This window comes from Sebastes umbrosus, chromosome 23 (assembly GCF_015220745.1).
Source record: "Sebastes umbrosus isolate fSebUmb1 chromosome 23, fSebUmb1.pri, whole genome shotgun sequence".
Lineage (NCBI taxonomy): Eukaryota > Metazoa > Chordata > Actinopteri > Perciformes > Sebastidae > Sebastes > Sebastes umbrosus.
Window position 1 is genome coordinate 14,067,380 of NC_051291.1, and position 72,089 is coordinate 14,139,468.

Consider the following 72,089-nt stretch of genomic DNA (forward strand, 5'->3'; position numbering starts at 1 on the left):
GGGTACCCACGAGTCTCCCCTTTACAGACATGCCCACTTTATGATAATCACATGCAGATTGGGGCAAGTCACAGTCAAGTCAGCACACTGACACACTGACAGCTGTTGGATAATCATACAATTAATCAATTGACAGCCCTACATTAAATGTGTTTTTGCAAGATCTATTTAAACATGATGAGGTTGAATTTAACTAGGTAACACCTGTCGCGCCCCTCCTCCTCCCTTGATGTATTTTTTGAATCCATCATGAGTTAAGCTGCTTAACGTGCCGCGCATAAACCGACAGGTGCCAGCAAAATGAAACGTGATAAAGTCAAGTACGGATATGGAACATCAAAGACTGAAGCTTTATTCCACTTTAATTGTCTAAAGATGTCATAACAAAGCAAAAATAATGTTCTTTGGTGATAAAAAAAAAAAAACAATGGGTGTCTACTCATTCTACATTTTTCTTTAAGTGCTTTGAGTCATTGCACAGAAAATAGCCGCCTAGAAAAATTGAGGAGAGGTTATACATGCTTATGACCTTTATGTTTTTAAGTCACTTAGCCTCCGGGAAAACTATTCCATATTTCCGTCTAGACAACTTCCTTTTCCCCGCTCTTAGTCGACCAGCTTCATCGTCCTCAAAGAGCGTCTCACTTATCTCCGCCGCCCGTGTCGAACATCTTCTTGCGGCCCTCCATGCCTGACATGGCCTCCACGTTCTTACGCCAGTCACCCACTTCATTAGTGAGCACCTGGGGTTGAACAGAAATGGAAAAAGACAAAGTTGTTATTTTGTTATCTCCAAAACAACGGAATTTCTGGCATCAGGCTAAATGTGTGGGACTCTGGAAGACCAGTACCTTGTCCTGTTTGACGTCCTCCTTCTTCACGGACTTGAGGTTGGCCCTGAGGTCCATGGATCCTTTGTGTTTGGAGCCCAGCAGAGCTCTCATCATCTCATCTGCCGACACCCTCACCTTCCTCAGGGCAGGCTTTTTGAACTTGCCTCCAAGGTCCTGTATCTTCAGCTTCAGCTCATGGATCTAAAAAAATACGACAGAAATGTATGAAAGCCTCTTTTTAAAAGGTATAAAGACTGAATCATTGAATAAGGAGAGAGTTCAGAGACTCACATCTTTGTTGTGTTTGCCCACTTTGGATTCACAGTCGTATCTCTCCTCGTCCGTAACATCAATTTTTGAATGAAGCTCCCTGCACATTTTCTGAGGGGGAAAAGGCGGGTTTTAAACATATTTCTCAATCATGCTCATACATTTTCTGCAGTAGAAAAAGATGTTCTTTTTTTGTGGTTTATGAGCCGTACTTGTAGGTCATCCAGTGATAATCCAGACAGCTGCAAAGCAGGCAACTTCTCTCCAAGATAGCGGCCCTTCTCCTCCTCCTTCTGCTGCCTCTCATTCTCCAAATCCTCGCAGGCTCTCGAGAGGAGAAGAATCTGATCGGACAAAACAGATGCAATCAAAACGTGGTGCATATTATATAATAGTGGTTACTGGTCGTTGCCAGGTGGTGTAGGTCAAACAAAATAGGTATATCACCTTGAGGGAGAGCTTGCGAGAAGCCGAGATCTTCGACTTCGGCTGTGGAAAAAGATATTTGTCAATATTATTTCAAAATTGACTATTATATTTAAATGATTCTTCAGTTTTCTAAGGAGACATATTTTATATACCGAGGATGGACAAAATTACAAGTACACCTTGTACAGGCTCTTCTCATACACTGTTCGTAGCTATACCTACAAAAAGTTGTTGTTGTACGAACTCTCAGATGTATGTCGCTTTGGACAAAAGCGTCTGCTAAATGAAATTGTAGAATTGTAGAAAAGTAATGCAATGTAATTTGTATAAATACCACAAAATCAATTCCTATGTAATACACATAATTGTGAACCAGGAAGTATATAGAACGCCACATAGGGAGGAGGTCTGGATGGACAGGTGTTTGTACCCTGTGTGAAATAAATATATAATAAATTTGTGACGTAACTTCCATACTTAAATTACGCCACTTCCGTTAGTTATTTAAACCCAAACCACGATCTTTTCCTCAACCTAACTAAGTTGTTTTGTTGCCTAAATATAACCAAGTTGTTTCTTGTGAAGACGGAAGTTTATTCTGAAAAGACTGTATGCATGTAACAAGCGGAAATTGACACGTGTTGCTGAACATTTGTTGGAAATTTGTAACTTTTTGTAAGATATCATATGAGGATACATTGTATTATCATAAACTGCATGCAAATTTTCGTTTTTGAGGACTTTTATTTTGGAATCCCTCTGAGATGTTACTGCTTAGCTCAGCAGCAGTTCTGACACTTGACTAAACTGTTCCATATACAGTAGAAATATGCATATGGAAAGACCGGTGAGCGTCCAACTCGCTGCAGCAAAAGATAATGTGTTATTATTAGGATGAAGTCAAGGGGAAAGCTCTCAGTGATGCTGATAACAACTCCTGCCAGATAACCACTGCCAGATCTTTGCCACGTTGTGAATCTGGACAATGTGTCCCCTCTCCATGAATGGAAGATTAACACTGTGGGATATTGCTGGCTCACCTTAACCCCTTTGGGATTCATCGCTCCGGGTCAGTCGGGCTCCTGAAACCCAAAGCAAGGGACAAATAAGGGCGATGATGCTACAGGCAACAGTTTGATCTATTTAAATAGTGAACACAGCTATATAATTACACAAATATGAACCATGACAGTAGCATTCAGGGATAGAGGATTAATTTTCTTACCTCACGTTGACTATAATCACAAAAACAAACAGCACATGAGAGAAACAGAAGTGTGTATTAGTGCAGTTTAGGGGTAATGTGTCGCCCAAGGCGCCATGTAGCAAACAGTCCTCAACATCCCTTGACAAGAGGATTTAAGCACAGACAAGGCAAGAACTACTCCCTCCTATATTCACAGCATCTCAGTGGGGTTTTTTTTTTCAGTATCACACCTCAACAGATTTGTTAAAAAGCTCTTGATCTGACAAAACAGACAGAACAGTGACAGCTGTTGTCACAAGTAGACGATTTGGCAAATCAAATATTCTCATTAGGGCTGACACGTTTCACAAAGATCGAGTAATTTAATAAAACACTTGACAAATAAAGGCTTTGCACACTGTAAAACTGTTAAAACATGGTCTATAATAACAGCTCTACTGGAAATACTCCTTCAGATTTTCATTTACGTGAACCAGAACCAAAAAAAAAGACAAATAATTTTACAGAACATTATTATAAACTAAATAATCTGAAGAATTTACTGAAAGCTTTAAACACACAATGAAGAAGTGGTTGTTTTACCTGTGAATGGATGTCTATAAAGACGTAGAGAGTCAAACAGTGGGTGCCGGACACAATGGGCAGCTTTTTATGTGAGCTGTGTGGACAGCAGATATAACGTCTCTTCCCAAGAATGTGCTGGCAGCGTAACAAGCATGAATATCACCTCCCCTGATGCTACGACAATACCAGGGGAGGGTAAGAATAAATCATGAGTATTACCTTAATGGTATTGTCTACGTATTGCCTCCTGTTGATTGAAATAATCTTTTTTCCCCTTTTGAATTGTAAAAGAAAAATAGGCTAAATCAATCCATATAATAGTCACAAATATTGACATATTGTATCTTTCACATTTAGGAGAAAGGGAAAAGTTTGAAATGTTTTTTTTCTTTCTTGCCAAGAGAATATGTAGCTGGAGCCAGAAGCTGGTTAGTACAATAACCAAAGTGTAAAAATGTTAATTCATATTTTTATGGGAAGTTATGTGCCAGACTATTTCTTGGCCAGGACCAGTAGCTAAGCAACTAGCAGTCGTTTTTACATCTAATTCTTCTTCTTCTGATTAAAGAAGCCCTATTATGCTCATTTTCAGGAGCATACTTGTATTTTGGGTGTCTAATAAAACATTTTTACACGATTTAATGTTTAAAAAGTGCACAACCCCCCCAAAAAAACACCCTCCCAAAAAGCCCATTCTGTTGTGATTGGTCAACCGAACCAAACTTTTCAGACTCGGCTCCAGCTCCGCTCTAACTAGCTTTGTTTGAGGGCGTGCCAAACTAGCTGCTAGGTGGGTATGATGCAAATGTTACTTGGTGACATCACCACGTTACGGGAGAAAAGGCGTGACTTCAAGAAAAGGCGTTTTAGGCAGTTCAGGAGCAGTGTTTCTGTGGGGGAGAGTAACTCCCTTTGGTGTGGACTTTGGGCTTTAACTTTGCAGACCTTTTACATACACAAAAAACTATATAACACACAAATATGATAATAGGTCCTCTTTAGAAATTAAGTTGAAACATAAACTAAGCATGTAACATAAGTAATTAGATTCATGAGTTATAAGTAAGAACCAAGGACCAGACAGGACCAAGAGTTCAAACTCTAGCTAAGTAATAATACATTTGATGAGGTCAATACACACCCTAAAGACCTCACACATAGTAATAGAGCACAATCACAATCTAAGAATAGGTCAGCTCCCATCACAGGCTGCTTTTAACTATCAACGCGTATCAGATTTAAAGAAACAATTCACTCATTTATTGTTCCCTTTCTGACTGTTTCTGCGTCATTAGTCAAACATGTCATCAAGTACAAAGGTTAATCGCATGCAGGTCATACATGTGTATCTGTATGGCAGCCATGCAGAGACTGTTAGCGCTTGTCACTCTGATTTATTTATTAGGGGTCAAGTGTAGAGACATTATCGAGGTCAAATAACAGGAATTACTGTGTGACAATTGATCTGAAAATAACAAAAGGTTGTTCCACTTTTTAGCACATTGACTTTGAGTTCATAGGTGGAATAGCAGGCTTTAATAGCTGCTGTAGTGAAGATATATAGCCTAATTTATTGTCTCAACAGTCTCATTAAGAAGATGGAAAACAGAGACGGAAAAAAGATGAGACACAATCCATCCGGATCTGTTTATCACTCTTATTGATGCTCTGCTGCAATGACTGATGTTCTGTCAGTGACTAATAAAAAGACATAAATTGAAATAAATGTCCTTAAGTTCATGTGCCAAAGCTTGTCTCTCTGATTCCAACTACATTGTTATTTGACAATGTACCGTTTCACAGTCAACCACAGTCTGAATAGGCCACACAAGTAGAACACAAGTTTCTTTATTTAGCCTATACAGCAGCATTCCTAGTATTCAATACAGTCTTCCAAGATAAAAAAGAACAGAATTAAAAATAGCCTACGGAGATTCTTCATAATGAAAAGCATTCATTATGTGAGAACATTTCATAAACACATCTGTCAAAGGTTTTGACTCAAAACCACGTAGCATGGAAACACATTTAATTCAGATACAGCCTGTTGGTAATTTGTTCATTTTCAACAGTCGCAACGTTCACTGGCAACTGGCGAACCGCCCCACGACGACTCTTTCATTCCCCCAACAGTGATATAGATTAGAGAATATTACAGATCCAAGACTAAAAAACTCAGAGAAAAAGTTGCAATGACACTGAGCCATGGTCGGGGCCATAGATTCTAACCTGCACAAACCTCAGTCAGATAAAGGATCAATGAGTCAGGCAGACCAGACTAACATATTATTTACTGATGGCGGGTTAACAAGGGGGATGCATTTTGGTCATTTTGCTAACTAGGGGGATGGCATCCCCCTTAATCCCCCCTAAAATCACCTATTTGATACAGCACAAAATGAACCATGTGAAAAGGTTGAGAACATGGATGTAGGCTATAATAAAAACTGGATACCGGACTCCAAGATGGCGCCTATTCAGTTCAATGAGAATGGCTCCTCGCCTGGCGCATACGCCAAAGAAGTTTTCTATAACGTCCAGGTTGACGTCCAGCGTCACAGATTTTGAAATTGCTTTTCTCGGCTCGAGGAAAGTTTTGCGAATATAAAACCTTCAATGATCAAAAATTCATAATAGAAAGACCTTAATCAACCTTGTTTTGCACTTAAAGATGTCCTGTCAACAGTTTTACAGATGCCTCTTTTACAATGGTGTTCTATGGGGCAAGTATTTTTGGGGCCTAAGGGGGATTTTTCGCTGCAATACCACAAGTGGCCACTGGAAAAAAATTGGAAGCAAAGCTGAGTGGCGCATGGTATCCAGGTCTTAATACACATCTATGGTTGAAAAGTTGTACAGTGTAGGCCTATTTGATCATTAAATCCCTGTGTTGTTGTCTTCACTCCAGTTGACTTTGACTCTTTGTCCTGTCACATGTGTGTTTTTGTATTTACATTGGCTGTCAACTATTTCTTGGCCGGACCTAATCAAGATTTCAGAGCATGAGAGCTAATCTCGGCCTGCAGCTCTCTGACACGTCTTGCAAATCACTTCTAACCCCCGAGCATCAAGTTTCTCTTCTTTCCACTGGCTTATACTGGCATAAAGCTGATGCAAGTGCTAAGGTGATTTCGGTAAACAGAGCATTAGCGACAAGGACGTCTTCAGAAGGGTCACATGTTGAACTTTTGCTCTTTGTGAGTCGTGAGGACTTCTCAGAGATTAGAAAATGAAGGAGAATATTTGTCTGCAGGAATAGCATGTTCAAACTTGTTGGCTTCTGTGGGAAAACATTTATAGAAGGGCTTGGTAAAATAGCATTTTGATGCTAAAACATACAGTACATACCAAAATTTGACACCATTGGGAAGCTAATAGAATGATATAAAAACCTAAAAAAAGAAAAAAACATTAAAATAAATAAATAAATAATGATAATGGTCCCGCCCTTTAAGTGATATCTTTTGTCTGATTCTGATATATCTGCATTTGTCACCTTGAATATCTTATTCCTTATGTCATATCGCCCCACACAAAAATCAAATATATGTTTGCATATGTAAATTACATATAATAATATGTATAATTATAATATAATTATATGTCACCAATATCCAAAACAAATATGTGCTTTATATGTGCATAGATTTGGAAAAATATATTAAAGTAGGCCATTTTCATATATTTCTTAGACATATTTAATATAGACTATATAAATACTCATATTGGGTATGAATATATTTTTCTTATATTGATTAAACATATATCCATTGTTTTTTTCTTGTATGTGTCAGGATTCAAAATATATAATATTTTACAAATATAGTAAAATCATCAAATGTAAAAATGCATAAAAACAGTTTAGAAATTTACTTTTTATTTATTTATAAACACCAATTTTACTTGCTGATAATGCCTTAATAAATTTTTACACTACAGGCCTCTTAACATTTTCAGTCCAGATTAATTTCCAGGTAGCAGATATATAATCTATTTGACATGTGCACTCAAAGTTCCTGTTAAATTAGCGCTACAGTGTCAGACACCATCCGGTGTTGCTTCCAGAGGGTTGAACAGGAGCTGCAGAGACAATGCATCAGTGAGCAATGAGAGGCAATAAAATGAGGAAGACGCGGGGGACACAACAAATGTTCATGTCATCATTTTCTTTTTCATGTGATCCTCAGCAGGTGGCAGCGCTATTTCTGCTGCAACCCAACTCCCTTCTGTCTCCACACAGACACACACACAAAAAGAAAACACACAGAGAGAGGCCTAGGTATCAGGGAAGTGATTGTAATGCACTTTATATTGTTGCTGCTTTAGGTGACAGCTCAATGTGTCGCCACATAGCTCTCTTTAGTGGTCGTAAATCTGAACTATTTGACCCTGTTTTGAACCTTTGGGATGGAGAGAAAGAACAGAGGACATTATTCTCCGAGGCAGGCTGTTGATGCGTGAACTTCGAGGGTTTCAGTCCGTCCTCACCTGCTCTTTGAAGTGGTGTTTGTTTTGTCAGTTGTCTGCTATATGATCCATCTGAACCTACTGTCTCAGCCATGAAGTTGACTTTGAGGTCTGAGGTGTCATTTGAAACCACTGTGTATTGCACATAACATGACCCAAACAAGGTTCATGTCTATTATTTAAGAGGTACGGGGTAATGTACACTAAATGTAGAATATTTCAGGGACACTGACACTTTTCATATTTGTATACTGAGTGATGAAAAGTACATTTACTCACATACACATTACCAAAGTGCAGTTTTGAGTAGAGTATTCCCATTTTATGCAATTCAGCGGGAAATATTTTACTACATTTATTTGACAGCTGTAGTTACTCTAAAACCAATTGTCAGTTTATTAAATTAAATTAAATTAAATTTTAAATTAGAGTTAAAATTAGCTCCATCTCGACCAGCTACAAATGCTATACTTGCTAATAATAATTTTAATTAATTGACATTTTTCAATGCATGACTTGTAATGGAGTATTTTAAAACTACGGTATCACTATTTTTACTTAAAGGTACAGTGTGTAAGATTTGGCGACATCTAGTGGTGTGGTAGCAGATTGCAACCAACTGCGTACTCCTCTGCTCACTCCTCCCTTTCCAAGACTGCGGTAACGTGAGCAATGGCATTCACCTCGCTCGGAGGTTACCGTAATAACACTACTTTAGTTAGCAACGGAAGTCAGACGGCGGCTCACGTTACCGCAGTTTCACAAGCATGTCGTAGATATGGTGGCCTTCAGGTGACGTAAAAACGTGAAAGGCTCTATCTAGAGCCAGTGTTTGGTTTGTCCATACTGGGCTACTGTAGAAACATGACAACACAATGGTTGTAGTTGACTAGTTATGAACATTATATTCCTTCTCTGCTAATAGATTCCCTGAAATCCTACACACTGGCTCTTTAAGTAAATGATCTGAATAACCTCAGTGATATTTACTGATATTTATCCAGTTTTTTCCATCCTCCCATATCTCTGTTTCCTCACACTTTCTGGACTTTGTACAGAACGACACAGCGGCCTCGTTGTTTGGACACACAGATCACAGAGAGCAGCTGACATATGACTTCAGCCAAGTGGCCTGCCATGACATCCCTCCGTCCGCTGGTCTAACCTTGACGCTGGCCACAGAGTTTCCCGGCAGTCCTCCTTCTGAGTAGCCAACATTTCTCAGCTACCCGCACTCTCATCAGCTTGTATATCTTGATGAGGCTGTGAGATAACTGCAGGATGGTTGTTGTTATTGTGAGCTAGGTTGTAGGCACCTAAAGGGAGATGTGCATTTGTATGCTTTTTTTGTCTGTTTTTGGAATTATTGTATTTTTTAAATGTGTTTTCTATATGTTTTTCGAGTAGTGTGATTGCAAGTGATTTATTTATTTATTTATTTATTTATTTATTTATTTATTTATTTATTTATTTATTTATTCATTTATTCATTTATTTATTTATTTATTCATTTATTTATTATTAAGTGTCTTTTATGACATGTCTGTTTAGTTTGTAATAGCCTTCCTTTCCATCCCTTCTTATTTACATTTAATGCAATTCTGTTATCTTTGAGGTTGTTTTTAGCCTTGAATTTTTAGTTCATTGTATACACTTTTAACTTTCTACCTCTCCGTTTGTTTACTTTAAATTGATGTATATCTGAGAATATATAGGTAAAGGTCTCTTTAAGTGCTTCTGTGTACATATCGTGCTTTTATACAGTCAACAGTTTTATACAGCCAATACGTGCCTTTTTCTATATCTTACTGTTTATTTATACTATATATTGCATATTCTAACTTTAGATTTTGGGGGGTTTTAATTGAGAGTATTGGTAAAGATTGTAAAGATTCCTGTGGTTCCTGCACAGGATGAACTATTTTTGAAGACATTTGGCCCTCATACATTGAAGATACCAAATTCTCACACACAAAGACACATTCAGGGAGAAAACAGAGCTGGCAGCCAAGATAAAAAAGGTAACTAAAAATGCCTCCACCCACACATATGATTTTTTTATTATTATTATTATGGGAAATAAAGCAACTGCAATACTGACTGTGTCCACACGAGGGAAGCAGAGTTTTATTTCACACAGCACTGCAGCTGCTGGTGTGCAGGAAAATCAGAATAGAAAAGAAAAAAATGTAATATTTCAGAGCAGAATGTGAGTATACTGCCTAATTTTGTAAAAGATAAATTTGTAGAATATGTCTGGATCATAAGGTGACTTCCGTGTGGAGTTAGGGCAGGCGTCTGCAACCTGCGGCTCCAGAGCCACATGCAGCTCTTTAGCCCCTCTCCATTGGCTCCCTGTGGATTTATAAAAAAAATTAGTGGAAATGAATAACTGTTTTTTGTTTACATTTTTAATTTGATCTATCATTGTTGTAGGTCTATGGTACGACGGTACGACGGTACGACGGTACGACGGTACGACGGTACGACGGAGTATTAGGGCCACATTGAGGAAAAAAAATATATCTGAGATTTCGAGAATAAAGTCATAATATTACGTGAATAAAGTCATAGGTTTACAAGAAAAAAAGTCGTAGTAGTATGAGAATAATAATAATAATATAATGGCTTTATTTTCATAATACAACTTTTTTTCTCATAAAGTTATGACTTTATTCTCGTAATATTACGACTTTTTTACTCGTAAAGTTATGACTTTATTCTCGTAATATTACGACTTTTTTACTCGTAAAGTTATGACTTTATTCTCGTAATATTACGACTTTTTTACTCGTAAAGTTATGACTTTATTCTCGTAATATTACGACTTTTTTACTCGTAAAGTTATGACTTTATTCTCGTAATATTACGACTTTTTTTCTCATAAAGTTATAACTTTATTCTGGAAATCTCAGATGTTTTTCCCCTCAATGTGGCCCTAATACTCCGTTGTACATTTGCACTTTGGCCCTCACTGCATTAGACTTATATACTATATACTTAGACTATAAACTCTGTTACATTCATAACAATGCTCAAATGTTTTGTGGCTCCAGACAGATTTGCCTAAAATGGCTCTTCTGGTAGTAAAGGTTGCTGACCCCTGAGTTAAGGTGTGCTGCTGTGACAGACAGCTGCAGCAGCGTCTCCATCAATCATCTTCATGCAGTGCAGATGAAGTCCAGCAGGAGGCAGCAGAGCTTCACATCCCAGATCTCAGCGGGAAGCCGAGCAGAGACACTTTCATTTGATTTGCAGCAGACAGAGTCAAGTCAGCGGAAATTGAAACATGACAGTGAAGCGGGATTTTCAAAATAATACACATGTTAACAAATGGTTAAGTTACAGCAAATTACTGATTTTAATACATATTTGACGATTGGAAACTTAAAACTCAAAAATTCTAAATTGGCAAAAATTATTATTATTATTTCAAATGTATTCCAATTGTTTAACAGACCCCAATTATTGTTGTTGTTTTTTTGGGGGATTTATTCATCTTTTCCTTTCCTTACATTTTATTTGTTGTATTATGTATATCTATTTTTATACTGTGAAATATATTTGCTGAATTTTTTTTGTAATGAAAAATCTGAACATGTTTATGTAATTACTGTATTGAACTTTCAGAATAAAGTAGGGGGTGGGACTACCCCCCCAAAAAGAAAAGAAAATAGAAAAACAATCAAATGACTCAATCAGGATTAAAAAAAAACATGACCTATTAGGCCTGTTTGTTAATCTATAGAAATCAATTTAAATACATTACAAATATTTGTAAAAACAGCAGAATTAGAGCTTCAGAGGCCTCAGTAACTATGCAAGTGTAAATGGTGCAGCTCTAGCAAATGTTTTTTAACAATTTTCCTGCTCTTTATTTGGTTTGTGGATGGAGAAATATAACAAAAATGAAATGACTCAATCTGCATCAGGATTAAAAAAAAACAAAAAAAAAAAACATGACCTATTAGGCCTGTTTATTAATCTATAAAAAAAATCAATTTCAATAGATTTTTGTTAAACCAGTAGAATTAGAGCATCAGAGGTTTGAGTAACTATGCAAGTGTAAATGATGCAGCTCTTGCAAATGTTTTTGATTTTTTTAAACAATTTCCCTGCTCTTTATTTGGTTTGTGGATGGAAAAAAATATAGCCAATTAGCAACATGACAAAGAACCCATGTGCTAGTGTGCTTTTATTTTGAAAGGTAAACTTCCGGTCCAACCCGTGCCATTCCTGCCCAACTTGTCTGCGCCTGCAGGAGCACAAGAAGCACTTTGTCTCGGCGGAGGGGGGGTGTTGACAGGAGAGAAAGAGGAGGAGGAGGAGGTGGAGGTATTGGACTGGCCCGGTTCACTTTGGAGACCTGAAGGCGGGATAAAGACAGAGAAACACTGGAGACCCCCTTTTTTTGCATTGGGATACACCACCACATGATTCCTCACAATCCCGGCTGGTAATGATGATGATGGTGGTGGTGGTGGTGATGCACCACCGAGAAGAAGAGCAGAGCGGCGGATTCCTGCAGCAGAGCCCGACACACTGCACCACAACCCGGCCACCCTGCTGCAGGATTAGACCCTCCTCTGCAGCTCCATCTCCATCTCCATCTCCATACCGGAGCTTGACCCAAACAACCGGGTAACAGCCCACCTTTTGCAGGCTTTGCATTCATACACCACCCCCCACCCTCCAGTCTGTGTGTCTGGAGGATGATGAGAACCTTGCCTTGTTTGGATGTGCATGCATTTTGAGAGCAACAAGACAACAAGAAGAAGATGTTGGTGCGATGCTACCGAGGCAAGCTGTCGGTGTGGGCCGCTCTGTCCGTGCTGGTGCTGCTCTGCTGGTACTACCTTTTCCCCGTCTACAGACTCCCACACGATAAAGACATAGTGGAAGAGGTGCTGAGGCAGGGGGAGGTATGGAAGAAGAACCAGACGGGCATCGATTTGTACAGGTTCGTCTCAGGTCTCACATTTTTTTTTTTCCAAAGTGCCCCCCCCATGCAGCTGTTTCCTTTTGTTTATGTTTTTTCTACCTTGTGCATCCACATTAGACCACACTAATACATTGCATTATACAATAATGCAATGTATAATAAGTTATATTAAGCAGCAAACATTACACACTAGGGGCTCTTCTTGGGAACAATCACTGACTTCTTTTGTCTGTAATTGGAGCCCCTGAACATATGGGCATAATGTCATTAAGATGAGACTGCAATGGATATCCAATGGAAAGGAGTTAATGTTAGTATTGAATGATAAAATACCCCCAAATCTTTCAAAAAAATGACAACTGCAATTCTACCAAAAGGTATTGTTTATGTTTTTCTACCTTGGGACCTCCTTTGTCTGTATTTGGAGCCCCTGAACACATATGGGCATAATGTCATTAAGATGAATCTGCAATGGATATCCAATGGAAAGTAGTTCATGTTAGTACTGCATGATAAAATACCCCCAAATCTTTCAAAAATAATAGTAATTCTACCAGAAACATTGTGTGTAAGATATCCCACAGGAACATTTACCTCATGAGATCCAAACATATCCTAAATACCCTTTATTTAGAACTCCAGACACTGTGTGGTAAGGCTGCACAATTAATCGAAATGTTATCAAAATCACAATATATTGCATCCACATTAGACCACACTAAAAGGGGAATAATGCAATGTATAATAAGTTATAATAAGCAGCAAACATTACACACTAGGGGCTCTTCTTGGGAACAATCACTGACTTCTTTTGTCTGTAATTGAAGCCCCTGAACATATGGGCATAATGTCATTAAGATGAGACTGCAATGGATATCCAATGGAAAGGAGTTAATGTTAGTATTGCATGATGACAACTGCAATTCTACCAAAAACATTGTGTGTAAGATATCCCACAGGAACATTTACCTCATGACATGCAAACATATCTTAAATACCCTTTATTTAGAACCCCAGACACTGTGTGGTAAGGCTGCACAATTAATCGAAATGTTATCGAAATCACAATATAGCCTAGTGCAATTTTCAAATGTTAAAGTCGCAATGTTTGTTAAAAAATGTGTGTCAAAATACCATTTTAAATTAGATATTGTGGTGCTGCAGAGATGTCCTGGTCTACACATTATATTCTACAGACTTTTGGGAACAATTGTTATCACTGACCTCCTTTGTCTGTATTTGGAGCCCCTGAGCATATAGGCATAATGTCATTATGATGAGACTGTCATGGATATCCAATGGAAAGTAGTTCATGTTAGTATTGCATGATAAAATACCCCCAAATCTTTAAAAAAATGACAACTGCAAAGCAATTCTACCAAAAACATTCTTTGTAAGATATCCCACAGGAACATTTACCTCATGAGATTCAAACATATCCTAAATACCCTTTATCTAGAACCACAGACACTGTGTGGTAAGGCTGCACAATTAATCGAAATGTTAACGAAATCACAATATATTGCATCCACATTAGACCACACTAAAGGGGAATAATGCAATGCATAATAAGTTATAATAAGCAGCAAACATTACACACTAGGGGCTCTTCTTGGGAACAATCACTGACTTCTTTTGTCTGTATTTGGAGCCCCTGAACATATGGGCATAATGTCATTATGATGAAACCTCCAATGGATATCCAATGGAAAGTAGTTAATGTTAGTATGCATGATGACAACTGCAATTCTACCAAAAACATTGTGTGTAAGATATCCCACAGGAACATTTACCTCATGACATGCAAACATATCCTAAATACCCTTTATTTAGAACTAGGGATGCACCAATCCGACTTTTTCCATCCCAATAGTGATACCTGGGCTTTGGGTATCAGCCGATACCGATCATATACCATACCAGTGTTTAATTAATAAGCTGTATGCCTGGAAGTGACTGGGATCATCAGTCTTTTATGTGTAAGGCAAAAAGACTTAAACATTGTTTTCCTAACTATGTAAAACAAAATGTAACAAACAAATACATGGATATAAATTTACTGATATATTTATTATTAAAATAATACTTTGTACACCATCAACTTGGTAAAAAAATCTTCAAAATTAACAGGAATCAAACGTTTTTTGGTAACAAATTGGTCAAAACTTAAACAGGAATGAAAATTCCAGTATATAATGTATATAGTATATAAACATAGAAATGAATTGAATAGATCGGCCCCATTGTCACCGATACCTGATCCAGCTATTTGAGTCAGTATTGGCCCGATATCTGATCCGATATCGGTATCTGTGTGTCCCTATTTATTACAACAGACGCTGTGTGGTAGGGCTGCACAATTAATACAAATTTGATAGAAATCACAATATGGCCTACTGCAATTTTCAAATCACAGTGTTTGTTAAAGGATAAATGTGTGTCAAAATACCATTTAAAATGAAATATTGTTGTGCTGCAGAGATGTCATATTCTGCAGACTTGAGAAAACATCTTTGTTTGATACAGATCCCCGCAAAAAACACACATGATAATCATTTTTAATATGTTTTTCAATGCAAATGAGAATCAAAATGATCATTCCCTCTAAAATCGCAATTGCAATATCAGTCAAAATAATCGCAATTAGATATTCGTTTCAAAATCGTGCAGCCCTCCTGTGTGGGTCTTTCATTTGGACAGTTGATGCAGATCAACAGGGCATCTCAGTCAGTCACAGTGTGGCAGAAAATCCTATTCAGCTGAGAATATGTGCAGTTTTCAATTCTCCGAGGCAAAGCCGATTAGGATAATCAAGAGATGGTGACACCTGCAGAGCAGCGGATGGCAGAGGATGTGATGCTCACTAAGTCGGAGCTGTGGTTTTTAAAGACACACCTCTGTTTTGTCAGCTTTTGTCCAGTGAGTTATTAGGTTTTAACAGTTGAGAGAGTGGAAAAACCTGAAGACACTCCCAACTATTGAACATCCATTTCATTCAGTGTTGACATCCTCGAAACTCCAGGCGTATACAACCTAAAACATGTGATCATTTCCTTACACACTGGTTCTTTGTCCTGTCATATTAACACACACTTGCTCTAGGCAAAGAATAAAGCAATTATCATAGTCTGTCTTTTACCAGAACCCCAGATGTCCCATTGAAACCATTTTGTGTCAAACTGACTTATTGTTTCCCGCGTCCTCTCTGCACACAGGAAGCTGCTGACAGAGTGCTGCGATCCGCGGAGGATGTTCGCGGTGACCAAGGAGAACTCGCCGATGGGCAAGGTCCTGTGGTACGACGGCGAGTTCTACCACTCGCGCACCGTCAACAACGAGACCTACCCGCTCTTTGTGCAGGTATGTTAGCAATGATAACCACTAAGAGATGACACATGACTTTGAGACGGGCTGATGGAAAGTGACTTTTCTCCCCGCTCAGCACAGTACGACACTGCTGTGGGCACTGTGGGTTTTAACGTGGATCCTCGTTGATCCCTAATGGAGAGGCGGTGGAGCAAGACAGACACCCTCAGAAGGAGAGAGGATTACTGGTGTAGTGTTCTGCAGTGTGAGGGGAGTCAATATGAAGATGTGGAGGCCGGTTAAAGCAACAAGAAGGGAGTTCAGATCAGTTCAAAGCAAGAATGAAAGATACTCCACCTTTCACTTTCTATATCAACAAGAGATGAGGACGAATTTTAAGTGGGTTTTTTTGCAGGAAATCAGGCTCCTGCTCCGTTTATCGCTCCAAGAGGATATGTTCTGTTGTGGTATTATTCCACTTGAGGGGGTCTAATGTAGAATAGAGATGTTTAAACAATGGGTAAAAACTGGAGGAGGATGTGCTTCAAGTGTCTCTCTCCTAAGTTATTTCTCCTTTTCCTTTTCCATGTAGCATTGTACAACAATGCCCCATAGAGTGTGTATTTATGCCTCTGTGCATGTGCGTCTGTGTCCAGATAAGGGCTATTTTTACATGGCTTCATGCCTGTGTGTGGGTGCGCATGTGGATGAGGGTGTTTGTGCCTGGAAACAGCAAAAAAAAAAGGGAGAGAGAGAGAACCTCTGGTGCTGCTGTTGCCGTGGTTTTTGTATCCAGGGGCAATGCATCACACTAATAATGAAGATCGGATCCCCTATTACTGATGCCACAGATTTGCAGTCTTAATATCCTGGTTGGTAAACGCGATGAATGCGTGACCCTAATTTGCAAGTGCGAGCCGCCGTGCGTGTTCATTCATGAGGGATGGGGGAGGTGAGGGACAATAAATATATAAAAAAAAATTTGAATATGAATGAGAGAGAGTGGCCGAGCTGAACCACAGTGTGGGTGCATGAATGAACAGCGTTAGGTAGGTTTAACAGGTTTTTAGTAGAGCTGCAAGGATTTTTTGATTAGTTGTCAAATATTAAATTAATCGCCAACTATTTTGATAATTGATTAATCGATATGAGTAATTTTTTAAGAGAAACATTTTCTGATTTCAGCTTCTTAAATGTGAATATATTCTGGTTTCTTTACTCTATGACAGTAAACTGAATATGTTTGAGTTGTAGACAAAACAAGACATTTGAGGACGTCATTTTGGGCTTTGGGAAACACTGATTGACATTTTTCACCATTTTCTGACATTTTATAGACCAAACAACAAAAATAATCAACAGATTAATCAACAATGGTTTCTCAAATGTGAAGATTTGCCTCCTTTCTCTCTTTTATGTGATTGTAAACTAAATATTTGGACTGCTGATTGGACAAAACAAGCAATTTGAAGATATCACCTTTGTTTTTTTACGGTTTTAGGACATTTTATCGACAAAAACTTTAATTTATTGAGAGAAAACATAATCGACACATTAATCTCTAATGAAAATCATCCTTAATTGTGGCTCTTATCCATATCACACACAAAAAACAACATTTTTTATTATTTACAAGCGGTTTTGAGATCCTGTATCCACTGCTGAGATACGGGGCTGCTCGATGATGGCAAAAATCACAATTATTTTGGTCAATATTAAGATCACGATTATTTAATACGATTAAACTTTGGAAAAATCATGCATTTAGAAAGAGCATGTTGTGGCCTACAATTTTACTTTGAGAGCAAAATGAAGAGGCTAGATCTATGCAGAACTTTGTGTTCTTGTAAATAATGTTGTGCTCTAGTAAACAATTTAATCATAAACACATTGGCTGTATGGATATGGTGATAACACGGCAAAACAAAGTCGCACCCATAGAGCATGGTGAACGAGACGGGGTTCGTGTTTCAGGACGGGTCAGGTGGGTTGACTGAGGCACAGCGAGGACTAAGCGGCAAGGTCCAGGCGAGGGATGCTGTAAAGCAACACCTTCACCCCGGGCCTTTCCATTATCTTATGTCGATTATCTTGTATTCATAATCGTTGGAGGCCAAAATTGTAATTGAAATTGGATTAATTGCACAGCCCCCAATCTGCCACCACCCCAAGACTCAACAGCAACGTGTCTTCCCAGAAGCAATGTCCTGGTTTATTAATCCACATTATTAGGGTGGTGGTAGAATCAAATCCTCAGTTGAATGAATCAGACCATGGCTAGACCCCACTAGGGAAAAGGATGATGAGGTGTTTTTATTGTGACCCTTTAAAATGACTCATAAAAAGTTATCTCATACCCGTTTTATACAGGACATCACTGCTCCCTTTCTTGAGTGATGTGAGCTAATCTCTCCACAGTGTGAGGTCTTTTTATGTTACATCCATCACTCCTCCATGTCACTGGGATGTGGCTGGTGGTTATTTTCCTCCAGTGCATCACCCTGCCCAAGGTTAGGGTGACACTCTCCGCTGCATTCATTGTTCAACTTTGTGCTTGTTAACGCCTGCATGGCCTATTTATAGCAGCACGGTTGCACTTCCTCTAAACGCCTATTGTGGCCAGTTGTGTGTGTGTATGTGTGTTTCCCAGAAGGAAGGTAACTAGTAGTTAGGTGGGATGGACGAAGCACAAGCTCACACACACACACACATATATTCTCTGCCTTCTCAACTACCAGTGCTGTGATTGCAGGTCTGAACGCAGACAGCCGGCCACATCACACTAAGCTGGCAGCAGCTACAATATCTGGGCATCTGCCAGGGAATGTGCCAATTAGGGCTTTGACAGTTAATTGTTGGTTGGTTCAATGGCTCAAACAGAGCATCCATACATACAGTTCACTGGACTGTACAGTAGATTACTATGATCTCTTCTTTTCTTTTCTTTTTTTTACATAAAAACCTGTAAATTCGGACAAAATATTGTTCATTTCTAAATGTCATGACAACTGAGGATCCGCTTTTCTGTCATATTGTGAAACCAACACTGAGAAATCAAACTGTAAGTGAAACAGTAGCTGGTTCCAGCTTTGTTTCTCTGCTTTACATCATGATAACTTGGATATATTTTGGCTTTGTTCTGACATGTTATGGAAAACATGAATTTAAAGGTGGAATTGATAACTTTGGACAGCCTGATGAAGACACCAGTCTAATTTATCTGTTTTTTTCCACACTAACTGGCAACTTGATCACTGACGACTCAGAGATACCACGTGATACCAACGTCTTTTTACTATTGTGGGAACCAAACATCAGATATCTTCCAAAGATATAAACAAAACGTTCATTTTGGACCCGCTAACATTTCTAAAATGATTAATTCACAGTCCTAAGCTCTATGGATGTATTCCTTTTTTAAAAATGTGTTATCAATGTAACATTTAAAGAATAATCAACATATTGAAATTGAATTAAAAGGATTGTTAGCTGCATCTAAACCAAAATCTGTCAAGATACTGGATTAATAACTCTCCAGAAATAGCTGGACCATGTGCTACTGTGATAAGTGTCCCCCCCTCTCAAATGTTTAGCCCAACTTGCTGGTTCCTCTCCCGTGCTTGATGTGCTGTTAGCGAGGTATTGTCCTCCGACTCAACCCCCTTGTCACGGTCTAAAAGAGATCCTGAGGCAAAGAGAGATGTTTGTGTGTTTTTGTGTGTGCGTGTATTCTCAAGTGTGTGCACTCTACGGGGAATAATGAGCACAATTGTTTCCGTCATCTCGCTTAATCCATGCCTCCGACTTAAATGTCGAAGAGTCGAAGAGAAAGCACATTTTTGGCCCCTGCCTCATGAAGCGTGGTATTTCAGTGTTCTCTGTAACAGCGTTAATACTGTCCTATACAAGGCTTTAACTTAGATGATGACATGGCAGTGGTTCACCCCCCAGTCTGACTCACCAATTATAGTCTGTGCGTATAGACCTTTTCAAGCTTGACCACATAAACACTCTAAATGGGCCCCTTTGTATTTCCTGTTGCAGTGTTTGTTGCTGACAGGAAGTAAACTTGGACCAAAGCTTGTTGCCCTAGCAACTGAATGCCAGCTGTGCAACTTTTTTTTCTTTCCAATGTGCTTGGGAGGTTGCGCTCCTGTCACGTCTGCCATTACTATGCAACCAAAACCTGCGTGCTGCGATGACAATGATAATGAAGTTGCGGTAATTTAGCAGTAAAAGCCTCACTGACTAAACTACAAATGCATTTCCAGCACCGTAAGTCCCTCACAGTAGCTTTACACTTTTGATTTTTCGGTGTAAATGTGGCTGACCTTTCAACCAGATGTTGTGACGTCCTCGGACAAAAGGGGTGAAGCAAGTAGAATAGTCTGTGGGACAGATGGTAAAGCTCTGGGTAGCCATGCACTAAAATGATTAACGTTAATTTCTCCTCTATATATTTACCGTATACTGATAACTTTTGGCTGTGATTGGTTATTCCTCATCACATGACATGCGGTGCACGCTGCAGCGTTCCAACAGTTTTTATCTCGGGGCGCAGCCACAACGGCATCGTTCCTGCGCTTGAGCGCGCCTGCCGCTCATCTACATTGACAACAATGGATTTGAGTGCGCAAAAGACGCCACGTGTCCACCCCCAAAGTCTGCCATTGGTCGCGTATTTCACACGGCATCCTCCTCCTCCTTCCGCTATCTGCGCTATGTATTTTGCAAGGGCACTTTTGCTGCATCCTGGGCTTAGCGCCGCCCTAGATGATAGTGATTGGTTTAAAAAAAAAAAAATACAAACAAGCCAGAGCGTTTCTTCCCCTATACCAGAATGATAATATGTGGAGCCAGACCCTTGCAATTGCCAGGGTGTATGTGGAGAGATTGTGGAGTAGCTCAACTAATTATAGAAAATACTAATTGATTTAAAAATATATATATATATCTACATATTGAGTCAGCTGTAGCACCTGAACACTATGTGTTGTGATTGAGAGAGTGAAACCCAGTTAGCCAGCTAGTAGAGAAGTCTAAACAGTTACCTAGACGGGTTGAATAAACATTTCAGTTAAAATAAATGGATAAATGGTTGAAATAGTAAGCTAAAACTAATGGATAAACAGTTCAAATGCTTAATGTATAAATGGTTGAAATGGGTAAAGCAGAAATAAATGTGTTCTGAGTTTGTCACACCACAGAAAAATGTGTAACTAACTAATGATTGAAAAAGTGTATAAAATTAGGTTTCATAATCATGAAAAAAAATGTATTCCCTGCTCTGAAACGCTGTTGGCGTGTCCACTGAAGGCTCTGAAACCACACCCAATCACGGGTGAAAGTGTTGATAGTAGACATTATATACAACACTTCTGTTACCACGCAACAGAGACTTCCACTGGCCGAGCTGGCTAACTTCCAGTTTAGTCCTATGCAAACTCGAATGGGGATCAAATAATTCAAACGTGTGGCTCGTGTGGTTATCGGACGCTTGAATGAAATTGAATCAACCAAAACATTGACAGTTCAATTGTATTAAAAATATTTTAAAAATATCTGCTTTTATATCATTAAAGCTTCAGTAGTCAGTATATTTTTGGCATCATTGGGCAAAAATCCCATAATAACCTTTCAGCATATTGTCATTCAAGTGTTCTGAGAGATAACTAGACTTCTGCTCCTCCTCATGGCTTGGTTTTCAGGCTTTAAAAAATCTAGCCCGTGACGGGAGACTTTGACCAATCACAGGTCATTTCATTGGCTGTGCTCCGGTCATGTGACCAGAACTTGATGTTCCTTCACCAGATTTCACATTGATGGCGGCGGCGTCACAAATTTTCTCATTTTACAGCTAAATCGTGCACTACAAGATGATTCTGAAAACATTTGAGGCGAGAAATAGGCATTAACGTAACATATTATTGATTCATATTTGATCAGCGCGGCCTAGTTAAAACCGTTTGGTCGGAGTTCGCGAGTGATTGACAGCCGGCTCTCATAGACGGCAGCTGGACAGCAGACCTCAGATCAGCTCTTACTGCTTGTTTTCCCCCGGTCTGTGAAATCTTGCAGATGCCGTGAGGAGCACAGGAGGACACAGAGGCACATGATTTTTTTCAGGTTACCTGTTTCATGTACTACTGTCACGATATAGTGACCGTTTTATAAAAATAACTTTTTTTTTAATCATATTTGCTCCAATCTCGCCTACTTCAGCTTTAATAGTGACATAATGTCCAGTTAAAAATCGATTCAAATGAACATTGACAGGTGGTATAAAGGGGCACAAACACTGTGCAGAGACAGAAGAAAAGACATTTAACACAGATTTGACATTTACCACAGATTTGATTATAACAGAAGGTTAGGAGAATATATAACGTTTATATGTTTGTTTGTTTCCATCTTTGACATTTGTTTCCTACGAGTAATAACGTGGGTACATTTAACTCAAAGTTCACATTTTTTTAGTTTTTCTTCGCCCATTGCAATTTCCAGATACATCCATCCATCATCCATCATCCATCATCTGCAACCGCTTATCCCGTTAGGGGTCGCGGAGGGGCTGGAGCCGATCCCAGCTGACATTGGGCGAAGGCCTATCACAGGGCTGACACATAGAGACAGACAACCTTTCACACTCACATTCACACCTACGGGCAATTTAGAGTCAACATTTAACCTAACCTGCATGTCTTTGGACTGTGGGAGGAAGCCAGAGTACCCGGAGAAAACCCACGCTAACACGGGGAGAACATGCAAACTCCACACACAAGGGCCCCAAGCTGGATTCGAACCTGTGACCCTCTTGCTGTGAGGCGCCAGCTCTTTCTCAAATACAGTTATTTTTTTATGTTTACAGGCATGAGAAAAAGGTTTTTTACTTGGCAGTACACCCTTTTTCTTTATGTCTGCTCTGCTCTTTATTAAATACCTTCACCATGTGTAATATAGACTTTGCTCTTGCAGCATATGCCAGAAACAGAATCTGATTCGTAAGCTGTATGACCTCGACTTGATTTTGTCCACTTCCTCATTTCATATCTCCACGCTGCTTCGTCCATCAGCACGTGAGGCTGTGTGGGGAAATTAGCAGCAGGTCAAGGTCCTGCACTTTGCCGAACAACAGGGTGACCTGCCTCAATTTTGGGATCTAGGTTGAGAGAAAATGGATATTTGTTTTTCTGTGCGTGTGTGTAGGTGACTTTGTGTGCACGCTAACAGAGCTGCATGTTTCTCCTCTGCCCAGGACAACCCGCTGCAGCTGCCCCTGAAGAAGTGTGCGGTGGTGGGCAACGGTGGCATTCTCCGGCACAGCAAATGCGGACGGGACATCGACCAGTACGACTTCATCCTGCGGTGAGAAACGAGGGGACTCTGTGGGGGCTGTGGGTGCGAGCGTGTGGGCGCATTGTATACGACCGCTTCACTGCTCCTCCAAATGTGAATCGTGTGCCGTGCCCAAGAGAGTCGCCAAAACACCATCAGCCATCAGCGATAATGAGAGCTGGTGTCGGCCGTAGCCAAGAGAGAAAGACGAGAGACAGAAAAATGGGCCACGGCGAGGGCAAAAGAGAAAAAGAGGTTAGGCGTGAGTAAGCGGAAATGGGGAACTAAGATGAGGGAGGAAGAGGAGATGAGCAGAAAGGCATGAAGCAGAATAAAACCATCTGGTGGGGGCAAAATAAAACGAGATGCTGGGTAAAAAAAAAAAATTGTGAGGTGACGGAGACTTCAGAATCATTTACATATTTTCAATATGAGATATAAAAGTGTAATCCTGTTGAAGCAGAACGAGATGAAGAGAGGGCTAACGTAGACCTTGAGCGTGAGGAAAAAGAAATGAACGACTTTTCAATTTCAACTCAAACAGAGAGCTCTTTGAAAGCACCATGAAAGAGATGCGATTGATAAGCAAAAAGCCACATGTGTTTACATGGAAAAAAAGATTCAATTGACATGGACAGATCAAATTTGCATTGGAGCAAGCTGAACCTGTTTGTACAGAACATCTCAAACACTAATCCTCAGAACAAACAGGGAGCATCTGATAGTGGCTCTTACTATATATCTGTCAATGACTGTATGGGGGTTTTAAAACAAGTAGACAACATCTAAATGCACAGCAAAAATATTCAGATTATGGTAAAAATGCCAGCAATGCAGCATCTGTCTTTGACAGCTTGCATGCTGCTCATGCTGCATACCCTTTCATATCAGATGACTTCTTAAACTGGGCAGACGCTGTGTTTTTATTATTTTGAATCAGCCTTTATGCACTCCCATAGAGCTGGGATTGTTAATCGATTAGTTGTTACAGTTTTATTAAGATTCCAGCTTCTTAAATGTGAATACTTTCTGGTTTCTTTACTCCTCTACGACAGTAAACTGAATATCTTTGAGTTGTGGACAAAACGAGACATTTGAGGACGTCATCTTGGGCTTCACTCCCAGAACCGTAAGCATGGAAACCCCCAGTCGGTTTTGTCCAGTGAAATAGAAATGATGGCTGTGTCGTCAACAGTGTTGACTTAAAAGAATTCTACTATCAGAGTAAAGTAGGAAGAATAAAAGAATAATGTGGAGCAGGAAAATGCGGACAATATGGTGTCTGTTCTGCCATGAAGTTCAGTTTTATATCTCAGCCACCACATGCAAAATATACATTGCATGTGGATATTTCAAACAAGTATCAGCTTGTTTGAATAATATTCAAACATCTGTTGTAAACATTGAGCTTGTTTGAATTATATTCAAACAAGCTCAATGTTTACAACAGATCTTTTGACAGCAGCCATGAGGGAAATCGAACTTTGAAACTGCTCAAACTGCGAGACAGCTGAGCGAAAAAATTTCGAACACGCCAGAAATCCATCCAAACGTCTGAGAGGCAGATCGTTGATTGTTCAGGCAAATTAATGAGGCGCTATGACGCGCCCCCTCAAACTGCCTGTCAGATGACAACCTTATCCGACAGACGGTTACCTAGTTTGCATAACCATCAACAGACCGTTTCAAAAATGACAAACTCCTGTGCTCTGTGAGACCTCTTTATCTTTAACTGCTCAAACTGACAATGCGTGTTAAACTCCACTGTGATGTGATGCAAGACAAATGTTATTCAAAAAACAAGTGCACAATTGCGTGTGAATCAAAATAGTTATGGGGTGACTCAGTGGGATCAGTTTATTCGCGGTTAAAAGGGAGGATGAGGTCGAACGCAGTGCCGCAGGAGGAAGCTTGAAACGTGTTGCAGTCTGGAGTAGCTGCAGATCCAAAGCCTGTTATCGAGTGCCTGTGTTTGTGCACATATTGAGCCTATTAAATGATCTCACTGTTTTTGCATTTGATGACTCCCCCTCCCTTTTTTGGGAGGATTATCACTGAGCCTTTTTCCCACTGTTATTATTTTTTGTGAATTGTCAGTTTATGCAACAATGTAAAGGCTTAAACAGACTCCTGTTTTGTTCCCAGTTTGTCAGTTGTGATATTGTTGCGAAACACTGCAACTAAATGACTTAAAATATGAAAAAAAAAGAACCCCATCTGCCTTCAGCAACATATTGCAATCTCCATCTCCAGACCCTCCGTCTGCACCATTACCAAAGTGATCAGAGGAGCTGATGTGATTGCTACCATGATTGCTACAACAAACCCACAGATAATGTAATAACAGATTCTACTTAACTATTCCAAACATCTGAGGACCTCTTTGGTGCAAAGTCTGAGAAACTGTGTTCTCACATAATGCACTTCAATACATGTTCTGTTCCTTTTTGGTTATTACTATGGTAGAAACTACTCGTCCTGTAGTCTGTGCAAAAACACTACATCACAATCTAAAAACAAATATGTAATTCAAATCCAAAGCAAAAATAGGGAACTAAAAACAAAAGAAAAACAAACTACAAATAAAATTTAAAAAAAATAAATCAACTACAACAATAATACTACTTATGACAATAATAATAACAACAAATGACAACAAGTCAAAAAGGGAACAAAAAAGAAGCAAAATACAAGAAACAATTTATCAACCTCAATAAAGCTACTAATACAATAATAATAGTAAATGACAAGTAAAAAATGTAACAAAAAAAGAAAAACGAACTACAAAAAAAACACCAAAATCAACAAAAATAACATTATTAATTACAATAACTACAAAACAACAGGTTCTGCAACTTCTTCTGCAAAATGAGCATCTTAAAATTGCTTGGATGTACAGATGGCACTCTGGATAAGGGAAAATACATATTTTCAATAAATGCAATGTACTGTGTGTCCGACGTGTCCCAACACATCTGGTAACTTGTTTATATTTTGGGGTCAAATATGTGTTAAGTTAGGTCTGCGATGGACTGTTGCAGTCAGTCCACATCACTGTATGTTTTGCCTGGCGATAAGAAAATGTCTTATCTTCATTTATATCGATTTCTGCCAAACTGTCACAGCAACATTAGGCTCATTAATCAACAGCAGTGGTTCCAGCAACCAGATTTAACTGACCTGAGACGGCCAGACAAACTTGAAAGAAACAGTAACCCATCAGCTTGAGGGAGTGACCGAACAGATAACAGAACGGTTACTGAGATAGTCGAACCTAAACCAAATTCGGGAGCTTATCAAAAATTTGGAAGCAAAGCAGTGCAGATAAACCCCGAGGGAGGAAACACTACTATCAAGGACACAACGGCAACAGCATTCACAAAAACGAGGAATCCTCCACTTCCAGCTGTCCTTCATTTCCTCCCATCTGCTGATCATAAACAGCTCTGATGTGATAAAGCACATATGAGGCTTGCAGGAGGTAATTATTCCATAATTATTGTAATTTACTGCACTAAACGCATTATCCTGCAAACACAAAATGGAACTTGTCATTGTCAATTTAAATTAGCATTATTACTGAAGCTGAGACACTGTTGAGAAAGTTGTCTTATATAAAACATGTTAATATATTTGACTATTTATCACTGAAATACAGGGTGTAATTACAGAGGCACATTGTTAATCCAGTTCTTAAGCTATTATTTTAATGTAGTATAATGATCAGATTTTTGACATGCTGTTTCCATTGCGCACACACACACACAAAACCCCGTGGGCCGGACACATTGCTTCTCTGCTCGCTATCGTAATCAGATCTAACCGGGAGGTAATGACTTAAATACGTTAGATTGTTTATACTGTAAGTGTGCTCTAGTAACTAACCAGTTTCAGCACATTGTGTATGGGCGAAATGTTAAATAAACCATGTGTGTTTTGTTCATTCAGGTGCAACCTTCCACCGCTTTCTAAGGACTATGTGGAGGACGTTGGAACCAGAACACACCTGGTTACAGCCAACCCCAGCATCATAGAGAAAAGGTGACCAGTCACAATCTATTCTGTTCTCAACATTCATGAGTAGGTCTGAGCATCCTATAGGTTATGTTGTGGAATTAGTGAGGTATTGGTGGGTCTAAAAACACCAGACTTTCTCTCAGTAGATCGCTGACCAGAAGTCAACGTTGATTAATTTGTCACGTAACTTCTGTACTTAAGTAACGCCACATCCGGAATTATTTTAACCCAAACCATGATCTTTTTCCTAAACCTAACCAAGTAGTTTTGTTGCCTAAACCTAACCACGTTTTTTCCTGTGAAGAAGTTTATTTTGAAAAGATTGTATGCATGCAACGAGCAGAAATTGACATGCGTTGCTGGACATTCGTGGGAAAACGCAACGAAAAATGAGGAATAACTTTTCGTAAGATATCATACGAACCGTTGTATGAGGATACGTCGACACGTGACATGAAAATGCGTTAACCCTCTGAGATCCGCGATCCCAACTGACTTTACTGTCTTTCAGAGGCTCTAGCAGGTTCAGTTTTATATGCGCAAAAAAATGCTGACTCATCGTTCTGAGTTCATTTGGAGGGCTGAAATGAAAGGAACCAAGTGTGAAAACCCCCTAAGAGGACTGAGTTCGGTTCATTTAAAAAGGATGTGGAAGCACCCTTATTGAACTTACAGGAAGGAGTAGTTGTAGCTGCCTCCACCGCGGCCTCTCTGATCAGCTGTTCACAGACTGACTGCGCTGTGTGTTGATGTGAGTGGAGAGCTCCGACACAGCGCAGCAGAGGAGAGGCTGCAGTGTTAACCATCCCTAAATATAATGATTTTTCTTATTCACCGCGTTCCAGACAGCCTACATAGAGCTTGCGTACTACCAAAGTTTGAGAACCACTGTTCTAGAGGGATTATTGATCATTTTTATCAATTGGTAAAAATTGGTATCAACCCAAAAGTTGCTCCAACAACTCTTGAGACATAATAGAGCATGGGGATGGCCATCATACTTCATACTTCAATCATAATGTTCTAAACCCTTATACACTTTTACAATTTATTTTAAATAATTCATTAATTAATTTGTGTTTATTTCTGATTTATGTCTAGAACGATTTGACGCACAGTGCTGACCTGCATCTCAAATAAATGTTCAAGTTCCCAGCTTTCAGATGATGTACACCACTTCTATGTGACATCTACTGCTGACCTACTATCTCCCCCTCAAGACACCCTGTCCCCCCTCTAAAAAATGACAAAAATGGGTCTATTGTGGGTTTCAGAGGGTTAAGACAAGATATAAAACAAACACAAGGCGATACAAAAACACACGCATGAACAGGATTTAAAGAGTAAAATAAAACAACTTCGATGAAGCAAATGAAACAGGAATTCCCTCTCTGCCTGTCTCTAAACTGTAAAACATCTGTTTCAGTAAATGATTTACGGTAATGCTGGATTTAGTCCCGGGTGAGTGAGTAAGTGCCAGAATGACCCATTGTGTTCCTGTAGTGTTACAACACAGGAAACACATTTCCTTTTTTTAGACAGGCAGAAAGGAAGCAGACAGATGAGTCAACCAGTCATCAGATCACGACTCAACATTTAGAATGACTCTTTCTCTTTATCACAGATTTCAGAACCTTCTGTGGTCCAGAAAAGCCTTTGTGGACAGTATGAAGGTCTACGGCTCCAGCTACATCTACATGCCGGCGTTCTCTATGAAGCCTGGCACCGACCCGTCGCTGCGGGCACACTATGCCCTGGCCGACACCTCCTCCAACCTCACAATGCTCTTCGCCAACCCGGAGTTCCTTGGCACCGTGGGGAAATTCTGGAAAGCCCGCGGCGTGCACGCCAGACGCCTCTCCACAGGGCTCTTCCTAGTCAGCCTGGCCTTGGGGCTGTGCGAGGAAGTGACGGCCTACGGCTTCTGGCCGTTCTCCGTCGGCCTGGACGAGCAGCCGGTCAGCCACCACTACTACGACAACATCCTGCCCTACAAGTGGTTCCACGCCATGCCCGAGGAGTTCGTCCAGCTCTGGCACCTGCACAAAAGCGGCACGCTGCGCATGAGAGTGGGACGCTGCCTCCCTCAGGAAGGACGGAGCTAGAGCTTCCTGAGGAGCGGAGTTCGGTGCAGGAAGCAGGATGAAGACGTTTTTTGGGGTTTGTGAAGCGGCAGGAAGTGGTCGTCATGACAAAAACGGGTGCGCACATATCCTCTTTGAGGAACCTCGGAACTGCATCTGTGTCCATACACACTCCTGCCCCAGCTAATCCCTAATTATCATGAGAATGTCCTCCCACCCAGACCAGCAGGGACAGAAGACACACTGAGACACACATTCCCAAAAACCTGCCATATCTCCTCCCCTCGTTTCTGTGTGTGTGCATGGTTGTTTGTGGGAAGCCAAGGACTGAAAGTGTCTGGAATTGGATGGGTGGGGGGATGTTTTTTGTGTTTTTTTTGTACGCTGACTACTGTATCTGACTGACATATGGGGCAGCTGGACCAAACCCCCCCTGTGGCTCTTTGTCAAACAGACAGAAGGGAGTGGAGGACCAGGGGGAGTAATAAAAGGCACTGAAAGAAACAAGAGAGAGATAATGGTATCCTGGTACCTCGTAGCTTGAATAGGAAATTTAACAGAGGAAAAAAAAGACTGGCGTTGGCGAGAGGAGTGAAAGCTGGCTGGTATGTGTATGAAAGGATTTTTTTTCTCGTTCTGCTTTTCTTCAACCCGAGCGCTTGATTGGCATTCTCTGGTGCCAAATAGAGCTTTAGTTCAAAGCAGGAGCCATTAGAAATGGAGTCTTAAGTACCATATAGCCCCGAATGTTTAGCCAAGTTGCATTTGATCCCTTCCAGTGAAAAGGGAAAACGACTACACCACGTGTGTCCACGTATTGTTTTTTTTATGTTCACGAAGAGAAGGGGGGCTAAAAGCATTATCGAAATCAGAAATGAACATTTGTTGCAAACAAACCTCACACAGGTACCTCACGTTGACTTCATCGCCGACCGGTACGATTCACTCCAAGCAGACTCCTTAGTTTAAAAAAAAACAAAAAAACAAAACACCCTTCTTTTTAGAGGGGCAGTTACCGAGTCATCTCTCCGTATCTGTGCTTTACTTGCCAAGTGCCAAGCCAAGGGGAACAGTGGTCTCTTTGATACCCGGTCCCGCACTGTCCTTGTGCTCTCTCAAATGGCGAGACACTGATATAAAGAGAGGTAGCCACGGAAAAAAAAAGACTCGAGGACTTGATGTCACAAAGTGGCATTTTTAATGGGTTTTTTTCTTTAGATGCGGGGCAACTTTATATGGTAAATTGTGATTTATTCATGCGGTTGTTATCGTTTTTGCATCTGAGTACAGGAAGAATTGAGCCTCTGTCCTGTGTTTCTTTTATAATTTTTTTGACGTTCTTTTTTTTTGTGCACAAAGGAAACTCGATCATGTAGAAGCCAACACAACAGACACGACGGTTGTTTTTTTTTGTTTTTATTATTATTACTTTCAGGCCTTGCGGATGGAAAACTTGATTTCTTTCTTTTCGAGAAAAATGTTATTTAAGATAAATGTGACCGTGCCATATTGTCCATAACGCAACAAAAGGATGACTCTGCATGGAAAGTGCATGGAGTGAACCACAATCCTTGACTCAAGGTACAGATCATGTCGATAGTTTAGTGCTTTTTTTTTTTTATTTTACTCCTTGTCTGTTCAACTGAATAAGGTCCAGTGCCTTTTTGAGACGTATTAAGGCAAAACGGATCACTCAAACGAGGGGTATTTCTAACGCTGACCGCGCTCTTGGCTCTGCGGGTCAATCGATATGTGATAGTGACCCGACATTGTGTGAACTTAAGTTAAAGAGAGCTACATACTGCTGGACCGTTGATCATTTCACGTCCAAATGCACACGTGGCTCTCCGAGACTCGAACCCGGTGAACACTTTGACCAGTTACTTATTGTGATTTTTCTTATTTGCACCTTTTTTTTTTTCTTTTTTTGTTCTCTCCTGCCCAGTATTGTGAATGACTGACATGTGACATAGTGTGAGTTTGAAGTAAGCATGATGATTTTTAAATGTGTATGTGCTTTTGGTACACAGATTTGTTTTTTTATCTATTTCCATTACATTCTGGTTCATGCCCTCATTCCATCCTATTTGTTGAGATTTCTTATCGAAAGGGAGATGAATCTTTTGTGTAAATATTGGTCTGTTAGTGTAATGGCCAATTAGTTTTAGACTTTTTCAAAAAAGCTACTTCTGGTCCAAATAAACCGCAGTTGTTGCCAGAAGAAAACATCTGAATCTTTGACGCTCTGCTCTTCCCTGCTACAACCTGCGCAGCTTACGTCTGTGTGCAACTTGTAAGTCGATATTTAAAACACTGAAGTGACCATCATACATTTTGCGTGGAAGAAAATGTCAGAGCAATGTCATCACCAGCATATCATCAGTGATTTTTTTTCACATTACAATCACAGGTTTCGTAATGAGTGGTTGGAAGGTGGTGTTCTCTACAGTTTCATAATCGTGCTTGTGTTTTATCGCATATTGTCAGTATCAAATTTTAGAAAAAATGTATTGTTCAACATTTCGGGAAATGCACTTATTTGCTTTCTTGCTGAGAGTTCAATGAGAAGATAGCACTCTGCATCTGTATGTTAATTGTGTAGCTACAGCCAGTTAGCTTATCTTAGCAGAAAGACTGGAAACAGGGGGAGACGTCTAGCCAAGCAGCACATCTAAAGCTCACTAATTATCCAGCAATTTGACTGGTAGCAGATCATTAGATGAGCATTATCAGTGGTTATAAGCCTCATAGTTGTGGGTCAGTAGGGGCCTGCTACACCCTTAAGTAGGCTTTGTCATCTATCCACATGGGCGATCACCGAAAGAGGAAATAAAAGAAAACGACAGAGACCTTTGTAATTATGGCAGAAGCGGAAGCAAAATGCTGTATTGCAGACAGCGTGACACTCTATATGGGGTGGAAGTTGGGGTTTCATCAAGGAAACCAGGTTTTGCATCTTGTGTGAAACCAACATGTACTCGTCTTTGTGTTCACAAGCGTTAAGTTTCACTTTTGAAACGTAGTTATTTTAAGCCAAAACAGGATTTCCCCTAAACTTTACTTAATGGTTTTGTTGCCTAAACCTAAAGAAGCTATTTTTTTGTGTTCAAAACGTAACGTTTCATGCAGTTTTACAAGGTGTAAGAATGTGTTGTTTTTAAGTTTAGCTTTCAATTTTACAACGCAGTAGGCCCCTACTGACCCACATCTGAGGATTATAACACATTTAAAGGCCTGATAAGAGTTGAATCGGGTCCATTTACACGTTATTATCTCCTGTATCAAATCTGTGAGTTTTACTTGGAATTTACATTAAAAGTGAGATGAAAGCAAAAATTTACTTAATGAAAATATTTTTATGTAGGCTCCACGTCTAGTCTTATTGATTCGCTGATTTTATTTTGGGCGGGTTAGGGTTACATTTAGGGAATCTGCCTACAGTGAAACCCCCGAGCTCATAGCCGTGATGGGAGCCTTGATCAATCCTTACCGATACCGTTAAGTCTAAGGTCCAAGTATATATTTAGACAACCGATATCACGCCAAAGCATGTAATAAACCTGCGTGGATGGCTTGCCAGTGTCACGTTTTGCCTCGCCAAGAAGTGAATAATACACACGTGTGTTAAGGTGCAGGACCAGCAGGGGGCAACAAAACCACTCGCTTAGGTTTAGGCAATAAAAACACCTAGTTTGTTTTAGGAAAAACGTCATGGTTGGCCTTAAAATAAGTACGTTAACAAAGTACACTAGGTACGGAAACAACGTAAACTAAGTACACTAGGTACGGAAACAACGTAAACTAAGTATAGTATGTACGGAAACTAGGTAACATAAGTACGGAAAACACGTCACAAAAAAAACACTAACATAGCTTACTAAACAAATTTCACGCTTTGTCCTTGTGCATCATCGCGTCATTCACACGCCTTTTAAAGCGACAGGGCTGGTTCGGAACATATAAAGACAGAGCTGTTTCCCCCTGTTTCTTTGCTGCTCCTTCATATCTAGCATACAGACATGAAAATCATAATGTCAGACCATTTCTTTGAAGCTGCCAACGTGAACATGATGTCAGTGAGGGAAAAAAAGTGGAACAGGACAGAACGAAATGGAGGCACGGCACAAACACAACGGCAGCACTGTCCATTTTCTTGGACACATTTAAGTGTAGCTGCAGGGTGACCAATTCGGTTAGAGGTCTGGTAATGGAAAGGTCACGTGTAGCAGCCATGTTATGGGCCACAGTGTCCTCAAGCAAGACACTGATCTCTATCGTGATTTAGTGATATGAAACCTGCCATTGTGTTGGTGTCAAAAAGATTAGTTCTGTAGCCTTCTTTCACGTCATGATGAGAATATCTTTTACTGTTTGGTGGGAAAACAGCGTTTGAGTGCGAGGACAACCTCAATATAAAGTGGGTCAAATGGTAAATTCAAAAACATTTTGGTTTTAATCTGATGAAACTAATGAATGTTCAGACAGGAAAAAAAAGCAGACAATTTCCGTTGGGGTGATTCTGTAAAACAAGACTGTTTTGACTCATTTTTTTGATCAGTATCGGTCCAGAGGGCTCAACTTTCTTACATGTTTAAATATTTGATGTTATGCCATGCTTGGTTCTTTTAAACAACAGATGTAAATGTGCTTTATTTGCCTTGACTGACTGAATTTGTTACATAAAAAAAGAAAAAACTTCTTGAAGGCATTGCTGTTTGCGCCACCCCGACTGTCACCTCCGCTGCTCATACGTGCCATCTGATGTGAGCAAACCCCGCCTGAGCATGTTAAAAAATAAATGCGAACTGCAGTTCAAAATGGACTTAACCAACTGCATGTGCCACCTGGGTTAAACTGTGAAAGATAAATAAGAAAAAACAAGTGAAAACAACCATATCCATATACAAAGCAAACACTGGTATCCAATAAAAGAAGGAAAAATTAAAAAAATGCTTTCAGCTGTGTGGTTTCCTTTCACGTGATGTTTGAGGCACCAGATGTTACTCATAGTTCTGCTAATTTTTAGGTCAAAAGTCTTGTTTTATAACCAAATATTAATGTGAAACTAGACAAAGAAAGAAAAAAAATACTTTTCTCAGGATTGAAGTTCTCATGTGCACAACTTGTTTTATAGGAAATCATTTTTTCTTCTAGGGTTTCCGTCCCACTCCTCTGTGTTTTCCCTTTATGTGGATGCACGGGAATTTTGCTGCCCACGTGGTTTGTTTAGTGGTTATGAATATTTCTGCTCCCAGGCAATGGCATCAGTGAAACCCTCTGTGTTGCCACAGACCTGTGTGCGTGGCCTGTTTTCCGGGCTATGAATTTTTAAAGATATGTCAGCAGAAGCTGCACAGCTGTCTCCCAGGCCCGTGTTTCCCGCCGGATCGCTCAGCTTTACACAGCTGTTTTTATGATCAAGGCCCTGATTTGTGTATCTGGTGTGGCGAGATAGCAAAGAGGATGGAGCATATTAAGGATGATAGAGATTTAATTAATGAGTGTGTGTTTGTGGGCTGCTGCATGCAATGTATCACATATAAAAGAGACAGTTGCACCTTGAGGGAATGGTAATATATTTCTCTTTTAACCCAAGATTAGACAAGTAGTGCAAGTCTTGGAGGGAAAGTATCAGCTCAACTAAACTACATGCTATAAATACGATTTTTTAGGGATGCTAGTTGCATTACAGATAGCAGTGTTGGACTGGCAGTCGTGCCACAACTTGGTCCAAACTGAAATATATCAGCAAATATTGCTGGATTGAAATTTTGTAGACATTCATGTTCCCCAGAAGATGAATCCTAATGACTTTGTTGATTCTCTAGGACCATCAGCAGGTTGACTTTTTTGCACTTGAGTGAAATGTTTCCACGACTGTTGAATGAAATTTGATACAGACGTTCATGTTCCCCAGAGGATGAATTGTAATAACTATGGAGATCTGTAAATATTTCCTCTTACACCATCATCAGGTCAAAGTTGAATTTGTCCAATATTTTGGTTTATGGCCAAATACCTGCAAAACTAATGACATTCTCATCAGCCTCAGCTGTGATTTGTGTGTATGCTAATTAGTGAATGTTAGCATGCAAACCAGTGGGGCAACCTCCGGTTCTGAAAAGTGAAGCCAATGCGGGCGACTCCTCTGGTTGCAAAAAGAAGTCTGATTGTATAGAAGTCTATGAGAAAATGAGCCTACTTCTCACTTGATTTATTACCTCAGTAAATATTGTAAACATGAGTTTATGGTCTCAATCGCTAGTTTCAAGTCTTCTTCAATACAGCATGATGTTCATTTAGTAAATTATGGTCCCATTTAGTGTCAGATAGACCATAAAGCAGGGGATGCTTTAGGGCGTGACTACCTTGTGATTGACAGGTTGCAACCACGGTGTTGTGCGGTCTGGGAGTTGTCCGTGCTTTTGTCTCGAACTTTAACCCTTTCACAATGTGTTTTCAGTTCATGAAAGTTAATTATAACCTTTTTGGTCGCCTAAAAATGTCTTATTCACCATTCAGTTGTACTCATCTCCACCCTCTCATGTGACTTCTGGTTGCAAAAAAACAAGCTGGCAACGGCCAAAATGCCAAACTTGAAGCTTTAAGACGTCAGTCCACAAACCAATGGGTGACGTCACGGTGACTACGTCCACTACAGTCTATGTTTATGACCAAATACCAGCAAAACTAGTGACATTCCCACCAGCCTCAGCTGTTGTGTGTATGCTAATTAATGGTAATCATTAGCTCTTAAATATCAGCATGTTAGCATTTAACACAAAGCCTCACAGAGCTGCTGGCATGGCTGTAATCTTCTTTCTTTTTACAAATTCACATCTTGTCTGTGTAGTCTGACAGTGTGTCAAGAATTTAAAGACCATTTCTGACATTTACTATTGCGTTCATGGTCAGGAGGTAAAGAAACATGTAGACCTGTAGCTAAAAAAACATATATTTACACATACTTATTAATAATATAACCTTGAGAATTGTCAAAATAGGAGCTTCATGCTTTTTTTTTACCAACAGCAACAGCAATGTATATTTTTTTTCTGTGTGGTTATCTCTCACTTATTTTTAAATGCTAGACCAGAAGTGTGGCAGTCTGAGAGTAAGACATGCCTCGCTTTTTCTCCACTTGCCAAGTCTATGCCTTATGTCTATTTCTGGCCCTGAAGCAACCTACCCATAGAAAGTAGCAAATGAGAACTTGAGTGGGATTAAGAAACCCTCAGTCTCTCTCCGCATGCACGGCGTCTCTGCACTATTAGAGCTTATAATAGCAGCTCTGGACACGGATGAGTGTTTTTGCCTTTTGACAGCAAACAGTTTCAGCCCAAGAATCTACTAATTCACATCACATGAACCTGAATATGAGTTTTTTTTGTGTAGTGTGATGCTTACATTTAATAAGGAGTCAATTACACTGCAATCTAAAATAACCATTTATGTCTCAACATGGTGAATCTCATGATTTCAGTTTAATTTTCTTGGTTAATTCTTGTCACAGATGTGGTACATAACATAGCAAATAGCTCCAGGAGACTCGTGCTCTGCTGTGAGTGGTGACTGAACGGTGAATCAACTGTAAACACTATTTTAGACAACCAGATCACCTCATTTAAGTCTATAATGAAAGACTGTCTGGCTATGTCTTGTCTTTATTTGCTTACTTAAGCATCACTGGTGCTCTCAGTGGGTGATTCTGCTTGTCTTTAGATCCATCTGGCATCTTAATAAAATGCAGGATTCATTTAGGCTTTTGTAAGCAAGTTAGTGCAAGTGCAAACGTACTTTCAGAATCTGCGCCTCAACCCACTTTATTTCTCTATTGAATCAGCCTTCTACTTGATACAACTTCATGGTCAGCTTCAACCTTTGTTGCAGGAAAATGCAGCCTCAGTCTGGCCTATAACAAAAACTGTATGTTATGTTTCCCCGTACAAAAAAGAAGTTTATTCAAGTTAACTATTAGTGTACTTCTTTTAAACTTAAAATAAGAGAGTATGCTTTCAGTTTACTTTTTATGTACTTATCAGAGATATACATAACAAAATTATACTTACAGTAAGTATACTTGGCTTATACTTGGCAAGTATACAGAAAAGTCAAAGTACTCTAGGCTTATACTGAAAAGTATACAGAAAAGTATTGTATATTTAGTACTATAAGTTCACTTAAAGAAAACTTACAAGTATACTTGCCGTAAAAACCATTAAACTTGTAGTTTACTGAGCATATAATTGAAAGTGTACTTTCATAAAGTAAAAAGTGGGCTACAAGTATATAACTAGTAAACTAACAGTATACCTATAAGTTCACTTGCAGTATAGTTCATATTGTAGTACAAAATACAACTTGGATGTAAACTATACTTACAAGTATACTACTAGTACATTGATATTAGTATACTTATTACATAAAGTATACTTGGGATTATATTTGAAATATACTTAAGTTTACTTCATGAAATAAATTTGAAGTATACTTCTTTATTGTAAGAGTCTGTACCCTGTATAGTCTTGTATCTAGTGTATTGTATGTGAGATATTTTGTCACCTTTACACTGATGGATTTCTGCATTTATAACACCAATGTCACAACTTAATTCTTGATTAATTTTCTGATTTGTCTGTCAAATATAATAGAGTAAAAGTCTAAACGTCTACAGCCATGCCGGTGGCTCTGTGAGGCTGTACTTTGAGCTAAATGCTAACACCAGCATGGCAGTGACAATGCAAACAGGCTGCTTTTTAGCACGTATAATGTTGTGCTAAATGTGTGATGTTTACCATGTTGATCATCTTACTTTAGCATGTTAGCATGCAAGCATTTGTTAATTATCACTAAACACACCGTACAGCTGAGGCTGAATTACATTAGTTTTGCAGGTATTTGGCACCAAAGTATTGGACACATTTTGACCGGATGATGGCGCAAGAGGAAAAGTTAAGGATTTACCAAAGTGATTACATTTCATCCTGAGGGGGACATGAATGTCTGTACCAAATGTCATGCCAATCCGTCCAATAGTTGGTGAGATATTTGACTCTGGACCGGCCGACATTGCCATCCCGCTATTGCCAAAAATCACAACTATTCATTGAAAGTTAAGCTACATGAAATGTACTTAAAAAATTCCACCAATCAAGTAAATGCTATTTGATACTCTCCATCATTACCAAATCAGTACACTATGTAGCCTAATGTGGACCGGGCCTTTTAGTGCCCGGGTCAGATGTGCTGCAATGACGCTATTAAGTATCAGCCGCTCAGCACAGACTGAGGCAGTCTGAAGGACGTCTCTGGAATTGATCAATAGTGTAATGCCGCTTCACGGTGCCCACTAACATGGATCGGGACGGTGTCGTGTTTCAGGCACACACAGACACACATACTGTATTTCTGCATCCAAGAGATTTGACTATTAAAACAATGGGGTTTGGATGTGAGCCCCATGGATTTCCCCTAAATTCCAGCTGCTGTATGTTTGATGGTATCGATCAGGTCTAGTTAGTCATCCAAGTTCATAAATATAGATTTACTACTATGTCTATATTTATACTGTATTCATGCTGTAAAACTGACAATGGTTTGCCTCCCTCGTCGTCCTTCCCGCCTCTTGAAGCGATATTTACAAAAGATAAGAGGGTTGGCACAGGGAAAACAAGTGAAAGCTGTGTTTTCTGCTGTGCCACCCCAATGTTCTCAGTTTATGTAAATTCATCCCCAATCTCACAAGCAAACCAGCTTTGTCAAAATCTGCAATTGGGCGCCAAAAAGCTTTTTGTGCCTTCGAAAATAAAGACTTCTCAATCATTTCTAAGACGATAACAACTGAGCTCTTCTTTTTGAACCTTGATGTAAATTGCTAAGGGAGATCATTGAGCCTGCCAGCAAACAAGCACCTAGACTACATGTTTTATTCAGGCTGTTCTCATACACTGTTCGTAGCTATACCTATGAAAAGTAATGCACCGTAATTCGTATGATATCCTACAAAATCAATTTGTATGTAATCCACTTAATTCTGAAGCAGGAAGTATAAAGAGAGACAAACACTGCGTAGGATGGATGGGTAGGTCAAAAAACACCAGACTTTCGCCCAGGAGACTGGTGTTTGTACTTTGTGTGAAATCAGAAGTCAACGTTGATTTATTTGTCATATAACTTCCGTATTCAAACTACGCCACTTCTGGAGATATTTTAAGCCAGACCTCGATCTTTTCCTAAACCTAACTAAGTAGTTTTGTTGCCTAAACCTAACTAAGTAGGTTTCTTGCCTAAACCTAACCAAGTTGATCTTTCCTAAACCCAACTAAGTAGTTTTGTTGCCTAAACTTAACCAAGTCGATCTTTTCCTAAACTTAACTAAGTAGTTTTGTTGCCTAAACTTAACCAAGTCGATCTTTTCCTAAACTTAACTAAGTAGTTTTGTTGCCTAAACTTAACTAAATAGTTTTGTTGCCTAAACTTAACCAAGTTGATCTTTTCCTAAACCTAACTAAGTAGTTGTGTTGCCTAATCTTAACCAAGTTGTTTCCATGCGAAGACGGACGTTTATTTTGAAAAGACTGTATACATCTAATGAGCGGACATTGACACATGTTGCTGGACATTTGTATCAAAAAGCACGAAAAATTAGGAATAACTTTTCGTAAGATATCATACGAACCGTTGTGTGAGGACACGTTGTTTTATTAGACCCCCCCACTGAAGTGCGCATATCTTATATACATGTACATCTGGCAGTAGCATAGCGGTGTCCATGATATGACACAAAAGATGATGTCACTGTGCATTTATAGGAACAAATGCAAATAATAAATGTTGCTTTTTAATGTCTTTCCATTTGTAATGTTCCTTCATTCATATTTAATTGTCTCTGTTGATATGGGGCCGTACTCTGGCCCTCTTCATATGTTATGTACCCTCACACAGTGTCCTTGCCCGAGCTCTCTGGCGCACTGTAAATGCACAGGGGAGGCAGAGGGGGAGACACCAACCCAAGGAGAGGCAGTTTGGACACGCAAACGCAAACATGTTTCCCCACCGGTGCCCAGTGTCAGCTCTCATTACGTCCAGCAGCAGAACCCACTGGGCCAATTAGGGTACGGGGCTGCACTCCTATAAAGCTATGGGATTGGCCCGCCACTTGTAGTAACCCACTCGCTAATGTTGACATTATGGAGGAATAATAAGGGAGACTTGTGGGAGGTTAGCGGTCACAGGAATGTTTCAATTAGTGAGTGGAGAGAGTTAAAGGCACTGAAACATGCTTCTTAAATTCATCCATGTGCACTATTCACACCATATTAATTTCATATTTTGAGTTTATCTGCCTACAGTGACGGTGTGTTTTAAAAAAAAATTCTATGTTTTGTTTACTGACAAATACATCGATTGGTTCCTGCTGGGATCACACAGTTCAAAGAGAGACTCACTTCAGTACATTGTCTTTCCCAGTGTTTGTTTAATCACTGGTGGGTCACAGGCTAATGTCTTCTGTGTTTCCACATGATAAATGAGGGCTCTTTGGTGAAATAAAATCTTGTTTCTGCTAAAAAAAAAAAAAAAAAACAGCACTACGGAGAAAGAAAAGAGATATCATCTGTCGTTCTCATCTAGATCTCTCCCTACTGGCATGCCATTTTTTCCTTGTACCCAATCCATAATGCATCACATAGCCAACAGGGGGGGGAAGCAGAAAGCCTCTGGGATGATTTCCAAAGAATGGAGGGTAATTTGGAGATGGCCTATTTGGTCCATTTGAATTGACTGGAAGGAGATGAGATTGAGAGGCTGCAGTATGACTATGGCCACTTTGGAAAGGAGCTGATTTAGCAGTTTGTGATTCTGGGGTAATAATTCAAACCAGGAAGGGGGCTAATAAGGGAACCTCACATACAGTAGCAAATACACAAATGAATCAGTTAAAGCTGATATAATCAATATTTTTGTGTTAACAATGGATCAAATGTCTTTGAGTAATGTGTGTAATCACTCTAATCTGCAGTTCCATGCAGCGTTACAGAGCGTTTTAGCATCTATAACTAATTTTGGTTTTACAAGCTGCAACTTTAATGATTTGGTTCACTCTCACCGCTCTCATTTGCGTCATTTTCAGATGCAGCAGGCAACAGTTTTCAATGAAAATGCTCTAAAAATCCACTGTACACGAACTGCCAAGCACCAAACTGGCAAATTTTACACTTAGCGGGGGATCATAAGTTGGTGGAGAGCAAAACAGAGCAAAAAGGGGATTGAATATTGGACTTAGATTCATCAAGTGGACAATAACCCACCTCCAAATGAATGCTAATGCTGCTCTGTATCTGCTAGATGTGTAAAAAGCAACTGTTTGCTAACTGGCTGCAACTTAGAAGGTGATAGTGTCAATGATGTATTCAGAGCTTTTTTCAGCGTGTTTACTAAAAAATCAGATTTGGGACACTTTTGCCTGAAGTGCGACTATAGCCAAAAAGTCTCCAGACAGTCAACTTAAACATTTCTATTGTTCTTCTTTCTTTCTGTTCCTTTTTGACACTTTTTGTCACGCTGTTGGGCTCAGTCCAACACTTATCTTGAGTTACTACAGAGGTCAAAATGTCTAGACGGTTTGGGCTTTTATCATTACCTCAGCAAGTAAGAGACAGCTGGCAAAAGAGAGGAGATGAGTCAAACAGGGACAGAAGCAGAGTGAGTCGTTGGAAAAGACAAAGTGAGATTGTCTCTGGACCAATCAAGTTGTCCTCCTCATCTTTCTGGACCAATGAGACTTCTCTGAACCAGGACTCCCTGTATCTGAGTCAACTGCCTGGCTCGGCGCCAGCTGTGGGCAGATGCTAGACATCGGGAATGAGAAGTGCTAATTCGATTGAGCTACTGCATGACCTTCCTTGGGACAAACAGAAAAAAATCAATTTGGTTAAAAGCATTGGTAATTGGAAGAAAAACGACAAAATGCAGCATACACATCCAGCCGTCCATCTGAGATCTTTACTGCTAAATCAATGAGCAGCACTCTAAGTCAGAGAGAGAGGAAGAAGGAGAGTGGCCACAGGTTATCTTTCACCCAAGCTTAAAAGCTAAGTTACCCCCTAGTGTTTCTTAATTATCAGTAATCAGAGTGATAAATGTAACTGTAAAAAGAATCCTTGCAGCAAATTATGTACACTAAGCCCCGCCCACCTCGGTTACTGTTGCTACGCCTGTCAAGTGTTCCATTCTCGATTGGCTGGTGCTACCATCAAAAGAAGGAACATCCTCTCGTCCTCCTGACAATATTTAAAGAGGACTTGTTATACTTTTGTACTTTTTCCCTTTTTTTTTAGTATGTTATATAGTTTTTTGTGCTTGTAAAAGGTCTGCAAAGTTACAAAGTCCATGCCAAAGGGAGTTACTCTCCGACTTTAAATAGTCCAATCTGCCCCAAATTTCACAAGCTGGATAAGAGTTCAGGCCTGAAATCATATACGTTCCATTATTGAGTTATGGTGATAGCGCCACCTACTGGCTACAAGAAATGGTTGTATAATGCCACCCACCCTCATAGAAGAGCCTTTTAAGGATGCCCCACAGGTTCTCATCATGTCATTTGCAGCGTCACGCAATCCACGCAGAAAATATCCTCTAACTGTTGCGTGCAGTGTCCGACTTTCATGATGTCATAGGTCATGTGAGAAGACGCAATTTTATCACTTTACAGGTATGGAACTTTACGATACTCCTCCTAGAGGATTCAAGAGAGCCATCTCAAAGTCGGGCAGCAGAATCTCAACACCTTCACAATGCAAAATTGCGAAGCTTTTGTGTTTTCGCGAAACAGTGTAGTTGTGGAGGCGCGGCAAATTTCGATGTTTCTACATGACACAGGAGGCTGTTTTAACTTGACTTTACATTGTCCAATCTGTCCCTAATTTCCCAAGCTGGATAAGAGTCCAGGGCTGAAGACATATATGTGCCATTATGAGTGATAGTCCTAGTGCCACCTACAAGAAACAGGAAGTTGTTATAAATTGACTATACATTGTCCAATCTGCACCAAACTTGACATGTTTTATAAGATTCCCAGCATCAAGACGTATACGTTCAATTATGAGTGATAGTCATAGCGCCACCTAAAGGAAACAGGAAGTTGTTAGATTTACGAGCCCAATGTGGCATTATACTTGCATGTGGCAATCCTTATTGTTGAGCCGTGCCTGAGGAACCTGCTCAATAGAATCAGGTTTTAATCAAATCAAACCATGTCACCAATCTTTCTGACTTAATGAAGTCAACACCCTAGAGTGTGAATAATTCACATCAAAACCAATAAATAACACAGACAATAAGTTTGTCTTTACAGCATCTTTTCCCATGCGTGACAATGGGACACACCCAAACTCTGACGTTCACGTCGATTAGATCGCTCACCCAGTAACGTTGTTGTTTTTCGCTCTTAACTTTGTCACCAGTAGCTGCAGTTTTGACTTCATGAATGTAACGGGGTACCAAATGACATACCGATATGCTTTTAGTCATGATTATAGGTGATGACAGTACAATATCTGAAATTACAGGCACCAGAAGCTAATAAAAAAAGTGCAGTGCATTTCTTTTACCTGTAGTCTCTACACCACAAATGCCTACACCTCAGTGTGCGTGTAGGAATGACACTGACAACAGAGAGGTGACAGTGGAGGAGGTTCCGAGGGTTCTGCACCCTGCGTTAAAAGCTATGAACACCCACACAGGTGTTTTCAGTTTATTTAGCTGATTAGATCTCTGCTCACTGTAATGTATTGACATCTTCCTGAGTCTCCTGTCAGCTTTCATTGCACCTGGTAGATGGAGATTTGTGATCTCATGAATTCCACCTTCAACCTGAGCAGAGGTCTAATCAGCCAGAATAACTGAAAACACCTGTGTGGGTGTTCAGAGGACAAACAGGTTCAGCTTATACAGAGATTGAACAAAGTGTTCAGATGTACAACAAAAAACAACAAATGAGTAAAGATCTTCCAGTCCCTTTGAGTTGGTACTAAATGTGATTACTACATTATGAAAATGCCCAGTGATTGGTAGTTTGGTTATAGCAAGTTCACTCTACTCGACTTTAGCCCTGATTTTCCGCTTCCAGACTAGCGACTAGAAGGGAGCCTGTAAATTGCGAAATTTGATCTGAGATCTGCAAAAACTCTCGTGAGACTCGCTGCCAGACGACCTAACCTAACCTCAACCATTCGAGGCATACGACATGACACAGGAGGCTGTTGTAACTTGACTCTACATATTCCAATCTGCCCCAAACTTCACAAGCTGGATAAGAGTCCCGGCCTGAAGACATATACGTTCCATTATTGAGTTATGGTGATAGCGCCACCTACTGGCTACAAGAAATGGTTGTATAATGCCACCCACCCTCATAGAAGAGCCTTTTAAGGATGCCACACAGGTTCTCATCATGTCATTTGCAGCGTCAGGCTTATAATAAGAAAGTAAACTAAGTAAAACACATAACGGAGACAACGTAACACAACTACAGAAAACATGTCACAAACATCAATAAAAAACACCTGATAATCGCCCAATGACAAACGTCACTAACATAACTTACAAAACAAAAACACCGGTCAGCAACAATCTCGAACATTGGTCTCCTGGTTGAAAGTCAGTAGAAAACGCCTTGCTTATTATCATGGCATTTATACGTCTTTTCATGCAAACGGGCTGGCCTAGCGGATAGTTTGGCACGCCCTCAAACAAAGTTAGTTAGAGCGGAGTCCAAAGAGTTTTGTTTGATTGACCAATCACAACAGAGTGGGCCAGCTGACCAATCAAAGCAGACTGGGCTTTTCAGGAGGGCGGGGCCAGGAGCTCAAACAGAGCGTTTCAGAGAGAGGGTTAAAAGAGGTGCTGCAGCACAGCCAGTATGAGAAAAATAAAGCATTTTTTTGAACATTAAAGCATGTAAACATGTTCTAGCAGAAACCCAAGATACAAATATGAACCTGAAAATAAGCATAATAGGTCCTCTTTAATATATTCTCAAACCATTTACTTACAGACTTAATCCTTCAGTTTTCTTTGGAGAGGGACAATAGTGCTTTAATCTGGTGAAAGTGACAGGCTCTGTGAGTTTGTGGCTTCTTAAACATTTCAGCTGGCTACCCTGCTGCTTGTTTGTAACCCCGGAGCTCAACAACAACCACCTGCAGAGAGCAAAGCTCCTTAATTATAGTTAGAATGAACCCTCTTTTGGAAGTGTGTATGATTGTGTTTGTTGGCCTGGGTTGCACACATAAACAGCCTCGATTGATTAATACGTTAGCACCATCTTTTTTTTTTTTTGCTCATCTTCGCGCTACGAGCCTTCCTCCCCCCTCTTTAATTTACCGTGCTATCACAGGTATTGACGGGGATGTTTTGACTCCCACACAAGCCGCCATGACTCAGAATGTCGGAGCTGGGAGGCATGCGGGCACAGTTTGGAGAATAATGGCAAGTGGGTGGAAAGACGAGTAGGTGGGAGAGCAGGCGGGGGGTCTGCGAATGACTGTGCTGAAGAGCTTTGTTCATTATTTATTTGTTTCTCTCCCTCTCTCTCTCTCTCTCCCCCTTCTTTTTCTTGTCATCCTCTGTGGGAGGAGTGATAGGAATAAGTGTTCATGTGTGTTTATGTGTGTGTGCAGAGGTTGTGGTCTTGTGAACGCCAGCCAGGTCTGTTCCAGGATATTTATAGCTCTCATTAGACACATCCCGCTAGAGCCAGGGTCACAGCAGAGTGAGGTGAACACTGAGAGAGACTGCATTCATCTCACACACACACACACAGAGGCACCTGATTTGAGTCTGTACCCGCCGCCACATTCACGGGAACAGAATGTACAATACGACACTTTTACCCAGAATTCATATTCGCAGAATTAGAAGCTTCCCTCCGAAACCATATTTTAAGCCCATTTTGGCATGTTAGCAGATGCACGCACATAAACGCGCTGTCTGAGCTAATCATCTGTTTAGTCTGTCCGGTTGAGAGATCCCAGCATGCATTTGGTGCAGCAGGTGGCCAGTGGGCGTCGTAGGGGAGTAGGGGAAGTCTGCTACGGCCAAAAAGAGACATGGTGGAGTGAATGGAACAAAACTGCATTGTGCAAACACACACACACAAATACACACACGCGTGTCCATGTGTGATGTGGTGGAGTAACATCACAGACAAAGGGTGCTGATGAGGTCCCTCTGCTCCTACACTGCAGGATGGAGATAGTTTCCTGTGCTGATTATTCTGTTGGCATGGCAACAGGTATAAACCTGCAGAGAACAGGCCTTTTTCATTGGATGCATGTTGGTTCTGGCACTATAAACTGTACAAAATAATAATAACACTAGATTAAATCTGTTCAGAGAAATCATAAAGTGGAGAAGAGATTAATCTGCCAATTAAGCATTTAGTCTATAAAATGCCCATCAAAAGTTCCTAAAACCTACATGATGTCTTTATTGCTTGTTTTTATTTCCTACCAACAACCCAAAACCCCAAAATATTCAGTTGATCATTTCATAAGAAAAAGAAAAGGAGAAATCCTCAAAATTTAGAAGCCGAAACTATGAATGAATGTTTGCTTGCAGAATGACTTAAACTATTAAAATATGATTAAAATAGTTGCCAATTATTAGACAGTCGATTCTCAAACTGATTACTGTAATTGACTAATTGTTTCAAAGAGAAGACAGTTTAAAAATAGCTATATTAAACAGCAACAAATACAGAAAAAAGACAATATATGCTCATTTCTTCCATCAAGCCATGAGAATTAAAACATATTTTCACTCAAGCAAATGATGATCTTCAGTGAAACCTGCAGCAAATGTGAAATGAAAGGTCTTTCTTCTTAAAATAATGTGCTATATTTATGGTCTCTGATGTCAGAAGGCACATGTTGCATTCATTTAATTAACCATAGCGGTAACACAAAGACTAGGGGATAAAGTCTTTCTTTAGACTGTAAATCTGCAAATCCAATTTTCAATATGATGAACAGTAAGCAGAAAAAACCCCTGGGCTTGTATGCCATACAAATACATAAAACAGGCATCTATGTGAATCATTTTAAGCCTACAGTGTAGTGGCAGCTTGCTCTAAACCGTCCTCGCCACTTCTAGCAGGATGTAAAGGTTTCGGACTCACGTAGACTTGGATGTCCAACTTCCACTTGCCTTCTGCAGACACTCACCCCTTGATCAGATTCAAAGATGAGGCTCGTATTGTGAGTGAAAAGGTTATGAAAATGAAAACAAACAAAAATATATCCACATGTCAAATCTTCAACTATCGAAAACGGACCAATTACGCCGGAGAATAACTGAATCTGTGATCTGTGTGGTCAGAACAATTGTTGCTCCCCATCCTGCTCCACTGAAACCTAACTATCATTAACCATACTTAAAGGGACACGCCCATATTGACTAGAGGAGCACATCTTAACAGGGCGAAACACACATCATTGAGTCTATATAGATCAAAGCCCATTCTATTACATGACTAACTGACCTAAATTCTAACGTATGTCAAAACATTTTTGACGGCATAACACAATGTACTTTTTAAATGATAATCAAATGCAAAAAACTGTAAATAATACAATATGGCTCTTACATTCAGAATTCAAAAGCACTTGTAAATAGTGTCTAAGTATAAAATTAAACTCTAAAAAAGAGTTTTTATAAAAGAGTAGAGAGCCATCATAGCAGCTCTGTCCTGCTACATATCCATGTTGTTCAAATTGTCAGTTGTTCTTTTCCAATGTAGCTGAAAACATTCCTGCTGCCGCCACACCGTTTGTTTATGGACTATGGTAACCTGCGACGATTGCGTCACGACTGTGCGCCCCCCATTTCCAACAAGTGATATGCTTTGTCCCCGCCCCGGTTTAGGGGCAACCCTGGTGCATGCCGTTCACATTGAAATCGACCCTGGTCTGGATTTTGGTCACCTAAAAATGTCTTTATGTTCAGTTGAACTTAGCTCCACCCTCTTGTGTCACTTCTGGTTGCAAAAAAACAAGATAGCGACGGCCAAAATGCCAAACTCAAGGCTTCAAAACGGCAGTCCGCAAACCAATCAATGGGGTCACGTCCACTTCTTATATAGGCCTACAGTCTATGGTCTATACTTTAAGACATGTTGTTGTGGTATATCCCTATCTGTCTTTTTTATTTCCCTGTAGATGTAAAAAAAATGATATGGTATATTTCTCCAAATGAATGTAATGAACAAAAATACAAAGTGTTGCCTCTTGTTTTGAACAGTGCTTGTGTGTTTTATGGATTTCAGAGTCCATTCAAACTAAACTTCAGAGAAATACGCATCAGTCGTTCGCAGCATTTCTTTATGGACTACGGCGACCTGTGACAATTGCGTCATGACTGTGCGCTCCCATTTGCAACCAATGACATGATTAGTCCTACCCTGGTTGTTAGTGACCCTGGTGCGTGCCATTCACATTGGAAATTGGTGGAAAAGTCCTCAAAGTCTTCATCTGAACAAACAAGAAGCAAAACCTGCGATGAGTAACCCTGAACGACCCATCGCTGCTCAGTTTCAGGAATGGTGACTGGATAATGTCACCACTTCCTTTGGCCTTCCAAATGTTTATCCAGCAGTCCTCTCTGTTTATTCTGCACAAACTGGTCTCCTAGTAAATACCCAAAATGTGGGGATTGATGCCCATCCAATATACTGCCTGAGAATGAAACGTTATGTTATTTTTGTTCATCTAACCTTCAATCACAATCATTTTTAATGACTTCTCAGTTTATGAGCTGTGATGATAAAGCTTGTTTTATTTCTTCTTCTGCCTAACGCACAAAACACACAGGCTTATACATAAAGCCAAGCCAACTGTCTAATCCCATTAGAAGTGCTTACACTGGAATGGGGAAACTCACCACAAATCATTCAGTCAGTTGCCATGACCAGAGATGAAAAATGCTGGTCCAGACTTTCAGGCACGCATTTCCTATAAATCATTCATTTTGATATTCAGATGACCTCTCTGGTGTGTAGACAAACCGCACGGCTCTAGGCTACCTGAGACGAGTGAGGACATCTGTCCTCTGGAAAAAGAAAGTGAGATTTGCCCGAACATGATGGAGGTTTGCGGTCAGAAAGAAACCAAATCAACAAAAATGAAGCTGCTTGTAAAAGAGAAACTAGGAGATCAGATTTATTGGGTGTCATTACATCTACATTAATTAAGTGGCAAAGTTGAATTCAGGGCGCCAACTGTCAGCGGCTACAGCGCCTTATCTTGGACACACACATGCAAAGTCACATCAAATTATACAAATGTATGCTTGATAAAGCTGCTGGTGGTTTGCGTGTGTGTGTGCAGTGAGTGATGTGTTTTTAGGGTGTGCAGTTGGGCGATTTAGCCGAGCGTCATCTCTCTCTCTCTCTCTCTCTCTCTCTTTCAGCTTGTCTGTCCTTCCCTCTCTCTCCCTCTCCCCTCTGAGCCACTGCACTGCGGAGGAAACTTGAACTGTGCCCAGCTCCCGTGAATATCACTCACTAACAGCGCTGTCCTCTTAGCCTTGCACACATACCAGCAAACACACACACACACAGACCTACATGCATCCTACAAACACTGTGCTAAGAAAGCACTCTATCCAAGTTCACCCTATCAAAGATGCTAACCAGAAAGAGGGAGATTGATTATAGGTGCCTTTGAAATCACTTCTTTAAAAGATACCAGAGTTGTATAGACAATATATGTCATGACATGTTCTTATCGGAAGCATTTTTAAATTCCTAAAGTAGCATCAGCTGGCTTATTTCTGTCAACATGTCCTTATCTGCGAAAAAAAGGGGGATCTTGGTTAATGGAAAGAATTTGCTTCTTCCAATGTCTGTACCAGCGGGCAACTCCAGGGTCTGGAAAGTGAAGCCACTTGCATTCTTTCTAACAGCCAGCAGGGGGCGACTCCTCTGGTTGCAAAAAGAAGTCTGATTGTCTAGAAGTCTATGAGAAAATGAGCCTACTTTTCACTTGATTTATTACCTCAGTAAACATTGTAAACATGAGTTTATGATCTCAGTCGCTAGTTTCAAAATCATGGTCCCATTAAGAGTAAAAAAGACAATAAAGCAGGATATGATTTAGGGCGTGGTTACCTTGTGATTGACAGGTCACTACCAGGGCGTTATCCGGTCTGGGAGTTGTCCGTGTTTTTGTCTTACAACTTTAACCCTTTCACAGTGTGTTTTTAGTTCATGAAAGTTAATTGTAACATTTTGGTTGCCTAAAAATGTCTTATTCAGCATTCAGTTGTACTTAGCTCCACCTCTGGTGTCACTTCTGGTTGCAAAAAACCAAGATGGCAACCAAAATACTAAACTCGAGGCCTCAAAACGGCAGTCCACAAACCAATGTACGTCCACTTCTTATACACAGTCCATGGTCTATACTCCTAATCTGTCTGGTTTATTTCCCAAGATTTAAGAAATGATATGTTATTTCTCCAAAGCAGAACTTCTATGCCAACGAAATTATAAAGTTTTGCCTCTTGTTTCGACCAGAGCTCATGTGCTTTATGGATTTCAGAGGGTCCATTCAAACTAAACCTAGGAAAAACATGCACTCCTATAATGAATGAATGTTAATCATGCTCCATGTCTGTTGGATATGTAAACGGGTAAATGTTTGCTAACATATTTTCCATATGAAGGTGATAATATGTCCACATTGTGTTCACGGCTTGTTTATGCTGCTTGCTCCCAAGAGGCCAAAATCAGTGATGACAGGTTTAAAGTTATATTGTATTAACATGATTGATATTCCAAAACAAAGTTGTATTTGATCAAATTTACTCAAACGAATCAAGTATTTTCCGGTTGCACTGATAAGCCCACTGACAAATAACACCCAACACTGCAGCTATATGCAGATTCCAGGTTCCTTTGATGACTGTACAGGTCTCACAGCTTTCATTCCCATCTAATAAAACCACTTCCAAGAAACAAGCTCAGACAAGCCAAGTTTCCACTAGCTGTCCAGTGAAAATTATATTAACAATGAATCAAATTACTTTCTGTAATGTGAGCGGGACGCTTACATGTATGACCCCACTGACAAATAACTCCCAACGCTGCAGCTGTATGCAGATATGAGCTGGTTTCTGTCATGGTCGTACAGCTTTCATCCCCACCCAACTATAAAAAAAAAAACATTTCCAGCAAACAAGCTCAGACACGCCAAGTTTACACTAACTGTAACGAGACAAAGTAAATCAGTGGCTCGTGAAGAAGTTAAAGCTTTCTGGACCAAGCCAGAGCTAAAAGACAAGTTAATATCTGCTAGATAAGTAACATTCCGACCATTAGCCATAACTTAATATGCAGATAGTTTATCAGATAGAGAATATTGCTGCATGGCATGATGTAATTTCCCCTGTGGTCAAAAATCACTTAGCTACAGCTTGAAGTAACTTAATCACAATGATCTTGTCTTGAGTTTTATTCGTTCTATTTGATATGATTTATACTATCATTTTGAAAGCCACTGCTTAAACTTCAACTAATGCAATTTATTTCATGAAAATTCAGCTACTGGTTTTATATTACTTCATGGCTAAACCACATTATGGAGGGCACATTCAAATCCCATAACTTAACCTCTCAGCATACCGCTGCCGACATCACAGACCTGCCGACAACATCAGCACTAATTCACCCTCCAGTACGAATGATTAACACAAAATCCGAGAAATTGCAGCTCTCATTATGTCTTGAATTTAAGCTGTTTATGAGTGAGCAAGTTTCTCCTGGATGTATTATTCAGCATGTTTCGAGATTCTTATGTAACGCTGTTTGGATTACGGTAAAATCCGCGGTGAAGAATCTTCAAAGCCGAGACGAGAAGAAAACAAAAGAGAGGTGAGGTGGAAGTGGGGCAAGAAGTAGAACTACAGATTTTTTTAAAGTCGCTAGAAAGATGCTTTTTATCAAAAGAGGAAATGTTTTTTCAAAGCATGACAACAAAGTGGCTGAACTGTACGGTGCAGTTTGGGGTCAGAGGATCTGAGAATGAGGAAGAAAGGCAACTTTTTCTGCTGTCTAGACTGAGAGATCAAGTGTGATGTAGACTACTGAGAAAAACACCAAGCTACCCAAGCCTATGGGCTATGTCCAGACCAGAAATGGGAGTGAGCACGGGTAGTGTGTGTTGTGTTTGGGGAGCTCAGAGAAATATACTCTGATCCTCAGTAAATCCCTGCGGGAGTTATTCATCTTTTGGCTGTTTGCCCTCCCCTGAGCTCAGGGTTGGCTTCAGAACAACAATGATAACTATTCTGCATCTTGTTCAAGATATCATCAGCAGCTGACCGTTCTCTAAACCCCTCACCCGAACAGCGATGGTGAAGTAACAGCCTTAGAAACCGCAAGGTTGCACAGCAGGCTTGTTTAACTTTCTGAAGCATTTTTGATGAGCAATACTCAGTAGGCTATAGAGCTGCAGGGATGACGTATTTTTATAGGCCAAGGAAGTTAGCATCACCATAGTTCACTCGACAAAAAGCCAATGGGATTTTTCCATTGGCTTTTGGATTATTACAGAAAATGAGCTCTGTGGCAAACAAGCGTTTATGATACTTACACATTTTGTTCAGCAAGATAATCTTCACAAATGAACACCACTTTTATTATTTTTGAAGCGTGAATGCAATCGCCGGAAGTAAAAAGCTAACGTTAGGCTATACACCAAGGTCGCATGAAAGCCAGTATACACAACGAGGCTGCAAAGGCGGACTAGTGTTTGGCGTGATGACGTTTAGTAGTCTCATTTAGCTACTTGTTAGCAGCCTCCTTTTTTAAGACACGTAAAAGGGACACGTAATCATATTTGCTCCAATCTCGCCTACTTCAGCTTTAATAGTGAAATAATGTCCAGTTAAAAATCAATTCAAACACTGAGCAGAGACAGAAGAAAAGACATTTACCACAGATTTGACATTTACCACAGATTTGATTATAACAGAAGGGTAGGAGAATATATAACGTTTATACGTTTGTTTGTTTGTTTCCATCTTTGACATTTGTTTCCTATGAGTAATAACGTGGGTACATTTAACTCAAAGTTCACATTATTTGAGTTGTTCTTCACCCATTGAAATTTCCAGATACATCCATCATCCATCATCTGTAGCCGCTTATCCCGTTAGGGGTCGTGGAGGGGCTGGAGCCGACCCCAGCTGACATTGGGCGAAGGCGGGGTACCTACGGGCAATTTAGAGTCAACAATTAACCTAACCTGCATGTCTTTGGACTGTGGGAGGAAGCCAGAGTACCCGGAGAAAACCCACGCTAACACGGGGAGAAAATGCAAACTCCACACACAAGCTAGATTCAAACCTGTGACCCTCTTGCTGTAAGGAGCCAGTGCTAACCACTGCACCAACGTGCAGCCCTATTTTCCAGATAGTTATTTTTTATGTTTAAAGGCATGAGAAAAAAGTTTTTCACTTGGCAGTACACCCTTTTTCTTTATGTCTGCTCTGATTTTTTTTATTAAATAACTTCACAAGGTGTAATATAGACTTTGCTCTTGGAGCATATGCCAGAAACAGAATCTGATTCGTACGCTGTATGACCTCGACTTGATTTTGTCCACTTCCTCACTTCATATCTCCAGCCGTGGTCACAAGTTTCTCATTTTACAGCTAAACCGTGCACTACAAGATGATTCTGAAAACATTTGAGGCGAGAAATAGGCATTAACGTAACATAATATTGATTCACATTTGATCAGCGCTGCCTAGTTTGACCGCTTGGTCGGAGTTCGCGAGTGATTGACAGCCGGCTCTCATAGACAGCAGCTGGACAGCAGACCTCAGATCAGCTCTTACTGCTTGTTTTCCTCCGGTCTGTGAAATCTCGCTGATGCCGTTAGGAGCACCGGAGGACACCAGAGGACACAGAGGCACAGGATTGTTCTCCAGGTTACCTGTTTCATGTACTACTGTCAGATATAGTGACCGTTTTATAAAAGTATCTTCTTTTAATCATATTTGCTCCAATCTTGCCTACTTCAGCTTTAACCACAGACCTTATTTCAGGCATCTAACTAAAAACTCATTTAAAAAAACATTGACTTTCAGATGTTCTAAGTGCTAAAATCACTGTTATCAAAGAGTATAGAAGTAAGTAAGTAAATAGTTATAATAGTACGCATATTCATAATATTTTTATTGTTCAACACAGGCCATTTTGGTAGAGACATTACAATTATGACAATAGAATAAAAATAATTTTGTTTTACTGTTGTACAGCACGTTGTAGGCGGACGTTTAACTGCCGTCATTATGGTAGGCAACTCGATTACAGTCCGACATGGCGGAGGTGTAGGTCTGCTGCTGGGCGCTTTCACTTCGTAGTAATATACGTTCTTTGCTGTTATCACTATAAACTGTAGCCTAATGTGTTTTGCTAGAATGGAAAGCTTTACAGGCATAGCAACAGTAACATTGCTGCCTCATTCTGCTGCTTTGAACAGCAAAGTCATGAAATCAAAACAGTTTGGAGGGTGTAAAATAATATCCAAATCAAAGCAAGTATCCCATTACAATCCATACACAGACAAACCCTTGATGACTGAGGATATAATTTGTTCAAGGACACTCCACCCGCCTTTAAGAGACCACGAGGGAACCAGATATTCACAAGAGAGTCTCTATGATCTGTACTTATAACACAATGACCACTCTGTCATCTATATACTGCCATCTGATGGCACATAAAATCATCCACTCAGTGTGTACAAGATGCATTTCCTGTTTGAGTCTGCCCTCCAGTGGAACACAAGCCTGATATAATTTCCCCAGAGATTCTGGCAACTGTTGAAAAATCACTTTAATATCCCTGTAATAGAGTTACATAACTACACTTACTGTAATCTAATTGGGTGTATCTTCAATCATATCACTGTAATGAGCACTGTGTTCCTTTGAGATACAGATATGTTGTTGTTTTGTTCACTGATTTGTGGCAGAATTTTGAATTTGATTATTGCATATCCACAAGATGACTGCAGGGGAGGGATTGTGGGTATTATGTTTTGTATTATGTGCTTGGATTACTCAATAAAGAAAAGAAACCACATAGAGGATGCTGCCTTAAAATGTCATTGACAGTGACTGCACAAACAAATCAAACCTGTTACCAGTGATATACTTGGTAATATGGTTGCACTTAAAAAGCATTACTGATTTAACTTCAGTTGAAAAAGAAAAAATTGAACTTAGTGAATAAAGACCAAAAAAAAAAAAAAACTATCTGTCTTATCAGTTTCTCTCCAGGATGAGTGTAAGATAACTGTGTTTATCATTTGAAAAGGTCAGTGTGCTTATCAGACATCTTATCACTTTACTGGCTTTTCACGCCATTTGCAGATAAGGGGACGAACATCCTGACATCTCTTCTGACTGTTAGACTGAGGACTGTGGGTTAAAGCGTTTGATTATAAAGTTGTAGAATTATGGGGCAGAAAATGAAAAAATAGACAGTAAGAAAAATAAATGAAATTAATAAAAATCATTTAATTTGATATCATTATGCAACTTGAGTTGTCATAAATGGTTGAATTATTCAATAAAAGTGTCAAATAAAATAAATTATAAAAAATATCTATATAGGCCTAGACAAAATTAACTAAAATAATAAAAGTAGGATGGGTTAAATGCAGTAGCTAAATTTCACTTTGTGCTGTGCTTTGCTATGTACAATGTGTGACAAGAAAATCTGGTTTACATTTACGTTCACATTTAAACCATGTTACTGTGCAAATGATGACATCAAAGTTTACAATATAGATTTGCACTTCATTATTTTTACGTTGATGGCATGTAGAGTTTAATGGCTGGTTTCTATATTTTTCTGCATTTATTAATGTGATTTCTTAAGTCTTATTTATTTGATATTGACCATATTGGGTATAAGCAGCAGTAATGTTCTGTTTCTCCAAACTCCATCTACTGTAGGTAATACAAGAAGTACCTCATACGACCTCACTTCAAAACAACCTGCCAACACCAAACATAACTTAATAAATAAATAAATAAATAAATGTAGCAAAAATATTAAAAATTAATTTAGCCATTAATTAATTAATAATCTAACCCTTTATCTTTTTGTGTTTCTGTCTAATTTTCCCTTTTATTTATTTATGTATTTATTTTTATAAATATTTAAATGTATTTTTTTTTCTTTGCATTTATTTATTTATTTATGCATTTATGTTGTATTAATTTTTGGAAGTATTTATTTATTTACTGTATATTTGTATTCTGGGGGTATCGTTCCTATGCAGAGGGTAGTTTAGTTTATTTATTGACTACACTGAGGGCGTTTTATATTTTAATAATTTATTTATTTATTGTGTTGAGTTGAATGTGCTATTTATTTTGTACTGTTACCTTGTGCCTTTTTCTACCTTTTTTCTTTTCTTAAAGCTGACTCGGTGTAAACTGCTCAGAATTCCAATGTACTTATAGGTGCAAATGGCAAATAAAACTCTTGAATCTTGAAGCCTCCACCTAGAGACAAGATTAATATAAAGAAATAATATGACTACATAATAGTGATAACACAATTAGGACAAGATATATATAATAACAATAACAATTTATTGAGGGGCTTTCCATTCCACAAAAACAATAAAATAATAATAATAAAAATATTTTTTATCTTTGTTTTTTTGCATAATTTAAGACTGTAAAACATAACAACAAAAATAAATGAATAATATAAAGTGCAGGAACAGGCAAAAAAAAACACTGGGCTTATATATATACTGTATATTTATAGGTGCAAATGGCAAATAAAACTCTTGAATCTTGAAGTTTTACTGTTATAGTATGGATGCAATACTCTGGGGACTCACACGTATTGCATCTTCCTTTAAATTGTGACAGCAGTAATCTGATGTCATGCTACTGATGGTTCTCATCTTTTCATGACTTGATTGTTAGTGTGTAAAAGAAACTTTTGCACTGCAGAAATAGCCACCAGCTATTTGTGAGGAAAGCCTGCGAGGGTTACACAGTATATATACATGTACAGACTGTTATTATATTATTATAGGAAATTCACATGGAGCATGTTGTTTCATTTGAAGGATGCCCCTGTCAGACAGTCAACTCCATATTTGACCACAGACTGATCACAATAATCATTTGTTTTACCAATCCTTTATTTCAATGTTAACATTTGTACATATTTCCTTTTTGCATTCGTGCAAAAAATGGACAGTTTATATTTGGAAAATAAATAGCGCTGGTAAGACCACCCAAACAAAAAAATGTTCCCGATCAGGAAACAAGTATAAAAAAAGAGGGGATGCACAATACAAAATATATATGTATTTTTTTTTTATTGTCATCGCAATGTCAATTTGTGCAATGAACACATCGCGAAAAGATTGCGTTCGTTTTTGAGTTAGTTGAGAGTATCAATAGAATACTGCACTTTAAAATTATTTTGTGTTCAATTCAATAAAAGAATGTTGGAAATAATTTCCTTTCATTTTATTCAACATGCAATTTGATGTATTTTAGCAGCAGAAAGGAAATGGAGTAAACTTTAATATCCTTAGGTGCAAATGGCAAATAAAACTGAAACCTGTAATATAAGTCAGGGTGTCTCATTCCACACCAGTAGGTGGCAGCATCACCATGAACAGCGCTAACGTCACTGCCGGAGAAGCAAAGCATTGTGGGTGTTTTCTCTCCTAAACTGCAACGTATGCTGACCGTTGGAACGAACTCGTGACTGGAGAGAAGCTCGAGGAAGACGTGTCGTTTAAGCTCCCAATATTTACCAAATAAGTGTTGTATTTTCTAGTTTTTTTTATTAAAAAAGAGGACAGTTTGTTTAAAAAGGCTATCCTCGACAGTTTTTACCTTTTTAACTCAGAAATAGACACTTTTAAATCGCTCTACAAGAAGAGAAGAAACCGCCAACTCGCTCATTTTTACGACAGTTGTCTTTTGGAATTGGAGATGTGTATAGAAACCATGGATACCAGATCGAAACACGTGCGTCAAACCGACTGTCTGCTGAGTAAAACCGTGAAACCTGGATCAAAACTGATGAGGACCATCCGCAAATACCTCCGTCGAGAGGAAAAACAGAGGAGAACACAGCTGGCTAAACTCACCAGAGCCCTGATGGTGGTGGGAGACATCGAGAAGAAGAAGGAAAAGAAGAAAGAGGAGGAAATTGAGTCTGTGTGGTGTGAGGAGGAAGAAAGGAGAAACCACGCTGCTACGCAACCATCCGGAGCAATGGCGCCGCAAAACACCACGCAATACCTCATGGGTAATGTGTACGAAGACATGACGACGCATGTTTCTGCTGCACATCTGTATAGTGAATCACCAGCTGTGTGTGCTCCACTGGACTCTGACTACGACAGCTGTCTTGCCTTTCAACAGAGGGACTTTGAGGAGGTGTTTAACCTGTCTTGGTAACCTGGATCTGATCTGGTTTACCTTGTTGAACTGGTCTCCTGGAGTCCTCGTTTTCCAGCACTGACTGTCCTCATAAGAGACAAAATGAAAAAAAAAAAAGGTGTGCAATTATGTTGTAAAATGCTTGACGTTGAGTTGTGCAAATGTTTTGTTATATGAAACTTTGTCGCTTGATTCATGGTTGGGCTTTGATTTGTCCTCACAGATTGTTTCACATGCTGCACATCTGTATAGTGAATCACCACTGGACTCTGATTACGAGAGCTGTCTTGCCTTTCAACAGCGGGACTTTGAGGAGGTGTTTAACCTGTCTTGGTAACCCGTACTGAACCGGTCTACCTTGTTAAACCTGGTCTCCTGGATCCTCCCGGCCTCCTTTTCCAGCACTGACTGTCCAAATAAGAGACAAAGTGGAAAAAGGTGTGCATTTATATTGTAAATGCTTGACTTTGAGAGTGTGTTTTATGCAAATGTTTGTTATAAAGCATGATTCATGGTTGGGCTTTATTTTATCCTCACAGCGGCGCACTGTGGATGGTGCCCGCCCGCCCCCCGCAGCAGGGAGCGCTCCTGAGCCCTGCAGAGGAACCAATCAAACGCACCTCCTCGCCTGGCCACAGGATTGTGTAATCCAGGTAAACCCGGGCAGGTATTGTGTCATTGATTGTGATGCGGTGTTGGAGGCTGAAAGTGCTTTCCACAGTTACTGTTGTCTGAGCATTTTCCAGGTCTCAGGTCTCGCACCCCTCCACCCATCCTGTCCGGACACATGGCTCTGCTGCTGCTGTGAGAGAGGAGCAGGAGACCATATGGAGGTCGGTCTTCAACGTGACTGTGACATGAGGTGACATTTATTGCCCATTTATTGGTTGTATTGACTTTTTCCAACAAAGTCCAAATGATGTCATGTGTGTTATAATCCTGGCGAAAATATTTGTAAAGATAAGTGTGAAAATGTATTTAAACTGAGATTATAAAGGTAATAGATCCTGAGTGTGAAGTTTAATTGATAAAAATGTTCAATAAATATGCTGTTATATTGATAACTTATTGACTTTGTTGATTTTTTTTTTATGGAATACTGAAAAGGTACCCAAGACCTGCTGTAAATGTTTAAACTTCATAATATAATAAATCACAAGAGTAAGTAATCTAAGGCATTATGTAAAGCAACCTGAAACTATAAGCTTAAACCTGCATGTATGACTACATAGGTAGGTTAGTCAATACAGTTAAGTCTATATTAATAATAATAATAATAATAATAAACTTTATTTGTATAGCACCTTTCCAAACATAGTTACAAAGTGCTTTACATAAGTTAAAATAGTGCAAACATCAAGATGAGAACAATACAGAATAAAAACGTAGGCCAAATTAAAATGTTGAACATAAGACTTGTGTACAAAAAGTCAACAATAATGAAATTTAAAACAAGGGATTGCTATAAAAAGGCCTTCCTGTAAAGGTAGGTTTTGAGGTGTGATTTTAAAAGAAGAAACAGAGTTTACTAGCCTGAGTTCCTCTGGAAGGGAGTTCCACAGCTGTGGGGCTCTAACAGAGAACGTCCGGTCTACCTTTGTAACAAGACGGGCTATACAACATTTGATTCCTCTATCCTTAGACCATTCATTCAGAAAAGGATAAACTTTACATAAAATCAAATGAAGTTGCAGCCTGCTCCACACTACACAAAATGATAAACAGGTATTTAAATATTTTTAATGAATAAAACTGGAAAAAGGGTGTATAAAAGCAGTGCTAAAGTAAGAAATGTATATTAACAAGTTTATTATATATAATATGTATATATATTATATATAATATATATATATAATATATTTTATATTATATATATTTTATATTATATATATATTATATAATATAATATATACATTATATATATACAAAAATATGGGGAAGTTATAGAGCTATTTCAAAAAAATGACTGCTTTATTAGTCAATGTTTCAGTCAACAAGGACCTTCATCAGGACATTAAGAGAATAAAATGGTGGTGTGTTTTCTTTTAAACACCACCAAAGCAATGTGATTGGATGACTGGAAGTGTCTGCCATCCCTATTGGTTGAGGAAGTGACATCACATAGAAGAAAAATACATTTCAAACAAAGAACATCAAACATACTTCACTATTGAAGGAAAACACTAATTTTACCATACATTATCAGGGTACATGATCATAAGTATAGAAGTTATAGAGCTAAAAACACAGCATGTATACCTGGTATGCGCTCAATTATTTGTCAAATGCAGTATGACAAAAATACCAGGATGTCCTACTACATCCAGTTGCATTTTTGTTTACGCAAGCCTGCATGCTTTTCTGTCTATTCTGACCCACAATCCTTTGCGTAGCAGATATATGATGCAAGAGGGTCAAAGTTCAAGGTGCAATGTTACAACAAAAGTGTCCCAATTGTGTGCATAATGCATGCATATATATACTGTGTACCACTCGCAGGCTTTCCTGGCCATTTTAGCAGTGCAAAAGTTTCATTTACACACTAACAATCAAGTAACGAAGAGATGAGAACCATCAGTAGCATGACATCAGACTACTGCCGTCACAATTTAAAGGAAGTTGCAATAAGTGTGAGTCCCCCAGAGTGTTGCGTCCATACTAGAACAGTAATACTTTAAGCAGCCACATGGTGGCAGTAGTGTCCAACAAACCTTTTAGAGCTCATGCAGGTCTCCTCAGAGCTGATGCCAGAGGAGAGGTGTTGATTATTGGTCCACTTTTAGATCATGTTGCATGGCATTTGTTTCAGCGAAGGGGCACACTGCGGCACTTTTTAGATGAAGTCTTGTGGCAGCGGGCTTGGCGGGGACAAATGTCTCCGGTTACTAGTGTGACAACTGAACAGGATTAAAGCCTTTCATAGCTCAAAGGCTAGTCCTGTTTAAATTGTTGTGATTTACTGTATGAAGTTTAGCTAATCTATATCTGATATGAGGGTTTTTTATTATGGAGAAACAGTCTCTGAGGAGATCTTACAACAAACAGCACACTAAAAAGTTCCATGTCTATTTAAGGGAGAAAAAGGCTGCAGTGCAGTTATCTTGAATCTCTTTCTATCTGCGCCTGTCTGATTCAGAGGCTGATAGCTGCTGTGAGAAATGGCCACAGTTGTTGCTGTGTGGAGTGACGCATTGACTTCACCTCTTCTCTGTTATTGCTGCCGGCCCCAGCGGGTCCACTGTGTGCTGCCTGGATTCAGCGCCTGTCAATCTAAAAAAGCCTCCCCCTGTGGTCCCTTAGGCCGAGTGTGATGGTCAGCAATTACACCTGAAGGTACACTGTGTTTGTTTGTTTGTGTTTGTGTTTGTGTGTGTGGAGAGAGACTTGGACAGGACTGCTGCTGGCTGATTAATGGATGCTCCTCTGGGCTGCCACAGCATCGATCCACTCGTGACTGATGCAGTATTATTGTGTCCAGCCTTCATTGTCTCACATTTTGTGTCCCATCTGGTCATGTTTTATTTGGTAACACAGAATTTTACAGGTCTCGGTAGTTTATCATTTCCTAGGTAAGGAACCAGCATCTAAATGAATGTAAAGCTTCCTGGAAAGACACTAATATGTATAGGAGAATTTGAGAAAAACTTTCAATTGGCACACTTACAATTAATCTAGCATATCCTAGAGCAGGAGTGGCCAGACTTTTTTGATTGTGGGCCATATACAGAAAAAGTTCACGGGCCAAACAATAGTAAATGCGTAGTTTTCAACCAGTTACACTGCAAGAAAGTCTTACTAGACCAGAAAACCCCATGTGCCATAGAAAATGTCATTTCTATAATAACTACCTAACAGTTTATCGTTTGACATTACAGTAGTTTATTAGTGTGCCCACATATTACAAAAAGTATTTTTGTATCGGTTGCTCTTTAATTTAATTTAAATTAATCCAATACTTTTAAACTCTAATACAGTGCATGGCCTAAGTGGCCACTTAAAATATTACAATGTTCAGTGTAAATCTGTAAATAGGTTAAGTTAAAAACATGCAGAAATTGCCAAATGTATCAATAAACTTGATGTTTAACATGAATATTCTAACTCCAGTGTTCGTCATACACGCCTTGATCACATCAGTCAAATAAAGCAAAAATAAGGTATTCAAAAAAAAAAAAAAGATCAATTCAGTCATAATAAAACGCAAATTAAAATCAATCTACATATCCTGTACCCCTCTCTGATCATAGATAACAGAATATCCCAAAAAATGAATACAGATTTCTTGTTTGGGAAAAGAAACTAACCGCTCCAGCACACGCTGACCTCTGACCTCCTTCTCAAGAGGACGAGTGGAAAGGAAGCTTATTATTTTTTCCTTCCACAAAGAGTCATTTTCAGCAGTAAGTAGTCTGTCCCCACCTTCAGCAGAGAAACTCACCCGTGGGAGGAAGCTTGGCTCCACATGAAGAGAGAGGGCGACCGGCCAAGAGTTGGGATTTGGCTCTGACGGGACTTTTTGGACACAGCCTCCTTTTAATTGGAGCTGTTAAAAGAATCTGGTGTGCGAGCGAATGTGTTTGTGTTGGTGTGAGTTCGAGCCCTACTTAGAGTGTGAAAACACATCAAGGATAAATGTCAGGCTCCAGTATGTGTGGAGGGAATTAAGGGGTAATCTTCACCCTCAAGTCCTTCTCTGCACCCCACATGAAGGCAGAAATACTGAGCCGATGACTATCTTGCCTGTGCTGACGCGTGTTTCGGTGTGAACTTCAGGACGCACCCCGGAGAAATCAGATTAGACGAGTTCTTCACATGAATCAAAACAGCGGAAGCAGCAGCAATTTAAGCTCCCACGAGTAGGAAATTCTGGCAGAGATCCTTTGTTGAGAGAAGTGACTTAAAAGTGTAAATATTTCAGCATTTTTCCACTCATGGGGTGGAACTTCAAAGTGATTTCTAACAGGAAACCGGGGAGTGGTGTGGGTGGGATGTAGGTGAGTAATCAGTATGCTGAACGATTAGCATGAAGAGCATATCCTTGTCATGTAAACGCCGTGGTGAAAATGGACGTCAATAGGCTTAACACCCATGGCTTAAAGCACCCTGATTTAAATACCATCCACAGTGTCCTGGGACTGTGATGCAAATTAAATGTGATGACTTATTACTACTAGGGCTATTTACTTTCTAAATCTATAGATTTATTTGTTGTGGAACCATTTTAATCCCTCAGGTGGAACATAAAATTGAGTGTTTGACATTTTCCTGTACAGTAGGTGGCAGCAGAAAGATTGTCATCGCAGCCATCTTGTGGTTTAAACAAGCAGGCAGGATCTGGATGATGAGTGTCTGAATCTCTCTGGTTGAGTTCTCATCATCAGGCACAGGATTTTAACACAGTTTAGTCTGATAAATTACATTAAAGTGCACTAAACAAGACATGTTTTTTTGTCTCTATACTATAGTTGACAAAAGGTGAGACCTTATTGTCGCAAGAAAACAGCACGATAGTTATTGATTTTGTAAATTTGGCCTGATTCTGGTTGGAAACGCACAGGGGATCAAGCAAGAAGTGCTCAAAACAATTACAACATAGATTTTGAATTTCTAGGTGTCCCTTTATAAGGTATAAACAAAAAAAAAATGCCATTTTTAGACAGGAAATAAAAGTGCATTTGGACGTATTTTAACACAAAACGTTACGATTTTGTTGTCATTTTTTAATTGGACTGTAGAAAATATTTTCAGGCTTAAAAAAACAGTGGATTTTCGCCCTTGAGACAGCTGTTCGTACCCCGTGTGAAACCAGAAGTCAACGTTTATTTGTTATGTAACTTCCGTACTTAAGTTACGCCACTTCCGTAGTTATTTTAACCCAAACCACAATCTTTTCCTAAACCTAACCAAGTAGTTTCTTTTTTTTGTCTAAACCTAACCAAGTTGTTTCCGGTGAAGACAAAGTTTATTTTGAAAAGACTGTATGCATGTAACGAGTGGAAATTGACACGTGTTGCTGGATATTTGTAGGAAAATGCCGGGAACTAACCAGGAACTGTAAAGGTGTCACCTGCTGATACTCATATCCAATACTACTGACACATGTACACACACATAACATTTTTTTTGTGCATGTACATAACCACATCACTAGTTTTTGATCTTGATTGAAGGACGCAGTGTGTCGGTATTCTAGTTGTGCTTCCTGTTTAAAAGCCCTAAGATACTGCGCATCATTGTCTTTTCTAACAGGAGTTTTTTTTGTACTTTTATTTGTGAAGGGTAGGTGTTCGCTCGTCACTAATGCACCCGGCGGCACACTCACACATTCACACCTATACCCATAGTACAACCACAATGTGGTCAGTTAGTTAGCCGCTGAGCAGCTCTAGTGGAGCAGTTGGGGGGGTTAAAGGTCGTGCTCAGAGGCACCTCGGTGCTGGTAATTTGCCTTTCCAGATTTATCCTGTCTGTCTGGGGATCAAAACCCCTGTGCTCACAAGCTTGTTTCTCGATTAAATTGGTCACCATTTTGTTGTGCTGCTGTTTCCAGTTAGCGATCTCCATCTCCCTGTGATTGTGAAGGTTATTAATACGAGACAGCGTACTGGTCCTAGACCCACTTTAGCCTTTCCTTTAGAGACTTGTATTGTGACCCAAATACAAAAAAAACTAGCCGTGCCCAGCTCAGGCAGGGTGAGCGTTTCATTTCAACCACACACATTAAAACAGACAAGCACACACTCGCACAAAAAAGAAAAATAGGGCAAGAAGAAGGGGGCATAGACATTACCCCGTGTGCACCCTTTGGGAGTTAACCCCTCCGCTGTACCGGCTCATTAGTCCAAACGGTCCGAGGCGAGCAACTGAGGGATGTTTGTGCCACATCTATTTCCGTCCTCATTTCCCCGTTCCGCTTTGCTCCTCTGCAGAGACTGAGCAGGGGACGTTAATGGCCGTTGACCCAGTAGTTTCAGGGAAATAGGTAGGTAGAGATGTGTGTGTGTGTGATGTTGTGTCCAGGGGAGGAATTTGCAGCGTGCGGTGACAGTCCTCTAATTGTGTCAAGGACGTGAACAGACAAACCTAGAAGACCTGATTCAGTCATACACACACACTCCAGAGTGCAAACACTGCTCTCAAAAAGTAAATAATCTTTCTGCTGTTCCACTGAGCCACAAGCAGACGTCTGACCTCTTTTAATTTGCCCTCCTTTCAGTGCTTCTTCACGGGCGTTTTAGTAAATATCAAGCAAGAGAGTTGGTGTACACTACAACAAGGATTCACACAATTTCTCTGCTCTCACGTTGCCATTTAAACGGTGTATTTTTAACTACTGCACGACACAAATACACACAGCATCTTCCCTCGATTCAATCAATCCCGTGTTAATTTGTGAGCACAGCGCAAATGGCAAGTGTGACTCATCCATTCTCACACCCACACACACACACACACACACTGGGCTGTCAATCTCGCTCTATACTTTTACGACGATGTGCCGGATTCTCGTGTCAGACCTCGTTTCATAACAGGTTGAGGAGGTCAGAGCAGAGGCGCAGACTGCCGGTAGTGGCTGCTGATTGGTGGTCGAAGGTGAGGAGGAGTGGCCACATAACTTCAGAGTTCAGGCATGCTGTTGTTCACGTTAGTCTGTCATTTCCTGGCAACACATGTCTACATCTGATCTGAGCAGGGAGAAATACATTTAAAAAGAAACTTTAAAGGAACAGTGTGTAACATTTAAGGGGATCTATTGGCAGAAATGGAATATTATTAAGTATGTTTTCTTTAGCGTGTAATCACCTGAAAGCAGGTCCTCTTCACGGAGCCGGACGCCATGTTTCTACAGTAGCCCAGAAAGGACAAACCAAACACTGGCTCTAGATGAGGCCATTCTCGTTTTCATGTTTCGTAGTCCTCCTACATGCTTGGCACACAATCTGCAACCTTGACGCTAAATGCGGCCAAATCCTACACACGGCGCCTTTAAGTGGGATTTCCCTCTCAGAAAAAACAAGCATGTTTTCTGAAAAAGAGCACAAGATGGCGCCGTGGACGTCTGCCGACATCAGAACTGCGCCCATTGCAACGGTCTGTTATACATAGCAACGGTCTTGTCTGTCTATAAAGAAATTACAGACCATAGAACACCGGGATTGACCAATCAGAATTGAGTATTCAACAAAGCAGTGTAAAAATCTGCACTATTTTATGCCTTAGATTATCATTTTGCTTTTACTTTGACTTGTGTGATTTCCCCTTTTATATATACATATTTTATGAGCATTGTTGAAAGAACCTGAGACCAAAGATTTTCATTGCAAATGACTGCTTTGCTGGAATTGACAAATAAAGAACCTTGAACCTTGAAAACTAATTTACCGACACAGTGTCATATAACTATGGCTTCCCACACAAAGTCAACAATGAACAGTTGTTGCTTTTGTGCTTTTAAAGCAAATTTAAGTTTGATTTTCAGTGTGACTTGTTGTCAAATCACAGCGTTTTAAAACACTGTCTCATAAAGATTAAATAAAAAGCCTGTACATTGAAAGTTTTAGGTCTGTTTTAGGTCTTCATTTCTTTTGGCTTGCCATTTCTGACATAGAAATGCATGTAGCATGGGTTAACTATGACTTTCATTAACCTTTGTCAGCACACGATAAAATCTAACAACCACAACAGGTGTCTGGCTCGACCTACGTGCTTTGGGAACTGAAACAAAGTCATGTGTTCACGACATGGGCAAGTAGTCAAACACTGCAGAGGCATCAAATATAAATAGGTAATATTATAATGCAAAATGCGTGTTTAATGATAATTATATGTAAATTGTTGTTTTGTCTTGCAGCTGTGCTCATTTGTTCGTGAGAAGAATTCAATCCTCCTCATTCTGTGCATTGGGACAGTCATGTCCCGTCTGACCTGCTGAGAGGAAAAAGTGTCGAGGAGATCAGTGGCAGTATTCGGTGAGTCCCGGTGTCCCTGTCACTGCAGAGGCAGGGACAACTGTGTCATTGTCAGATATTGTCGAGGGCAGCAGAGTGTAAACAACAGATGGTTGCGTTTGTACCTGAACGGCATGTCAAGTCCAACCATTCAGCGTTCAGCTCAGCCTGTAGATACAGTCGCTGTCTGTCTGAGAAGCTGTGCGTGAAATAACCTCTGCTTCTCGGTGGGCTCGGGTGGGCTCGTGATTTTATGGGTTGGTGTATGGATTATGGGTTGTGTTTGACCTCTGAGCTCCTATAATCCAATAAGGCAGAAATACCCTCTCTTGAATGAAGAAAACCTCTATGCCTTTATGGCACTAATATCCTCCTTTAATAGAACCATACTGACTTCCCAGTCTGCTTCAAATTACACATCTATGGAGCTCAGTAGTTACAGATGGGTGCAAAAAAAATGACACTCATGTTGCTGTAAGGTACCGTAACAGACCGTTGCTATGTATAACAGACCGTTGCTATGGGCGCAGATCTGATGTCGGACTCTGGCGGACTGTTTTTTTTATGTCAAATTATTGATTTCTGAAGTAAGTAGCTAGAACATGTTTACATGCTGTAATGTTAAAAAAAAACCTTTATTTTCCTCATACTGTTAGCCTGAATATGCCTGTATTTACCCTCTGTTCTGAAACGCTCCGTTTTAGTGCATTTTGACGGAATTGCAACAGAATTGCGTTACTAGGCAACAGCTTGGGTCCATTTATACTTCCTGTCAGCTGATGTCATTCACATACACTGCAACCAGGAAATAAACTGGGACACATTTAGAATGTTAACGTTTAAAATTGTGTCAAGGGTCTAAATATTGTATATTTGTGACATCACAAATGGGCAGAAATCCTGACAGCTTGTTTCAAATGCAGAGTTTCTGAATACGGGCTGTGTGTGTTTCCCAGTGGATTGAGTTTTTCGATACTTTCACAGTATTTATATAGGACTTAAGCCTGCTTTATTATAAAAAAACATGAGAATCTCACTTTTTTATAATATGGGACCTTTAATACAGTTAAAATTAACTCTCCACTATAGGCTCTTAAAGTACAGTGTTCAAAATTTGACTTGATGGGCAACTGCAAAATCTCAAATGAGCAATTAGTTATGGGATTTATGCCTATATATTCAAAAAATAGTAAAAGATTCTTTGTTGAGATAGCATTTTATAAGTATTTAATCCTTTAATTTAACTAAAGCCTCAGTAGCCTTCATTAAAATAAATGTGTTTTTTCCCAGTGAATGAATTATCTCGGGGCTTTGGCCTAAAAGCTCACAGCCACCTCAAAGAAAAACAGATCAGTATTCTCCAGAGATCACTGAGTAACTTCTGATGAAAACACTTGTTTGGGATGCATTCGAGCAGATTCCCCCCTCGCCTGCCTGCCTGCCAGCCGGCGGCCGCTTTTGCTCTGACTTTGTTGTGTGGCTGGGTTAAAAATGAGGTGTAATAAGCTTGAGTTAATATAGAGCTGTGAGTTTTGGCAGGAGCTAAATAAGACGGAGAGGGATCGATGTGATGAGGGAGTCGAGGACGACGCGAGCCTGCTCCACCCCGTTGCACCCCCATCGCCTGCTGCTGGACACGCTGCCTGTCAGCTATTTGTCACCCAACGCTGACATGCAGAGAGGTGCAATCATAGAGACGCGGTGTCACTCAGAGACATCAGTCTGCACTGCTTACTTTTGTTTCAAAGCAGCGTAGGGGTGTGCACATGAATACGGTGCATGGAAATGTCCCTGCATAAACATCAAATTATGCTCTCTGTGTGGACAGTAAAGGCCACTTATAAGAAGTGCACCAATACAATTGTGCAAACAGATAGAAAAAACAAAGCACACACACGTATGGAAGAAGACGAGCTGTGGAATCGATCACGCTTACTCTTCCTCGCCAGTGCCAGGAATAAAAGAAGAAAATTGATTTTTGCTAAATTCTCTGCGGTGAAGGATGACTCACACCGTCTCGCCGCCTTAAGAAGAAAAAAATGGAAAAGTGGCAAGAACAGCAGCACACAAACAATCCTCCCGCACCTCACGGATGAAGACAGACCATCATCACCTGTAGATTTGACGCCGATAAGTGCGAAAAGGGTTCATTTATTCGTGCGGTGCGTGTCAGCAGGCCTAGCAGCTGTTTATGAGACATCTTAGCCCCTCAGTAGTACTTTCGCCCTCGGTGCCGCTCCTGTCAGAAACTGTCCACACTCCCCTCTCGACGGCTGCATCTAAATTTGTTCTGTTCTATCCTGAGACTTTTATGGTTCTGTGAGCTCTCCCAGAAGAAATGTGTCAACTTGTCGTTGTGGATCTGCGTCAAAGTCAGTCATAAATGCCTCCGCAGCCCGGGTAATCTGTCACCACCAATGCAATGTTACAGTATTGTATCTAAATTGTCAGTGTGCTCGGGCAGGAAGATAATATTGAAGAAATTGTCTGTGAGAGAAACAGCACCAGAGACGGCTCAGGGACAACAGTACAAGACAGTACACAAAATACACATTATACTGTACATACTATGTCTTCGGGCAACATGTCGGTGTCTAACTGGATGTACGAAAAGGCAATAACTTTTATTTATCCAGGGATGATTCTCGGAGTATTCATGACTCTTTCACTCAGTTACTCACATTTAGACTGGAGGTAAAAGTTATTGAGATTAAAATATGTTTTTATTGAAAAATGGGGCAAAGAAGGCAGCATGAAAAGATCATTACAACAATATATGGACATGGGCGGATTATGAGACAATAGGCCCCTGGGTACAGACATGCAAAAGACCCCACCACCTCTCCTATATAGATGCAAGACACACAGACTTATAGTTGTTTAGCCTCTTTTTGTAGTTGTTTTGTGTCTCTCTGTAGTCATTATACATCTCTCTGTGGTTATTTTGTGTCTCTTTGTAGTTGCTTCGTGTCTCTTTATAGTCACTTTGTGTCTCTTTGTGGACGTTTTGTGTCTCTTTATAGTCAGTTTGTGTCTCTATGTGGATGTTTTGCCCTTTTTCATAGTCATGAGTCTCTCTGTGGTCATTTTTTTTTCTTTATAGTCATTTTGTGTGTCTTTGTAGTCATATTGAGTCACTTTGTACTTGCTTTGTGTGTCCTTGTGGTTGTTTTTCCTCTTTTCATAATCGTTTTGAGTGTCTTTGTGCGCATTTTGTGTCTCTTTGTAGTAATTTTGTGTCTCTTTGTGATTGTTTTGCCTCTTCTCATAGTCGTGAATGGTCTGTTTGTGCCTCTTTGCAGCTGTTTTGCATCTTTTTGCAGTTGTTTTGGTCTCTTTGTAGTCTTTTTGTATCTCTTTGTAGTCATTTTATGTTTCTTTGTGGTCATTTTGAGTCTCTTTGAGTGACATTTTGTAGGTGAAGGGGGGCCAGAGGGTCCGTGGCACTTTGGGCCCCTGGGCCTGTGCCAGATAGGCCCATTCAGTAATTCAGCCATGTATATGGAATACAGACAGCATACAAACAGACGAAGAAAACTGTGACACAATGCATGAAAGAGCGAAGACATCATCCAGTAAAAGCATACAGGTATTTTGAAGGAGGATTGGTGGAGGAAGTAGATCAGATGCCACTGATTGGATAGGAGGAGCTGGTTGATTAGGAGCTTCCTGAAACAAAGAAGGCGGGTACACAGAACACAATATAGTTGATAACACTAATCATTTTAACTAATTTAGGGTCTTTTTTTTACATTGTTCCAGATAAAAGGGGCTGGAAATCTTTTTTGAAGTGAATGAAGGAGGAACAATGGAGGTGAGTGAAAGGAAAGATGGGTAGAAGGTTAGTTAAAGGGGAGTATGAGTTGTTGGAGAGGGAAGAGGAAGCTGAGACCAGGTTATTTTTATGCTTAATGCTAATTGTTCATGATTTAATACACTCTGTGTTGTGCCTTTAACATCAGCAAACACACTTTTAGCTGATGTCGTGTAAGGAGACCCGTGAGCCACATTATCCGCGCAGGCCGTCAGACTAAACTTGCCCCCAATTAATGACACAACAACTGGGTTTTAAAGCTTTTTCATGTCTCGTTGGCCGCGCTGCTGCCCTCTTGTTCGCATGTGTGATTGCTTTGATTTGGCCAGTAATTACTTTAGAGCCAGCTGGTTGTTGAAGTAGAGTCACCAGAG

General features: G+C 39.8%; 2 protein-coding genes and 2 long non-coding RNA genes across 5 annotated transcripts in view; 3 read left to right on the forward strand and 1 right to left on the reverse strand.

Moving 5' to 3' along the window:
• Positions 1-327: 327 nt before the first annotated feature.
• LOC119482464 (troponin I, slow skeletal muscle-like) lies at positions 328-3,426 on the reverse strand. The gene is made up of 8 exons (XM_037759966.1): positions 3,322-3,426; positions 2,758-2,767; positions 2,573-2,614; positions 1,551-1,592; positions 1,316-1,447; positions 1,125-1,214; positions 852-1,034; positions 328-743 (listed from the first exon to the last, which is right to left on the reverse strand). The coding sequence occupies exons 3-8, from the start codon at positions 2,591-2,593 to the stop codon at positions 642-644; spliced, it is 570 nt and encodes a 189-aa protein (XP_037615894.1). The 5' UTR covers positions 2,594-2,614; positions 2,758-2,767; positions 3,322-3,426; the 3' UTR covers positions 328-641.
• Positions 3,427-12,132: 8,706 nt separating this feature from the next.
• Positions 12,133-34,397, forward strand: st8sia1 (ST8 alpha-N-acetyl-neuraminide alpha-2,8-sialyltransferase 1). 2 transcript variants are annotated; one of them, XR_005205577.1, is made up of 6 exons: positions 12,133-12,730; positions 15,928-16,072; positions 23,274-23,383; positions 27,302-27,394; positions 28,995-33,206; positions 33,238-34,397. XR_005205577.1 is itself a non-coding variant. In XM_037760821.1 (5 exons), exons 1-5 carry the CDS (start codon positions 12,549-12,551, stop codon positions 29,473-29,475), a joined length of 1,011 nt encoding a protein of 336 aa, XP_037616749.1. In that variant the 5' UTR covers positions 12,133-12,548; the 3' UTR covers positions 29,476-34,397. The 2 variants fall into 2 exon arrangements, 1 of the variants encoding a protein (XP_037616749.1); XM_037760821.1 differs by having other exon boundaries at positions 28,995-34,397.
• A 24,777-nt stretch (positions 34,398-59,174) lies between these two features.
• LOC119483078 lies at positions 59,175-60,017 on the forward strand. The gene is made up of 2 exons (XR_005205609.1): positions 59,175-59,391; positions 59,493-60,017. It is a non-coding gene; the product is annotated as an uncharacterized LOC119483078 (long non-coding RNA).
• Positions 60,018-62,093: 2,076 nt separating this feature from the next.
• The window catches only part of LOC119482430, a 19,375-nt gene continuing 9,379 nt past the window's right edge, over positions 62,094-72,089 (forward strand). The window contains exons 1-2 of the long non-coding RNA XR_005205423.1: positions 62,094-62,286; positions 67,805-67,922. This is a non-coding gene — a long non-coding RNA (uncharacterized LOC119482430). The remainder of the gene's footprint in view (positions 62,287-67,804; positions 67,923-72,089) is intronic.

Bases quoted from the DNA above. Each gene is read 5' to 3' on its own strand.
- st8sia1 (XM_037760821.1), top strand. From the start codon at position 12,549: ATGTTGGTGCGATGCTACCGAGGCAAGCTGTCGGTGTGGGCCGCTCTG. The intron at 12,731-15,927 runs GTTCGTCTCAGG...CTCTGCACACAG, and splicing joins ACGGGCATCGATTTGTACAG to GAAGCTGCTGACAGAGTGCT. The intron at 23,384-27,301 runs GTGAGAAACGAG...TTGTTCATTCAG, and splicing joins CAGTACGACTTCATCCTGCG to GTGCAACCTTCCACCGCTTT.
- LOC119482464 (XM_037759966.1), bottom strand. From the start codon at position 2,593: ATGAATCCCAAAGGGGTTAAG. The intron at 1,215-1,315 runs GTACGGCTCATA...TTTCCCCCTCAG, and splicing joins TATCACTGGATGACCTACAA to AAAATGTGCAGGGAGCTTCA. The intron at 1,035-1,124 runs GTGAGTCTCTGA...GTATTTTTTTAG, and splicing joins TGGGCAAACACAACAAAGAT to ATCCATGAGCTGAAGCTGAA.